The 72,089-nt window shown below is 38.9% G+C and overlaps 1 protein-coding gene across 1 annotated transcript; it reads left to right on the top strand.

Annotated features, from left to right (window-relative positions):
• Positions 1-34,643: 34,643 nt before the first annotated feature.
• Positions 34,644-69,168, top strand: TSPAN8 (tetraspanin 8). The gene is made up of 8 exons (XM_052641497.1): positions 34,644-34,703; positions 44,022-44,084; positions 50,857-50,994; positions 55,386-55,460; positions 55,560-55,667; positions 62,425-62,556; positions 65,902-65,985; positions 69,115-69,168. The coding sequence occupies exons 1-8, from the start codon at positions 34,644-34,646 to the stop codon at positions 69,166-69,168; spliced, it is 714 nt and encodes a 237-aa protein (XP_052497457.1).
• The last annotated feature ends 2,921 nt before the right edge of the window (positions 69,169-72,089 follow it).

Here is a 72,089-nt window from a genome sequence, read left to right as displayed (position 1 = left end):
CAGAACTCCTATCTGGACCCGTCTGACTCTAGAGTTTACTTCATCCTTGGTGTTACCCCCTATTTTTAGACATTTCCAATCAACCTGCCTTTCCAACACTGTTAGTGGCAATATGTTAGTGGCTGTATATGGCCATTATAATGGCTGTAATGGCTGTCTATGCCTCTGTTAGTGGCCTAATTAATGTATACTTTAATGAGCTGAGTGTTCCACAGAGAATTTCTTGAGCTTTGTTCCTACCACAAACTATTAGTGAAGCAAATGATAGGAAATCTTGCCAAACTTAAATTGGGACTGTTCTTTCTATGTATTTTTCTTGAACATGGCTGATTGACCATCACAACCATTACATTAGTGTTGAACAACCAATGTATTCTGGTTACAAATGTGAGAAAAAAAATATAAGCAAAAGGATCTGGTAGGCAATCAACTCAGTGTATCATTATGCTGCAGATTTGATTATAGGCTATTTTGAATGAAAATGGATACTTCTGAAATTCCCAACTGAATCTGACTTTCTTACTAGAGTCCAATTGACCTTTTAGTTTAACATTGGCTATTATTAACACAGGGATAATCCTCAATCATATTTCTGTGTTTGTAAGCATCATGAAGGTAAAGGTTCTGGTTTCCAACTTTGAGCTGAGGAAGAGCTCAGTAAATGCTATGGAACAAATGGCAAGAATTCACATAGTCTGAACTATGAAACTGATGAAGTTTGGGTCCTTCCTTCTTCTTGTTGACTTTTTTTCTTCTTCTTGAATGTCTGTTCACCCTAGGCTACCAGTTTGTGTTTGCTCTAAGCCCTGAGTAAAATAATCTGATCAACACAAACATTGATGACTTACTGATTTTTCTTTTTTTTGAGAATTATTTGCAATTTCCAAAGGGAGTTAGAGGTAAGACTGAGTGTACATGGTATTAAACAGAATTTTTCCCTCTGTAATGGGCAGGGGGCCTCCAAGACCTGTGAAACCAGTTCAGGAGCAGGTGATCAAGGTACTAGATAAGCTCTGTTAGAGGGCAGAATGCTGCTTCATGTGCAGACACCAGTGTGGCATTGCCTGTATTATGTGGGGCGCCCACTGTTAGCTTCCCTTTAGTCTCATGGGGATTCCGTGGTGAAGGCAGGATCAGAGATCAGAGTACCTGCCACCTGGCTTCAGACTTGTATCCACTGCTAACCTTTGTCTTGGTGCCACTTGTGAGATGCTTGGTGTGGTTTGGTTTCTCTCTCGGTATATTCACTTTGCACACTGTCCCTTGCACCGTCCCTTGCCAGGGGAATCAGTGCTGAGAACAATGAATAACCACACAGTGTAACCCAGACAGACATTTCAACAGAGCCAGAGGAAAAGCCTCTATAATTTCTTAACATTCATCTAGAGATCTGCAAATTAAGGCTGTTGGCCCAAATACTGGGGAATGCTTGCTTTTGTACACCAAAGAGCTAAGAATGACTTTTACATGTTTTTTTTTTTAGAGTTTTAAAACAACACATTTATTTTAGCTTTGTAGGTTAGACTTTCAACACCAGTCTCACTGAGTGAAATCAAGGTGTTACCTGCTTCCTTCTGGATGCTCTGGAGAGAATCTGTTTCTTTACCTTTTCCAGCTTCTAGAGGCTGCCTGCATTTCTTGCCTGTGGCCCCTTCATCCAACAATGTGGTGCTGAGTCCTCCTCACACTGCCATCTCTCTGATCCCCTTTCTCACTCTTCTGACTTTTACTTTTTTTTTTTTTTTAAACTTTATTTTACTTTACAATACTGTATTGGTTTTGCCATACATAGACATGAATCCGCCACGGGTGTACATGAGTTCCCAAAAATGAACCCCCCTCCCACCCCTTACATTTTTAAACAGTTGAGGGGGAAAAAAAGAAAAGAAGAAGATTTTGTGATATGTGAAAATTATGAAATTTAAATATCAGTGGCCATAAAGTTTCATTGGAACAGAGCCATACTCTTCATGTACATACTGTTTATGACCACATTTGTACAATAATGGTAGAGTTGCATAGCTTTGACAAAGGCCTGCAAAACTTAAAATATTTATTATCTGGCCTTCCACAGAGAAGTTTGCTGAATCCCAGTTTAGTCACTCATCTGGCATCCACCAGGAGAACTGCCTGGAAATCACTGTGAGGCAGATCCATGCCATTTTTCCCTTGTAGGCATCTGTTTTCTCTGGAAGTCCTGCTAACTTGATTAATTGCATCGTGGATATTAATACTGGACAAGAAACCTTGTTGAGCCATCTAGGTTGCCTGGTGATAGTGGTATGTCCTCAGTGCCTTGCTTGGAAATAATGAAACAGAAATAGCAAAAGCTATAACAGTCTTAGAATATAATTTTTCCCTTCTGTATACATTTCAGTGACTGAGTTTAAAAACCTTTATGATTACAGGACAAAGCAAGATAAACACACAGTTCCTATCCATTTGGAAAATATGAACAAAAGAAGGCCCAGGAAACTTAGACAACTATTCTACCATCAGATAGCTATTGAATGGGAAAACCGGGTTCAGAAAACACCCAGAATCTGACGCCTCATTGCATTACGCTGCTACCCATGAATGGGACTGCCATATGTACGATATTGCGAAGAATGCGTTTACAGTTTTCAGCCTGGGGTTCTTCTTTTTACCCATTTCCCTGGAAAAGCAATATACAGGCATTTAGCTAATTAAATTAGGTCTAATCTATCTACTTTCCTCATTTGTGGGTAATTAAAAGATTCTTGGGGGAATCTTTTTCCAACTCTTTCACTTGAGAAGATGAGACTGTCCCTGGATGAAGCTTAGAACTAATACTGAAAGCATCTATGCCCTGAGATTCTCACCCCAATCAGTGAACCACAGATACATACACTTCTGCTTTACAGAGATTTTTGTTTCTCCAGAGATATGACCCTCTTAAAATATAGGATGTGTGTATATAGTACAGGCAGGTTTTCTACTGTCTGAGCCACCCAGGATGCCCCACTATGTAGTGATACACCTGTGATCAAGGCTGCCATGTAAATATACTTTGCTACCAGTGGTTGTGGCAGTGTGTTAGAGTGAATGGCTTTTTGACACTGTTCTTTCTGCACCACTAGTTTTTATAATTAAACCATTCTTCCTGGAGATGATGAGTCTCTACTCTTCTAAATTGTTTAGTCGCTAAGTCCTGTTGGACTTTTTGTGATTCCATGGACTGTAGCCCTCTAGACTCCTCTGTCCGTGGGATTTCCCAGGCAAAAATACTGGAGTGGGTTGCCATTTCCTTCTCCAGGGGATCTTCCTCACCCAGGGATCGAACCTGTATCTCCTGCAGGTTGATTTTGATATTGGCAGGTAGCTTCTTTACCACTGAGCCATCAGGGAAGCCCCACTCTTTGGAATATGTTCCCCCAATAAAGAAGCACATTTGTAAAGCTGCTTCCTAGACAATTCAAAGGAACAATGTCAAGCTTCTGACCTTAACTAGTATTATTTTATATACAGAAATTCACAAGAAAACAAAGAGGACCAGATGTGTGAAACTAAAAAGAATTAAAAGGTTAATGCAACACACCCAAAATGTATGTAAATTTAGTGTCAACATTTCCTTTAATTTTCAGCATTCAGTCTTGGCAGTTCTGCTTTATTGATGGTGATTCTACGTATAATGTATGGACAAACATCTGATTAGTTTATTAGAGTAAAAGTGTAAATAAATCAGTTGTGTCTTACTCTTTGCAACCCCAAGGACTGAAGGGATTCTCCAGGCAAGGATACCGAAGGTTTGCCATTTCCTTCTCCAGGGCATCTTAATGACTCAGGGATGGAACCTGGGTCTCCTGCATAGCAGGCAGATTCTTTATAGACTGAGCTACCAGGGAGGCATAGTATATTTATGTTCATCTTAACAGCTAAAATGTTTTAATTTGTTCTTTTACTTTTGTCCATATGTCTTGGTTTTTTGCAGAAAATAGTTTGTTGAATTGTAACCAATTTGAAAGAAACCATAGTGGAGTAAGATTATACAAATAATGGTGTAATGGGGTGGGGTGGGGTGGGGCAGTTTGGAACAGGGCGGGGTTGCTCAGGAGGAGGGCTCACAGTGGCACTTTACAAGTTCCAGCTTGAAGAGTGTGGGCTCATTGGCCAAATGATGTCACAATAGACAATGTATGTAAGAGAGCATCACTATATTTCATATACTGAAGTCCGCGGAGCAAATGGGTGCTTCCTGGCTCGACACTGACTCCTGTCCCAGGGTAACTAATTAATGCTAATGCCAATATAGCTAAGTATGGTGATTAGTTATGCCATAAAAAGCAACCAGGGCACTCTCTTATAAAAAGTTCTTCCTCTTCCCCCTCCCTCTCTCTTCCCTTCACGTCTTCCTTCCCTCCTGTCCTTCCTCCCTTCCTTTCTGATTATTAAAACTTGTTTGTTCTCCCTATAAAAAGCACACTAATGTTGTGATCCACTCATACTCACGTAAGACAAACAACGGTTAACTTTGAACATGGAGACAGGTGTCTGGGCAGACTTACCAGAAATCTGATTAATCAAGTCTAGTTTGAAGACAAAACAGAAAGGAACACTCAGTAGTATTCTTGTGAGAGGAGGTGCCTGCATTGCAGCTGTTCTCGCTAAGCTCCTTGAAGATATTTTAAATGAAACAAACTGCTTTGATGAAACTGTAACATATGATGTAGTTTGAAATGAGAGAAGAGTACAAATCTCTGAAAGTCACACAAGTAATGAGATTTTTAAGTTTGAGGGTTTCCCTTGGGTGTGACAGCCTCCTGTTTGGGATGTTTTGCATAATTACTAGTGTGGAACTGTTTTGTATTTTAAAGTTGATTCTGGGTTTAGCTGGCATCAGTGTGCAAATTTATTTTTAATTTTCTAACAAGATAGGCTTGTATAGTTTCTAGAATCTTCCTTGTGGAAAAGAAAAGTCTGTTAAAGTAGGCAGAGCTTTCTGAAGATGGTGCATATAGCATGAACAAACATACTCTATTTTTTGATGTTCTTAGTATATTTAGATTTGGAGTATACAGCCAGATAACCATAGGAAGAAAATATAGTTTTATGTGATTTTTAAAAAGAATTGAATTATCCTTTTCTAACTCCTGAGGGTGTGAGTTATTACAGTGACTTTGTGTATGCCAGTCCTCTGTCTGCTCCAACTAAAATAAATAAGGGCTCTTTCAAAAGACAAGAATAAGATGTGATGAAAATAGAAACCATCATTAAACAGTTCAGGTAGTGGAAATTTCCCATGAAACTTTTCTTTTGGGAAAGGAGGTACCCAAGCACAGTTTTCACATTGATTCTACTTCAAAAAATCTCAAGGTCAGGATAATTTTGTGAGGCCAGTTTTCCATAGAAAGCAGAGCATTGTTTCCTGGTTCTTGGTGAGAACAGGCTGTCCTTTGAATATTGCGAAGCAGAGAAACTCTTGCTTTATCAGGAAAGAAATGAAGTTGTTCAGGGAAATCTTTCATCTTTTAGAAGGACCAAGCACAGTTGTTTTCAGCATCCAAGGGATTGTTGAGCCTTGTGTTGTACAACATGAGACTTATGAAAGAGTAATTTTTGTATGGTCTTATATTTATGTTCAATGAGCATCCTTGTTCTATGCCCCTATCATAAAAAAATAATGAGCTGAGTGTACCCTATCATTTCCTGCATTAAGGATTCACTTTGTGTGCTCCATTTAATAGTATACATATATAATTTCCTGAATCAATGCTATCAAGGGTCTTTAATGAAATTAATGAGAAATATTTACATCTCTTCATCACCTTTGGGCCGTTTGCATAACAGCAACAGATAAGAGGAATACAGCTGCACCTTCTGTTGTATTCCCAGCTTTTGTATTCAGAGCTGGGCTCAAAAGGTGGTTCTATGTTGCATTTTCTTCCAAACTCTTAGGCTCAGCAGTTCTGAGTTGTTTAAACAAGACATCACTTAGCCATTTTGAATCCCAGTTTCCCCCCCATAAAACATAGCACCATGGATAATCACAAATTGAGTTGTTAGTACAAAAGTAATTGTGGCTTTGGACCCTGGAATTTAAATCATTATAAAATTTAAATCATTATAACTAGGCTCAAACACATCTTTATTAATCAAAATAGGAACCATTTCAGTCAACACACTTTTGCCAAATGAGAAATAAGTTTGTTCATTCTTGTAGGGTAAAAATCATGCTTCAGGATTTGACAAACTCTTAGAAAGCACTTTGTGCATACTGGCAGTTGTGGAAGCATTTTCTCTGCAAAAAGTTGTTGAGATGCTTGAAGAAGTGTAGTCAGTTGGTGAGAGATCAGGTGAATATGGCGGATGAGGCAAAACTTCGTAGCCCTATTTGTTCAACATTTGAAGTGCTGGCTGTGTGGGCATTGTCGTAGAGAAGAATTGGGCCCATTCTGTTGACCAATGCAGGCTGCAGGCATTGGAGTTTTTGGTGCATCTCGATTTACTGAGTATGCTTCTCAGATGTATTACTTTCACCAGAATTCAGAAAGTTGTACTGGATCAGATGGGCAGCAGACCCCAAAACAGTGACTGTGACCTTTTTTGGTGCAAGTTTGGCTTTGAGAAGTGATTTGGAGCTTCTTCTCCATCCAACCACTGAGCTGGCTGTTACTGGTTGTCATATAAAATCCACTTTTTGTCACATGTCACAATCTGATTGAGAAATAGTTCCTTGTTGTTGGGTAGAATAAGAGAAGACGACACTTCCAAATGATGATGACGATTTTTTTTTTTTTTTTTGGTCAGGTCACAAGGCACTCACTTCTTGAGCTTTTTCACCTTTCCAATTTGCTTCAAATGCCAAATGACCATAGAATGGTTAATGCTGAGCTCTTCAGCAACTTCTCGTGTAGTTGTAAGAGGATCAGCTTCAGTGATGGCTCTCAATTCGTTGTCGTCAACTTCCGATGGCTAGCCACTGTGCTCCTCATCTTCAAGTTTCTTGTCTCCTTTGCAAAACTTCTAGAACCACCACTGTGCTGTATGTTTGCTAGAAGTTCCTGGGCCTAAGGTGTTGTTGATGTTGTGAGTTGTCTCCAGTGCTTTACAATCCGTTTTGAACTCAAGTAAGGAAACTGCTCAGATTTGCTTTTTGTCTAACATCATTTTCATAGTCTTAAATAAATATAAAAAAGCAATGTCATTAGCAAAAAAAAAACCCAAAAACCACATAAGCCAGAAACTCACATTAAAGTGGTGTATAACATAACCACATTTATTTAAGAATGTATTCTGGTATCAAACAGCAAATTTCAACAATGCAAAAACTGAAATTACTTTTGCACCAACTTCTATAATTCATAATGTTATTGCTAAATTTGAAAAAGTAACAGAGTTTCTGGCATATGGGCATACATGTACACACACACACACACACACACACACACACACACACACACACAGAGTCATCTCCAAGCCCTAAAGAATTCAGGAAGAATGTTTGTAATAGGAGGGAGGATTTATATAAGCTTTGTAGCAGATGTCAGCTCTATGAAAGGCTTGCATCAAATATGCTGTGAAGCAAAAAGGAGAAATGGCTCTTTCCAATGGACCAGTGTCAAGGTTTTAGTCTAAAACTCACTCTGTTGCCCCTGTGCCCTGGGAGCAAGAGAGGCATAGTACCTGCTGTTCTAGGACTTTGGAGGGAGACATGCCTGGGTTTGAATCCTGGCTCAGTCACTTCACATTCCTTAAAGCAAGGCCAGTACATATTCTACTTCTGCTGTAAGGTGGCTGTTAGGAGAATAACATAAGTTAATGAAAGTAAAATGCTGACATGAATACACAAAAAATAAACAGTGTTTGACACATTATAAATTATCCATTAATGATAGTTATTTGTGTTTGAAGTGCAACCAGGAATTTTACAAGGCACATAAATGTGAGAAAGCTGTAATTGAAAATTTAGCACCATCAAATAGGATGGAGACAATTGATTACTTATTGCTCCCTGGCTAATGATTTATCATTTGGGAGATGTGATCTTACAGGACACTGACACTGTTGTTGGCATGATCAATTAACATGGCTCTAGAGATCCACGGGAAATGTAACTTGATGAACCTGTTGTTGAACTGCCATACCTAAATTAAGTGTAGAGTTAAGCTGGTAGCTGCCACAAGGTGCCACTGCTGCTGTATCCTTAAGAGATGCAAACAGGAATAGATTTCTTTCAATTACAAGAAAATTCCAAAGCCTTTTTTGCTATGGCATCAGCATAATTTCTTGGGAAGCAGGTGTCTATCAGTAAGTAAAAGAGGTATGACTGTGTGTGTATACATGAACGCAAACCCACATTTACTGTTGCATGAGTGACTTGAAAAGGTCAGGGATCGCTGAGTGCATTGACTTCACAACATAATAACAAAAATAGTGGGGACTGATTTTGGATACTAGAAAGAGTATCTCAAATGTAGTGAAAATTCAAATCTCAGAGTTCATTGAATTTTGAGAATTTGGTGTTAGTTAGACTGTTGTATTTTTCTTGCTTCTCCCTTCCAAGATCACTTCATTTTGTCTGTATGCACACACACTTTCCCACCCCTCCTCAAATTTCAGAAAAGGTGTCCCCTCTTCTGTGCAAAGTTGTGCTTTCCAAGTCATTTCTTCCTACTCCATCAAGGGGAGGACCCTGTTCCCTTACTGTTTCTTCTCTCATGTATACTTGTGACTTCTTTCCATTTTCTGGCTCTGACATTGCGACTCATGTAAATGCTCAAGAATCTCATTATTTTTTTAAATAAAAGGTTTTTTCTTAATGTGGACCATTTTAAAGTCTTTATTGAGTTTGTTACAATATTGCTTCTATCTTATGCTTTGAGGTTTTTGTTTTTTGTTTTTTTTGGCCCTGAGGCATGTGGGATTGTAGTTCCCTGATTAGAGATCTAACCCACACCCCTTGCACTGGAAGACAAAGTTTTAACCACTGGACAGCCAGGGAAGTCTCACTTCTCCATATTTGTAAAAAACTTCTCTTGTCTTTCTTTACCTACCTACCTTACTTTTTCTTCCTCCACCGAATTCATCCAAAACTCATGTGTAATTATCTCAATGTCCTCAACTCCCATTCACTTTTTAAAAATTTAGTTTACGTGTTTACCAAAATGTAAAACTTGATTAAAATTTCAGCTTAAGGGGTCAGATAGTTTTCCAAAGCTTATAACAAAACCCCAGACTTTGCCTCTCTGGCAGCCTGTGGGCAATAGACTTTTATTTCTTTTATTTTTCACTCAATATCTTTAAGTAGCATACTACTCCTTGATTCTTACATTGTAGGCTCTATCTATTGACCACTTCCATGAAGAATGAGGTTTCTTTTATTAATAACTCTGTCCTTCACACATGTACTTTCAAGAACTCCCTTCCTTATATAGTTAAAGACCAATTTTGGTGTCACATGGCTATGACTTTTAAATGTCATTCACAGGGGACTCGCATAATTAGATGTTCTTTCCTGCACACTTTTAAAATATTCCCTGGAGTTAATTTGTCTTGTCTTCATTTGCTTAGATTTTCTATAAACTGATTTAATCCCTCAAAACACACCAGGGATTTTATCAATTTCACCTTTTGCAGACTTCTTTACTCGAACTTCTGACCTGCTCCAGTTTTGACTGGCTGTGACATGCCTGTCCTTCTGTAATCTTAGCTCATCACTCACAATTTCCTCTGCATAGCCCTTGAGGTGGGTTTCCTGTTTCTATACCCTCTTTGGCAGAATATTTGTAGTAACTTCTAGAGAAAGGGTACATAGGGGATGTGTGTAAATATTTTGGTTTCCTGCATGTTTAAAAATCTCTGCAGTCTTTCATTACACTTGATTGGTAGTATGTCTCTATATAGAATTCTGAATCAGAAGGCACTTTCTATCAGAATTTTGAAACCATTCCGCCATTGTTTTTGTGTTGCTAAGAAATCCAAAGATATTCTAATCCTTGATTTCTTTGTGACTTAATTTTGTTTATTTATTTACCTTTACTAAACAATAGTTGATTTATAATATTAGTTTCAAGTGTATGACATAGTGTTTTAATATTTTTATAGATTATACTCCATTTAAAGTTATTATTAACTATTGGCTCTCCTCCCTGCGCTGTATAGTGCATCCTTGTATCTCATTCATTTCGTACACAGTGGTTTGTACCTCTTAATCCCCTGTTCCTATATGACCCTCCCTACTTCCCTCTACCTTCTCTGTATCTGTGCATCTGTTTTGTTATATTGTATTCGTTAAAAAAAATTTTTAGGTTCCACATGCATGTCAAAACATACAGAATTAGTCTTGGTTATTTTTACAGAGTATAATATACTCCAGGTCCATCTCTTTTGCTGTAAATGGCAATATGTCATTCTCTCTCTCTCTTTTTTTTTTACAGCTGAGTAATATTCTATTATATACATTTTATATGTATATAATACATATATTATATGTATACATGTGTATACCTCACATTTTCTTTATCCACTCATCTGTTGATTGGACATTTAGGTTGCCTCCATATGTTGGATGTTGTAAATAATGCTGCTTTGAACATCAGGTTGCAAATAATCTTTTTGAATTAGTGTTGTTGTTTTTTCTTCAGATACACTCAAGAGTGGAATTGCTGGATCATATCATAGTTCTATTTTTAGTTTTTTGAGGTGCTTCCATACTGTTTTTCACAGGGATTATACCAGTTTGCATTCCCATCATGGGTACCAGGGTTCCCTTTTCTCCGCCTTTTTGTTAACATTTGTTATTTGTGGTCTTTTTGAAAATAGCCATCCTGACAGGTGAAAGCTGATATCTTATTGTTTTGATTTGCATTTCTTTGATGATTACAATGTTGCACATATTTTCATGTAATATGGGCCATCTGTATGCCTTCTTCCAAAAAATGCCTATTCAGGTCTTTTGCCCATTTTTCAATTGGGTACCTAATAAGTGGCTTTGTGGTGCTGGAGTGACTTTGAGAAGATACCTCACATACAAGGGCAAAGGAGAAGCCCCAGCAAGATGGTAGGAGGAGCAAAATCACATTTAGAATCAAACCCCATACCCACCAGAAACACTCAGAGGGCTCAAACAAACCTTGTGCACACTAAGACCTAGAGACCCCACACAGACTGAGACAGAACTGTGTTTGGGTGTCTCCTGAGAAGGTATGGGTCAGCAGTGGACTGCCACAGGGGCAGGGGCTCTGGGTGCAGCAGACCTGGATATGGCATAAACCCTCTTGGCCGCCATTAACCCCACCATAGAACCACCAGAACTTACATAGGACTGGGGAAACAGACTCTTGGAAGGCACAAATAGAACCTTATGCGCACCAGGGCTGTGGAGAAAGGAGCAGTGACCCCACAAGAGACTAACCCAGACTTTCCCGTGAGTGTCCAGGAGTCTCCAGTGGAGGCGTGGGTCAGCAGTGGCCTGCTGCAGGCTTGAGGGTACTGAATGTAGCAGTTTTCTGCATGGGACCTTTCGCAGGAGATCGCTATTATCTTCATTACCTCCACCATAGTTTGGCCTCAGGTAAATAATAGGGAGAGAACACAGCCCCACCCATCAACAGAAAATTGGATTAAAGATTTACTGAGCATGGCCCCATCCATCAGAACAAGACCCAGTTTCCCCTCAGTCTCTCCCATCAGGAAGCTTCCTTAAGCCTCTTATCCTTCTCCATCAGAGAGCAGACAGATTGAAAGCCCCAATCACAGAAAACTAACCAATTTGATCACATGGACCACAGCCTTGTCTAACTCAATGAAACTATGAGCCATGCTGTGTAGGGCCATCCAAGATGGATGGGTCATGGTGGAGAGTTCTGGCAAAACGTGGTCCACTGGAGAATGGAAGGGCAAACCACTTCACTATTCTTGCCTTGAGAAACCCATGAACAGTATGAAAAGGCAAAGATAGGACACTGAAAGATGAACTCCCTGGGTCGGTAGGTGCCCAATATGCTACTGGAGATCAGTGGAGAAATAACTTCAGAAAGAATGAAGAGATGGAGCCAAAGCAAAAACAACACCAAGCTGTGGATGTGACTGGTGATGGAAGTAAAGTCTGATGCTGTAAAGAGCAATATTGCATAGGAACCTGGAATGTTAAGTCCATGAATCAAGGCAAATTGGAAGTGGTTAAACAGGAGATGGCAAGAGTGAACATCAACATTTTAGGAATCAGCAGACTAAAATGGACTGGAATGGGTGAATTTAACTCAGATGACCATTATATCTACTACTGTGGGCAGGAATGCCTTAGAAGAAATGGACTAGCCATCATAGTCAACAAGAGTCCGAAGTGCAGTACTTGGATGCAATCTCAAAAATGACAGGATGATCTCTGTCCATTTCCAAGGCAAGCATTCAATATCATGGTAATCCAAGTCTATGCCCCGACCACCAATGCTGAAGAAGCTGAAGTTAATAGTTCTGTGAAGACCTACAAGACCTTCTAGAACTAACACCCAAAAAAGATGTCCTTTTCATTATAGGGAACAGGAATGCAAAAGTAGGAAGTCAAGAAATACCTGGAGTAACAGGCAAATTTGGCCTTGGAGTACAGAATGAAGCAGGGAAAAGGCTAATAGAGCTTTGCTAAGAGAACACACTGGTCATAGCAAATACCCTCTTCCAACAACACAAGAGAAGACTCTACACATGGACATTACCAGATGGTCAATATCGAAATCAGATTGATTATATTCTTTGCAGGCAAAGATAGAGAAGCTCTATACAGTCAGCAAAAACAAGACCAGAAGCTGACTGTGGCTCAGATCATGAACTCCTTATTGCCAAATTCAGACTTAAATTGAAGAAAGTAAGGAAAACCACTAGACCATTCAGGTATGACTTAAATCCAATCCCTTATGATTATACAGTGGAAGTGAGAAATGGATTCAAGGGATTAGATTTGTTAGAGTGCCTAAGAACTAAGCACTGAGGTACATGAAACTGTACAGGAGGCAGGTATCAAGACCATCACCAAAAAAAAGAAATGCAAAAAGGAAAAATGGTTGTCTGAGGAGGCCTTAAAAATAGCTGTGAAAAGAAGAGAAGTGAAAGGCACAGGAGAAAAGGAAAAATATACCCATTTGAATGCAGAATTCCAAAGAATAGCAAGAAGAGATAAGAAAACCTTCCTTGGTGATCAATGCAAAGAAATAGAGGAAAACAACAGAATGGGAAAGACTAGAGATCTCTTCAAGAAAATTAGAGATACCAAGGGAACATTTCATTCAAATATGGGCTCAATAAAGGACAGAAATGGTATGGACGTAACAGAAGAAGATATTAAGGAGAGGTGGCAACAATACACTGAAGAACCATACAAAAAAGATCTTAATGACCCAGATAACCATGATGGTGTGATGACTCATCTAGAGCCAGACATCCTGGAGTCCAAAGTCAAGTGGGCCTCAGGAAGCATCACTATGAACAAAGCTAGTGGAGGTGATGGAATTCCAGCTGAGCTATTTCAAATCCTAAAAGATGATGCTGTGAAAGTGCTACACTCAATATGCCAGCGAATTTGGAAAACTCAACAGTGGCCATAGGACTGGAAAAGGTCAGTTTTCTTTCATTCCAATCCCAAGGAAAGGCAATGCCAAAGAATGCTCAAACTACTGTGAGACTGAAATTGAAAGTGAAATTGAAAGTAATATTCAAAATTCTCCAAGACAGGCTTCAGCAATACATGAACAGTGAATTCCAGAAGTTCAAGTTGGATTTAGAAAAGACAGAGGAACCAGGGATCAAATTGCCAACATCCGCTGGATCATCGAAAAAGCAAGAGAGTTCCAGAAAAACATCTACTTCTGCTTTATTGACTATGCCAAAGCCTTCAACTGTGTGGATCACAACAAACTGTGAAAAATTCTTCAAGAGATGGGAATACCAGACCACCTGATCTGCCTTCTGAGAAATCTGTATGCTTGTCAAGAAGCAACAGTTAGAACTGTGCATGGACAAACAGACTGGTTCCAAATTAGGAAAGGAATTCGTCAAGGCTGTATATTGTCACCCTGCTTATTTAATGTATATGCAGAGTACATCATGAGAAATGCTGAGCTAGATGAAGCACAAGTTGGAATCAAGATTGCTTGGAGAAATATCAATAACCTCAGATATTCAAATAACACCACCCTTATGGCAGAGAGAGAAGAACTGAAGAGCATTTTGATGAAAGTGAAAGAGGAGTGTGCAAAAGCTGGCTTAAAACTCAACATTCAGAAAACTAGGATCATGGCATCCGGTCCCATCACTTCATGGCAAATAGATGGGGAAACAATGGAAACAGTGACAGGCTTTATTATGTGGGGCTCCAAAATCACTGCAGATGGTGATTGCAGCCATGAAATTAAAAGACTCTTACTCCTTGGAAGAAATGTTATGACCAACGTGGACAGCATATTAAAAAGCAGAGACATGACTTTGCCAACAAATGTCCATCTAGTCAAAACTATGATTTTTCCAATAGTTATGTGTGGATGTGAGAGTTGGACTATAAAGAAAGCTGAGTGCTGAAGAATTGATGCTTTTGAACTGTGGTGTTGGAGAAGACTCTTGAGAGTCTCTAGGACAGCAACGAGATCCAACCAGTCCATCCCAAAGGAAATCAGTTCTGAATATTCATTAGAAGGACTGATGCTGAAGCTGAAACTCCAATACTTTGGCCACTTGATGCAAAGAACTGACTCTTTGGAGAAGGCCGTGATGCTGGGAAAGATTGAAGGCGGGAGGAGAAGGGGTCTACAGAGGATGTGATGGTTGATGAACCAACTCAATGGACATGAATTTCAGTTAACTCCGGGAGTTGATAATGCACAGGGAGGCCTGGCGTGCCACAGTCTATGGGGTCACAAGGTCAGACACGACTGACCAACTGAACTGAACTGAAAAAGTGACTCAGACTTCTCACTCACAAGGAAGGATATCTGGATATCTGAGATTGCAATACTTCTCTCCTCTTCCATGTCTGCTGTTAGGTGTGTGGGTCCTGACTAGGTCACTTCTCCATGCTTCCCATCAAATTCCATTTGGATCTTTCCTTACAGCCTTGGTTGTAGAATAATTTCTGCCAGTGTCTAGATTGTTTTCAGTGAGAATTGCTCCTCATATGGTCATATTTTTTATGTATTTTCAGGGGAGGTGAGCTCAGCATCCTCCTACTATGCCCTCTTCATCTTCCTTACTTATATTTTCTTTTTATTTTTCTCTACAGCTACTTTTTTAGGAATATATTTGTGAACAGTGTCCTGAAATTTCTCAGGATGTGCCTTGACATGGAATATTTTATCTGTTGTATTTTGGGGGGACACTCTGTGGATGCTTTCAATGTAGGACGTGTTCTTGAATTTGTTATTTGATGATTTCTTTCCTCCATTTTCTTTATTCATTCTTTCTGAAACTTCTATTATTTGAATGTTGAACTTCCCTTGTTGATTTTCCAATTTATTTTCTTGTTACCTTTTGATCTACTTATGAGGAGATTTCCTCATTTTTCTTAGTTTTTCCTTTTCTAAGATTTCCCTTTTGTCATATCTGCAAACATATTTCTATTTTTCCAAGAGTTCTTTCTTATTCTTTGTTTCCCTTATCTGCAGCATTTCTGTTCATGTTTCAAGGGTAACATGTCTTATTTCTCTGACATATAAATATTAGTGTTTTGAGGTTTTCACCTCCCTGCACAGTTGATTTATTTGCTGTTTGTTTTGTTTTCTGCCTTTCATGTCAGCAGCTTTCTTTGTTGTTTAGGGATCCTCGACTATATGTTTATGTTTAAGTTGAAGAACTTAAAAGCTGATGAAAATATCTGAAAGGGTAGTGTGCATTCTGCATCATGGACAATAAGCTTAATGGTGGAGATGTGGCTGCCTGTTTCCTCAGGAATTCCTGATGTCCATATTTTAAAACTTTTCCCTTTTGCTGGCTGGAGTCTCTGGGAAAGATGTTTCTAATCTTCTGCATGGAAGTTGTCATTCTAGCTGCCAGTTTTATGGGGACAGACTTGTCAAAGAGGCTGAAGATTTCAATATTTGGTATTCGAAAGTCCTCCTTTAAATCCCAATTCCCACTCATCTGGAATTCAGTATGGGTGCACTGCCAGTGACTATGTTGCCATCTTCTAGTGCAAGAACTTTTTCACCCTCTACAGACTATAAACTTCTAGTCTTCTATGAGGTGAAGTCTTTCTACTGGAGAGGGTGGCCGTCTTGGAGTCTGTTCTGTACAAATCCTCAAATGATTCTTCTCTTTTGAACCCCTTGTGCATGCTAGTCACTTCGGTTGTGTCCGACTCTTTGCAATTCCTTGGACTGTAGTCCATCAGGCTTCTCTGTCGATGGAGTTTTCCAAGCAGGAATACTGGAGTGGGTTGCCATTTCCTTTTCCAGGGGATCTTCCAGAGCGGGCCCAGGGATTGAACCCATGTCTGTTATGTCTCCTGCTTTGGCAGGTGTTCTTTACCATTAGCACCACCTGGGAAGAGACAAACTTCAGCAGCATCAGAATCTGGTGCCACTACTTCCAGAATACTTGGATACGGGATCTGTGTAAAGAAATGATTGGCTTAACTGTCTTCACTGTTGCTTTAGATTCAGCGTTCTTGATATCATGTAGGCATTTGCCACTCATCCATCAGTTTTCCAGATTCCAAAATTTTTTGTTGCCTCCTTGCTTATTGGGTTTGTCTCCACAGGTTAATGGGTTTCAAAATTTCTTTACTGTTATCTTAGTGAATTCGAGAAAGAACAAGAGTACATGAATATTTTCTATCTGCTGTCTTTAACCAGGTATTCCTACTCATCTTTCTTTAAAAAAAAAATTATTTTATTTATTTTTTATTTTGGCTGAGCCTTGTGGCATGTAGCATGCGGGATCATAGTTCCTTGACCAGGGGTCAAAACCCATGCCCCCTGTAGTGGAAGCACAGAGTCTTAACCACTGGACAACCAGGGAAGTCCCCTATTCACCTTTCAAGTAACTTCTTTAACCACACTTTTCACTACCAAAACCTCTATAGTAAGGAAAGTGATGACTGAGACCTCCACAGGATTTGTCTTACAAATGGCATTTGAAATGAGCCATTTTATCATCCTTGAAGGGCTTCCCAGGTGGTGCTAGTGGTAAAGACCCCACCTGCCAATGCGGGAGAACTGAGACATGGGTTCGATCCTGGGTCAAGAAGATCCCCTGGAGGAGGGCATGGCAACCCACTCCAGTATTCTTGCCTGGAGAATCCCTTGGACACAGGAGCCTGGTGGGCTCCAGTCCATAGTGTCGCAAAAAACTGGACACGACTGAAGTGACTTAGCATGCATGCAGGCATCATCCTTGAAACCATTCCTTTCCCTAGGATTTGCAACTCTCTCACCCTTGAATCCCCTACTTGTCCTCATTCCTCATCTCTTCATAGGGTCCTCTTTCCTAGTCCATACTTTTTAACGTTAAAGTATCCCAACATTCTTACCTCTGTCTTTTCTCTTTTGACTTTTTGCTTATCTGGGGTCATTTTATTTTTCCTCATGGTTTTGATTATCTCCTTACGATGAGAGATTCATGAATCTCTATCACTGCTGACTCTTCTCTTGAGTTGTCTTTGGTATCCAACTTTCTGCTCTTTGTTTTTAGCCTCAACTTTAAAATTTTCATAACTAAGCTCATCTTTCCTCCGAAACTGTTTTTTCTTACCTTCCTGTCCTTCACTGTGAAAGTAGCTAACGTTGCCTCCATTTGCACATTCATTTCAGTGCTCTTGACCTACATATGGTCTTTGGAGTCTTTTCAAAGTTGCTTGTAACCTCTTAACTCCTTGATTAATGATTAATTAAAATCTAAATGCAGGCTTATTTGATATCTACATGAGTGTCATGACATTATTATTTTTTAACAAATGCTTTAACAGTAACCAAAAGTTGTCTTGGATTATTGTCTTATCTTGGATATTTTAAAATACTTTACATGATGGTCTGAATAAGACATACTCTAGAGATGATCTGAAACTGTCCTTCCTATGGGACATCAATATTATCATTTAAGATTAATAGAACACATTAGTCATTCAGGGTCAAGTTTAAAACCTTTTGTCTAAGGAGAGGCCTGACTTCAGGATCTTGGTGCTAAAACTTAACAATTAATCTCCTGCCATGAGGCTGAGAACAAAGACAATTTTTTTAAGGTATGTAGAGTACCATATGGGGCCCTTATGGGGCTCTGGGCATATGGAATTAGAGATGTGGAAATAGTCTTGAGGATTATAGAAAGAAGATTTGGCAGAATAATAAAGGAAGGAAAATTACATCTTGAACACCCTTTCAATCTTTATCAAATTATAACAATTTAAAAAATCATTTAACCGTAAAAGAGTATAACTTAATTAGATCCACTAACTTCTGGAAAATGACAAAGTATGAATTATAAAAATCTATGAAAGGAAAGCAAGCCAATTTAGGACTGGCCACACAAAGAACTTTAACTTGGATTAACCAAAGAAAAGAATCTGTCTCAGTGATATACCTTATTTATGGCATACTTTGACAAGAAAGATAAGTTTAAGAAGGTCAAGAGTTAAAGAGTAGGATCTTAATGTATCTTGCTTTAATGAAAAAGTCCATCATTTGTAATCAACACATTGATTGTATGCAAATGTATATGATTGCAAATGCTCAGAAACAAAAGGTTTCCTTAATTAAACATTCTACCTCCTTATATTTTGATTAAATTATTCATTTGCTTCACAGAACAAATGTGAATTCCTTACTTATCATTATATTAATTAGTGAGGTTTTTCATAATATAGAAATCTAGAGAATGATTAATGAAGGAGAAAAGAGAGAAAGGAAGCTGAATTTCTCATGAGATTTTCTGTTTGTAAAATTTTCTATGTATTTCCCTCTTGTTTAAAGATGTAACTGCCAGTGCTTATTTTTTGAGTATCTGTTAGGGTTTAGAAGATTAGTCAGTGTTCTGCAGGTCTTTATCGACTGGCTACCAAGAGAATAAGTTCAACAGTCATAGCAATTACAAATATGATCATTTACTGAGAATTTACAAAATGCAGTCTTGTGCTGAGCACTTTATATGTAGCTATCTTGTGAAAGAAGTAAAACACCTTTCCTTTTCCTGAATAATCCCCCCGTCAACTCTTTGTATGACTGACTCCTTTATTTCTTCACCTCAACTAAGACACTACCTCCCAAGGAATATCTTCAAAGTAGATTCTTACTATCATTGACATTCTTGATAATTTGTCCTTTTCTTTCATTGTTATTGTTGAGGTGCTAAGTTGTGTCTGACTCTTGAGACCCCATGGACTGTAGCCTGCCAGGCTTCTCTGTCCATGAAATTCTCCAGGCAAGAATAATGGAGAGGGTTGCCATTCACTTCTCCATGGGATCTTCCTGACCCAGGAACTGAGCCTGGGTCTTTGGCATTGCAGCGTATTCTTTACCATCTGAGCCACAGGGGAAGCCCATTACTTAGGGAAAAGCAAAAATCATAATATCTATTTATTGATTAACATTCAATATTCACTAGATATGGATCATAGTATGAGAGATATGAAGTTGAAGAATATAAACCCTAGCTAGTAGAAAGAAACACTAGTAGAAAGAAAATGAAAATAGACTACTAACTAATAGAGAATACTTAAATTGAGTTATGGGGAAAATGCTGTAAGAGATGAGAAGGAAGAGAATTGCTTTACAATGTTGTGTTGGTTTCTGCTGTATAATAATGTGAATCAGCCATAAGTATATGGTTATCAGCTCCCTCTTAAGCTTCCCCCACCTATCCCATCCCACCCCTCTAGGTTGTCACAGAGAAATCGACTGAACTCCCTATTTTTAAGGGAACTTCCCATTAGCTATCTAGTTTACACATGGTAGTGTATATATGTCAATGCTTCTATTTCAATATATCCCACCCTCTCCCTCTCCTTCTGGGTCCACAAGTCTGTTCTCTACATTTGTGTCTCTATTCTTGCCCTGAAAATCGATTCTTCATTATCATTTTTCTAGATTCCACAAAGTGTTAGTCACTCAGTCATGTCTAATTCTTTAGCCCACTAGGATCCTCTGTCCATGGAATTTTCCAGGCAAGAAAACTGGAGTGGGTTGCCATTCCTTTCTCCAAGGGATCTTCCTGATCAGCGATTGAATCCACGTCTCTTGTATTACAGGGAGATTCTTTGTGCTCTAAGCCACAAGGGAAGACAGATTCCATATATATGTGTTAATATATGATATTTGTTTTCTGCTTTCTGACTTCACTCTGTATAATAGGCTCTAGGTTCATCCAACTCAGTTCAACAGACTCAAATTCATTCCTTTTGGTGGCTGAGTTGTATTCCATTGTATATATTAATATGTACCACAACTTCTTTGTTCATTCATCTGTCAAAGGACATTTAGGTTGCTTCTATGTCCTGGCTATTGTATATGGTGCTGCAGAGAATTTTGGGGTACCTGTGCCTTTTTGAATTATGGTTTTCTCAAAGTATATGCCTAGTAGTGGGATTGCTGGGTCATATGGTAGTTTTATTCCTAGTTTTTAAAGAAATATCCATACTGCTGTCTATAGTGAGTGGATCAGTTTACATTACCACCAATAGTACAAGAGGGTTCCCTTTACTCCACATCCTCATAGGACAAGATCTATTTTAAAAACATGTCATGAGTTAAGAGTTGAACAGATCTGACTTTATCAGTGATTATCGATATAGGGAGAATATTTGAGGCAGGAAGAATGGAAGGAATAAAAGGATATATAGAGCTGATAAAGTCAGAAAAAGTCCTTATTGATTGGCATGGATGGTATACATTGGGAAGTCTTAGGAATTAAGGTTAAAAGGGGAGATTAGGAGACTGGTGCTCTTCAAGGTGTTGAAAGGCCTCAGATATGAGGAATTTATATTTTGTTTAGGAAACAGAATTATCAAAGGTTTTTGTTAAACATAAGGAGTTTTTAATTGATTACTTGTTCTGACTGTCCACTATAAAGTAGAGAGATGAAGATTACATCGAGGGAAAATTCTCCATGGGTCTCTCACACTGCTGCATATCTTCTGAGCAGACATTGAAAACTTTTATTTTGGATAGGTTTTCAAGAATGTCCTTGGAAATAGATAGTGCATTTCCCTTGTGGTGGAGGGATTTTAAAAAGGAAGATTTTAAGAAATTGGCGTTTCCTAACCTGAGTCTCTCAGTGTGATATAAACTAATTATCCTCAACATCCACCTAGACTGCTGGGCGTTTCTCCTTTGGGACTTGGGGATCCAAAAGAACCAATGAAAAAGAGGCTCATAGAGGTTGCTGTGCCGTGAGTTATAAAGACATTTGTCTCTGATTCAAGAGTCTTGTTGCTGCCAATTGCAATAGGCTAGTTTGTTAGTTTGAAAGTAGGGTAAAACATCAGAACCTTCACAGTTCTTGACAGACTGAAATTTTAAGATCCCAGGAGACAGCTAATGTAGTAATTTAATAGTGTACAATATGGTTTCAGCAGTGGACTTGAAGCTAGAAGTTTTCAGAGATGGAATTAACAAAATGTGTCAGTAAATTGGAAGAAAGAATTAAGAATAATATTTTTGAGTCTCAGTTTCCCATGCAATGATGCTTGTTTCATTAAAAAAAAAATGGGATTAAAGGAATGGAAACATAAGCCACAGAATGGGAGAAAGTATTTGCGAAACACAGTATCTGACAAATGATTGTCTCTAAAACCCTAGCAATAGGAAAACAAACAACCCAAAGAACAACTGAGCAAAAGATCTGAAAAACACCTCACAGCAGATCTATAGATGGTAAATAAAAGTATGAAAAAGGACTCATATGTTGTTAAAGAATTGGACATTAAAACACAGTGAGATACTACAACACACTTAGTAGAATGGCCAAAATCCAGAATACCAACAACACCAAATGCTGGCAAGGATGTGGAGAATCAGCAATTCTCATTCATTGCTGCTGAGGATGTGAAATGGTAGATCTACTATGGAGGATAGTTGCCAGTTTCTTTCAAAACTAAACATATTCTTACCATATGATCCAGCAATCATGCTCTTTGGTATAACTGAGTTGAAAACTCCTGTCCATATGAACACTTGTACATAAATGTTGATAGCAGCTCTGTTCATGTTGCCAAAATTTGGACACAATCAAAATATCTTTTGATAGGTCAATGGATAAATAAGCTGGTATATCTATACAATGGAATATTAGTTACCAGTAAAAGGAAATTAATTATTGAGCCATGAAAAGTCATGGAGGAAATACACATGCACATTCTTAAGTGAAAGAGGTCATTCTGAAGAGGGAACTCTGAACTGCTTTTATTCACAACACTTCTGTTACCAAATAATGGGTTTTTTTCCTCCCCACACCAACCAGTTCTCCAACTTACCAGACACCAGAGATATCCCACAACTCTGTTCAGTTCTGACATTAACTACTCAAAGTTACACAAACTCCGGGGGTTAAGGACTCACTCTCAGTGTGCCGTGCCCCCTACTTCAAACGCTGGTCACTTCTGAGGGACTGGGTTCAGAAGTCCCCATATGCCTTCTTCAGGTTTTATAATTTGCTTATGTGACTCACAGAACTTAGGAAGGCACGTTCCTTAAAATTGCTGGTTTGTTATAAAGGATACAACCCAGGAGCAACCAAATGGGAAAGATATACAGTGGAAGGTACTAGGGGATTGCTGTGCACAGAGCTTCCAGGCCTGCTCTAGTCATGCCACCTGCTCAGCCCCTCAATGTGTTCACCAACTTAGAAGCTCTCAATATCATTAGTTAGGGGTTTTTACGCAGGTCTCATAAGATATACATGATGGGTTAAATCCTTAGCTATTGATGATCAATTCAATGTCCAACCTCTTTTCCCTCCCAGAGGTCAGGGGTAGGGCTGAAAGTTGCAATCAAGCCTTAGTCTCTCAGGCAACCAGCTACCTTCCTGAAGTTATTTAGGGCCCCCCAGTCACCAGTCCTTTTATTAGCATACAAAAGACATTGTTATTCTTCTGAAAGTTCTAAGGGTTTTGGAAGCTGCCAGGAACTGGGACAAAAGCTAAGCATATATTTCTTATTACGCCACAGGATCAAACTCTGCAGCATTTTGAAAATGGCAAGACTATACGTAGAGTAAAATAATCAGTGGTTGCCAGGAGTTGGAGTCGGGGAGGGAAAGAGGATGAGTTAGTGGAGTACAGGGGATTTTAGGGCTATGAAACTATTGTGCTTGATACTTGAACAGTGGGTTGGGTATATGTCATACTTTCACCAATATCCATAGAATGTAAACACAAAGAGTGAACCTTAATGTGAACTATGGGCTTTAGTTATTAATAATGTGTTAATAGTTAACACATCAACTGTAATAAATGTACCACACTAAAGCAAGATGCTGTTAATAGGGGAACAGGTGGGGTCAAGGGTTTTCTCCATCTTGGTGACGTTGCTAGTACCATGTTGTTCACAGTAGGATTTGAGTGGCATCCAGGATCCTCTCTTTCTCTCAACTTCAACATCGATTTTAGCTCTAAAGCGTAACTTGAATCCAATTGCTTCTCTTCCTCTGCACGTTCAACGTAGACAAACCACCATCATCTTCTTGGATCACTGTATCATGTCACTTTAACTGCTTAAAACTTGCCGTGTTAATTGGCTAGGGCTATGATACCAAAGTACTACAGACCAAATGATTTAGGAGAAATTAATCTTACAATTCTAGAGGATAGAAGTCTTAAATCAAGATATTGGTATGTTGATTTCTTCTGAGGGGCTTCCCTCATGGCTCAGAGGTTAAAGCGTCTGCCTGCAATGTGGGAGACCGGTGAGGCTTCTCTCCTTGGCTTGTAGGTGGTCTTCTGTTTGCATTTTCATGTGGTCTTTCCTCCATGTATGTGTCTTAATTTCCTCTTCTTACAAGGACATTAATCATATTGGATTAAAGTCCACTTTAGTGACCCCATTTTACCTTAACTACCTCTTTATAGGGGACTTTTTTGGTGGTTCAGCCATAAAGAATCCTCCTGCCTATGCAGGAGACACTGGTTTGATCCCTGGGTGTATTTGTGTATTTTTTTGCAGCCTCAAGTTGGTGGAATATAAGGTTCATAAGAGCAGCCTCATTTTCCTTTTGCAGCATTGTATTCTGGCACATATGGGTATTAAAATGTGCCAGTCACTGCGCTAGGCAATAGGAAGGTAATGGTGAATACAATAGATGCTCTTTGTTATTATTAAAAAATGAGTTAGTGTATTCAGGTAATAGTCTTTCACTCAATAAATATTTACTGAACACCTACAATATTCTGAAAGTGAAATTTGCTCAGTCGTGTCCGGCTCTTTGTGATCCCATGAACTATACTGTTCATGGAATTCTCCAAGCCAGAATACCAGAGTGGGTAGCCTTTCCCTTCTCCAGGGGGTCAGAGCAGGGATTGAATCCAGGTCTTCCACACTGCAGGTGAATTCTTTACTAGCTAAGCCACAAGGGAAGCCCTATGTGAAGAACTGACTCATTTGGAAAGACCCTAATGCTGGAAAAGATTGAAGGTGGGAAGAGATGGGAACCACAGAGGATGAGATGATTGGATGGCATCACCGACTCAATGGACATGAGTTTGAGCAAGCTTCTGGAGTTGGTGATTACAGTGAAGCCTGGTGTGCTGCAGTCCATGGGGTTGCAGAGTCGGATACAACTGAGAGACTGAACTGAACTGAACTGTATCCTGAGCCCCAGGGACATTACATATGTATGTAATAAACAATACATACAGAAAATGTTCCCAATATTCTGAAGTTTCCATTCCAGAGAGGAAAATTTCAATCGGACAAAGAAATATGTAATCCAATGAGTAGATAGGATGAGCCATCTCACTCTGCAGATGAAGAGGATTCCCCGGAGGGGAGAGGAAATGGGAAGGCGCCCAGTTGGGGGCACATTTGGCAAGTCCAAGGAGCAGCATGGAGTCCACTGTGGCTGGAGCAGCCTGAGCGAGGGAGAAAGGGAGGAGGAAATGAGGTCAGCGAGGCAGCCAAGGGCCCATCTTGTGTGGCTTTGGACTTCATCTTAGTTGTGATGGGAATCCATTAGAGGGTTCAAAGCCTGGGGGTGACATAATCTTTTACTGCACAGAGAATTGCTTTATGAACTATTTCCTGAAAGCTCTTTAGGGGATTGGCTGAGACTCAGTGGTTCTTGAGAAACTTGATATTTCTGGCTGATACTGCTTATACATCAGGTCCTGTACTGGTAGCTAGAAATACTGGAATATGTTCCCAGATTTGCACATTCCTTTCAGATGGGCCTTAGCTAGGCCAGGGTTTTTGGCTTAACAATACCTCTTCACACTTGTGCATCCAAGAAAGCGTGAGGAGTTAAGAGGAAAGAGAGCAGAACACTTACAGTAATTCTCTGGCTCGCGGAAGCTTCAAGTAGAGCATGCAGAGAAGGTTTGGGTCCTTTCCACAATTAGACACAATCGGTACCCTTTCCTTTGGAATAGTTTCTGGAAGTTTAGTGATTAATGTACGTAGAATTAGGAGTCAATATGACTCCATGTAGGGTCTCCCTGGTGCCTCAGTGATAAAGAGTCTGCCTGCAATGCAGGAGATGCAGGTTTGACCCCTGGGTCAGGAAGATCCCGTGGAGAAGGGAATGGCTACCCACTCCGGTATTCTTGCCTGGAGTAATCCATGGACAGAGGAGTAATCCATGGACAGTAATCCAGAGGAGCCTGGCGGGCTACAGAAAATCAGACAAGACCTAGAGACTGAGCACAAGCATGATGGCTTCATGTAAAGTGAAACAATCCCTTGATTTTGTTTTACCCACAGGCACTTACGTGACCCCAAGAGTAGCTTATTTTAAAAAGTTTTGACCTCCTCACATGGTTGGCCTATGACTAAAGCATTTTTTGAATCAATCACATTGTTAATAAATAAGAATTACTTGGAAGTTCAAGGAAGGACGCAGTACAGCCTGAGTATAAATGAAAAAAGGGGCTAGAGGAGATTTCTAGGAGAAATGGCATAGTCCATGCTCATTTCTGGAAAGATTTCATTTGGTTATTGTATCCTTAAAGATTGCATTTGAATAGTGTGCTTTTATTTGATATGGATTGAAATTAGGGTGATCCATTCATACGGGCCAAGAGTAAGGAAAATGTAGGCAGGCCCTCTTGTTTCTAGGTGTTAGGCCATAGAATTCCTGGGATATCCATTTTGTTTGCCTTCTTACATTAAGAAAGGCTTTCCAAGTGTACAAGGAAAATCTAAATAGGACTCTCCATGGTTAAAAAAAATTCAAACCAGGGTTTGAGTTCTTTTCTACCTGAGCTTATAAGGGATACATGCTGTTGCCTCTTATAAAGATGTGAAATGGAAGTTTGAGATTCCCTGATAAGTGATTTCTTATAGTTATTTCCTGTTATGTACTGTCTCCTGGGAAGCAGAACAGACATGCAATTCACTCCTGCTGTGTGAGGTTGAATGCTGCTGCTGCTGCTAAGTCGCTTCAGTCGTGTCCGACTCTGTGTGACCCCACAGATGGCAGCCCACCAGGCTCCACCATAATTTGTAATTAATCACTTGTGAAGTCCTAATGAGGTAAAATGTCTATGTTTAGTTCTGACTAGTCATGGAAGAAGCCTGTCACATTTTCTTGGCTTCTTTAGTTTGAGAATCTTGTGTCTGATACAAACATTAAATAGGCTTGTATCAGACAGCCTATTCTTTTTTTTTTAATCCCCACCCTATGATATATATTTTTTCTTTTTAAATTCTGTATTGGTGGCCTCCAGTAACTTCCCTACCTCTTAACCACTGTTACTCCAAGAGACTATACTGGCAGCTAATGTGTACCTGTGAACTGTCCACACAAAGGCTGATTCAGGAAGAACTCATGGGAAAGTACGTTGGCATTTAAACTGTACATTTAAAAAGCAAACAACCAGGCAAATATTCAGCATACAAATGGAATATCCAGTGATCCTGGGCTGGTGATTACGTAGCTGTGTTTTGCATTCTTCATTCTCTTGTTGAGTGTCATCCGTACAAGGGCCCACATCCCAGTTTGGAGAGAAGAATGACCTCTGAGAAATCAGGTAGTAAAATCTATAGAAATGGACCAAGAAAGCAGTCATGTTTAAATGAAGAATTTTTGAATTATCTAAAAGCAATGAAAAGGCAATCTTGGAAGCAGGACTGAATTATAATTGAGTGAGTGAGTGAGTGCTAATTTACTTCAGTCATATCCAACTTTTTGCTACCCTATGGATTGTAGCCCACCAGGCTCCTATGTCCACCAGGCTTCTATGTCCATGTGATTCTCCAGGGCAGAATACTGTAGTGGGTTGCCATTTCTCCTCCAGGGGATCTTTTCCATCCAGGGATCAAAACCAAGTCTCATGTTTCCTGCATTGGCAGGCGGGTTCTTTACCACTAGCATGACCTGAGAAGGCAGTTTGGTAAATGGATACCTAGTCAATTTTGATGTCTTCTTATCTAGGGATAGACTGTGATCACAAGATAGGGCATGAACTGAAGCAAGTACAGGGCAAGCCACCTGGAGGAGAAAGAATACAGTGGTGCATTACTATCATATTGTGGAAGAAGAGTGTCTTCTGGTGGATTTAGTTTTTGGATTCCTGGGATGGTTCTAGACTCACCATCAGCCTACCAAATCTTGGCAATATATCTACTGCCTCCTTTACTGAATTTATTGTTCCCTCCTTCCACCATGAAATCCCTTGTGTGTGCTCTGGCTTCTCTGTTGCTTTCTGAAGGAAATGGCAAACCACCCCAGTATTCTTGCCTGGGAAATCCCATGGACAGAGGAGCCTGGCAGGTTACAGTCCATAGCATCACAGAAGAGGCAGATACGACTTACCAACTAAACAGCAAACAATAGTTGATGCACAATTATTATATGTTTAAGGTGTAGAATATAGCGATTCACAATTTTTAAAAGTCATATTTCATTTATAGTTATAAACTATTGGCTATAATTTTTATGCTGTATATATATCCTTTTAGCTTATTTATTTTATGTATGGTAGTTTTTACTTAATCCCCTACCCCTATACTGCCCCTTCCCCTTCCCTCTCCCCACTGGTAACTACCAGTTTGTTCTCTATAAGTCTGTTTCCTTATGGGAGAGGATTTTATGATCATCCTGTATCTCTTGCTAGATGGCTTGATGGGGGGCTATTTCTTATGATGAACTAATAAATTGACATTCTGGCTCCTGTGAGATAATTTAAAGGGAATCTGTTCTAAGATGCAGATCACTTAAGGAAAGGCTGGAAAAGCTGAATTTAGGGAGCTGCCAGGCCAAGGACCAGACCCCAAGCCCACCCAGTAGCTGGCCTTGTTCTCAATGTGCTGTAATTTTTACAAATACAAAAGGAATATAAACACTGCAGTGAGGACTAATAAGAATTCATTGTTGTTGTTGTTCAGTTGCTAAGTCATGTCCACGACCCCACAGACTGCAGCACGCCGGGCTGCCCTGTCTTTCACTATCTCCTGGAGTTTGCCCAAACTCACGTCCATTGAGTTGGTGATGCTATCCAATCATCTCATCCTCTGTGAATAAGAAATCATAGGTATCTCTAATCCATCATGCTCAGGAAACAGATTTTTAATTACCATACCATTTTGCTTAAATCTTTACTTAAAAACACAATAGATTTTGGTGATCCAAAGTCTGTATTCTAATATATACTTTCATATTTTTCTTTATGTGACCTTTATTGCTTATTAATTTTATGTCCAGGTGAAAATCCAGGATATTTTAGAATAAAAATACCCATAAAAGAGGAAGAATATTAGTACCCATTCTTCATAAACCATATTGCTACTTCACATTGACAGTTTCACTCAGATTTTTTTTTTTTTTTTTTGAGCTAGAACTAATACTGCAAGTAGATATGTTGGTTTCAGAATGTCCTACAAAGAAGAGGGATCATTCTCATACCAGATGCTTCTTGTTCCTGGTGAGAATATGCAGAGTGTTTTTATAAGCCAGGCCCCATAAGCACACAGGATAGGAAGCACAGAGCACTGTGTTCAAATGAAAGCATAAGAGGAATGTTGGTCTCTAGAATGCTGGAATTGGATCGGAGGACAAGAGCCAAGCTTCTGCTCTTATAAAAGGGATCGTAAAACCCATAAATGAGCAACCTCGATTTTCCAAAAATAAGAAAAAAGGTTTTACAAACGAAGTGCTAAAGAACACCAAAATTTTCTATTCACTCCTTTTAGAATGCATGACTCATCATCACCTCATGGACTTGCATGTTCACACCTAAGCACAGTCTTAAGGAAGAGAAAATTCAGGATCATTTTTCTTGCTACTGTTATCAGCCTTTGAAAAATGAACTGAAGACTCACAATGCCAAATATGCCCTCTAGTATAGAGTGATGGTGATAATGGGAGGCTATATAAGATGAAAAAAAAATGTAATCTTTTCTCTAAAACATGTGGTTTGATTTTTCAGTACCCACTCCACTGACAGGGGCTTCCCTGGTAGGTCAGATGGTAAAGAATCTTCCAGTAATGCAGGAAACCCAGGTTCGATCACCGAGTCACAAAGATTCTCTGGAGTAGGAAATGGCAACCCGCTCCAGTATTTTTGCCTGGAAAATCCCATGGACAGAGGAGCCTGGTGGGCTACAGTCCATGGAGTCCCAAAGAATCAGATATGACTGAGCAACTAACTCTTTCACACTTTCCACTGACAGATGTACTGGTTAACTAGATTTTTGAAGCAAGAATAGAAACAGGAAGTTGTCTTCCTCTCTGGTGGTGTAAAATTCAAGAGATTGGAGCATTTTTGTGTTGTTCAGTGCCATACCCCAGGTCTCAGAATATAGTGGGTATTCAATAGATATTTGCTGAAAGAATAGTCTACTAAATAGTAAGTTATCTGAATATGTTAATTAAAAAAATAATAACAAAACATCTGTATTTGTTCACATAGTAATGAGGAAAAACTTCCTTCTTAAACTATTGTTACCAAAATATCTGGTTACTCAAAATATCTAATTACTCTATATATATGAATATATATACTAATATATATATATTATATATATAATACTAGATTATATATGTATGTGTGTATATGTGTATCTATATATACACACATATATCTATATAATCTTCCATGAAGGCAGGGATTTTTATCTTTTTTAGTAAGCTGCAGTCCTTCCAGCTCCTAGTATCATGCATGGGACATAGAAGACATTCAAAACATTGGTTGAACGAATTATTAGGCATATGTTGTAGAGGAAACACAGTGATAAGATTATGGACCTCTTATCAATGTCTGTTTTCTGGTTTACACCCCAAATGTAGGCTTACTTTGCTTGATGACCTAGAGGAAATGCTGTGTAGGGTATCTGACTGTTCTGTTCATGCCCTTTCCTCTGCTTTGAACACAGGGAATCTCTCTTTTTTCTGCACCAGGGTTCCCATACTGCTATGAAAACCTAGTTTAATACAACTGCTTTGTGGAGAGTCTTCATGATTATTCAGATTTCCGTCCTCATCCTGCTTTACTCTATGCAGTCACTGTATGAGATAATACTTGACAGGATTAGAGCATTAGGAAAACTTTATCTAAATTTACTGAGACTTTTCCTTCTGCTCTACAGCTGTCATTTCTTGTGATATCCCACTCTTCATTGTTTCTCCTTTCAGACCTGGCCTTTCCCTGGGTCTAAGAGTTACTAGTCACACTCTCCACGCCCATCCTGCACCTGCTGTTTGTCACCCTTAACTATATTATATGACAATTTCTCCAGATCTAAGGTGCTAATTGACTCATAATCACTCTATGTAACCCAAGAAATGGTTTATGCAAGTGGGCAGAATACTGATCTGATCATCATGAGACCTCATTTCTAGAAAGAGCTCTGCCAGTTTTGTGAGCTTGGGCTACTCAGTCTCTCTGTGATTCCCTTTTCTCAGGTGAGGATTTATCTAGATCATTGTTTCTACATAGATGCATGTATATGTCTTTCAAAAATATGTTCTGAGATCACATTCATTTGGGAATTGCTATGTATATACTTTGTGGGGCTCCCCAGGTGGCTTAGTGGTAAAAAATCCTCCTGCCAGTGCAGGAGATGACGGAGACTAAGGGTTCAATCCCTGGGTTGGGAAGATCCCCTGGAGAAGAGAATGGCAACCCTCTCCAGTTTCTTGCCTGGGAAATCCCATGGACAGAGATGGGGGATGAAAAGAGTGGGACACAACTGAGCAACTGAGCACACCCACACACACCCCCACACCCCCACCTACCCCCACCACACACATACACACTGTATCACCTACTTGAACATTAGCAAGTTAAGATGCTGACAAGTCCTGAAATAAAGGAAATAATTTACTTGGCAATTTACTTTTATTGTGGGGAGAGGAAACATCTTAGTAGTTCCTTTGAAATTTATGAAGGAGTCCCAGTTGAACTTTCTAGAAGTCTTGGCTGTAATAACACATCCCTTTATTTTCCATGCTAGTTGCTGTGGGCATAGAGATAAATAAATAAGTCAGGATCTTGGCCTTTCATGCATAAAAATCAATGCTATAAAGGACAGTGATTTTAGACTAAAGATTTGTTCATATTTTAGTGGCATAACAACTGAGGAGCAAGGAGGTCTTCCCAGAGTAGGGGCAGTGGATAAAGAAGAGCAAGTTTCCACAGGTGAAACGCCAGCTGAGCTGAGCACCAAGAGGTGTTGCAATAACTCACCAAGCAGGGTGTGCTGCATGCTGCTGCCTCAGTCTGTCTGACTCTTTTGTGACCCCATGGACTGTAGCCTACTCTTCTCCTCTGTCCATGGGGATTCTCCAGGCAAGAATACTGCAGTGGGTTACCATGCCTCCTCCAGGGCATCTTCCTGATCCAGGGATCCAACCTGAATCTCTTGCATTGCAGGCAGATTCTTTACTATGTGAGCCATCAGGGAAGCCCTCACCAAGTAGAGGAGGTAGGAAAGAATATTCCAAGCAGAAGGAACAACATGCACAGAGGCATAAAATCCCCAGGTATATTCTAGGCCTGCGAAATAATTCTGAGGTTATGGAGTCTAAGAGTTGTGGTTACCTAGGGAGAGAGGAGCGGGAGAAAGCTCTGGGAGATGTTTTAAGTCTCATTCTGTGAAGTCTGAAATCTATCTTGTAGGTAACAGGAAGCCATCCTTAGAATGGTTTTTAATCAGGGGAAGTACATGGCAATAAGTATTTTACAAAGGGGATTATGGAAAGACAAGAGAGAAAATTCTGGCATGCTAAGACAGATAGGAGAGGGATGAGACTGGTAGGAAAACAAATTATGATTTTATTGAAATGTCTCAAGTAAGAGACAATAAAGAGTTGAATGACAGTGGCAAAGGATGAGAAGTAAGAAACAGGTTTGAAGGCAATTTAGGAGCTCAACAGACCATGGGAAATGCTTGGATATGAGGCAAAAAAGAGGAATACAAAATGACTGTGTAGCATTTGGCCTGGGCAAATGTTGGTAATTATAAAATCTACTAAGATAGAAACAGTGAGCTATTTCGTATAGATTTTGTATTGGACTGAGGATTCTATTACACAGAGTAATTTTCCTGTAAACACACACATAAATTTTCTTTTTGTTTCAGGGTTCAGTAATAATTTAACCAAAGACTATATATACATATACATATTAAAGGAGATTCAGCATCTACAGAAAAATCTATTTCAAACTGAAATTTGATAGGTACTCTCAATACATTCTTGTCAACAAAACAGCATTTTAATCTATACATTTCTTTTGATTTTACCTCTAAATGATAGATAATCATTTCTAGGATTATAAATCCATTTGTTTTTCATTCAGTCAGCAACTGTCTTCTTTTAGCCATGGATAGTTTTGTATACATTAGTATCTCAGTAGAAGTTTGTGAAATTATTTTTATTTTCTAGGAGGAAACCGCGCAGGACACCAATAATTTCATGATTATTCAAATGTTAAGCCAGTATTTGTGTGTGTGCACAGTCACTCAGTCGTGTTCTACTCTCTGCAACCTCATGTACCATAGCCCACCAGGCTCCTCTGTCCATGGGATTTCTCAGGCAAAAATACTGAAGTGGGTTGCTATTTCCTCCTCCAGGGGATCTCCCCAACCCAGGGATTGAACCCACATCTTACGTATCTCCTGCATTGGCAGGCAGATTCTTTCTACTGGCACACCTGGGAAGCCCTCATTATTTTTTAAGTAACCCTAAATTTGGCCTTAACTCCAAATATTATTGCCACTATTACATTACAAATTTAATATTTAGGGAATGGGATTTTTCAAAGGCATCTTTATATGTCATTGAAAAATTTGAAAAATATTCTTTTAAGTGATCACATTTTGAAGAAGTCCATGCTTGTTTAGTGTATAGAACTTCACAAAGATTTAAAAGAATAATTTTTCCCAACAATCTTTTGAAGTATAGAATTCTTTGACTGGGGGGAAAAGAACTCCCCTTTAGAAACAGGATGTGGAAATTAGCATGACCCAAACTGTTTACACAAAAGCAGTCTACACCTCCCTGATTAGGGCAGGCAATTTTGCCTTTACCTGTGACAGCTGCCTTTTATTAGTACTGGAAACAAATTGTACAATCTATGATCACTGAACTATGACTACCTTCTTATTCTCAATTTTCTGTTCAAGAGGCCCAGGGTATACAGAAACTGAGTTAGTGGAGAGAAGTGTTGTTAGATACAGTTTTTCAGAGGAAGAGAAGTACAATGCCAACTAAGCTATCAGAATGGCTACATGTTGGAAAATGACTGCAGTAGTGACAGTCAGAGAGTAACTCTTAGAACTTTTTCCCTTTTACTTCATAAAGAAATAAAAATTAAAAAGCTGAGCAGTCTTGGGATGGACAGGGCAACTTCTCCCTCCCCACTTCCCTTAGCTGCAATGCATTTAAGGCAGCTTCATGGGATTGTTTTGAATTAAATTTTGAAGCTTTGGAAGGCAGGTCTAGGTAATGGTTGTTCTCACTCTTCTGGGGTTAAGGATAAAGGATTGCTGTAGCTAAGCCTGAAGACTTTGCAGATTTCTAAATGCATTTTGTTGCATCGAGAACAAATTTTGTACTCTTGAGAAAAGGCAGTGCAAAAATGAGGTGACACACAATGTCCCTTTATCTCAGGGCAAAACAATCTTATTTCCCTGTATTGGAAGGGGAAGTGTAGGGGAAGTCAGGTTGTGTTATCTGAATCCAACAACGCTGTATCATGGCTGTGTCCTTCCCTCCCTGCTCCAGCCCTTCTCCCTTAACCTAGTAGTTACTTTAGGGGAAGCAGTTTTGGAGAAAGGATCATAAATATTCTGACCCAATACCCCAGGAGCCATGGCAAGCAAAAGAACACACCTGCCTAGAGATAGTCCTTGTGATATTTAAATGTGTGGGTTAATTCTTTTTATTCACTTCAATAACCAGATTATCACTCTCTCCCCTCCACTTCTTTGCTTTTTATTTTTGCTTTGAAGCTGTGAGTGCAGAAATCTCTGCTGGCAAATTACTCCAGAGCCACCACAGAACAATCCTAGAAGAAACAGTTAAACTCACAGTATCAGGATTCCTGAGCCTTTTCCAACATGGCAGGTGTAAACATCTGTATAAAATGTTCTATGTTTATCTTCAACTTTGTGTTCTGGGTAAGTGTTTTTCTTGTAATTATCAATTTTATGCAAGAAAGGGGATCTTGATACAAATAGCATAAATGAGAACAGACTGCACTAGAGAAATAGGAGGAGGAAGAGAATATATTTTCCATTGACTTCTTAGAACCTGTTTGTTCTTTCTTTGGTTATTTCAGTAATTGAAAATGAGACAATGACCCCAAAAAGTGCACCTCAGGTTCTGTGGGGATAAACATTTCACAAATGTTTTGATATTGTTATAAAACAATCACAGAGGTAAAAAATATCCCTTAACTAGAGGACAGTTCTTAGTTGTATATCACGCAGTCGTCCTTAGTTTAAGGACTCTGTGAAAAATCTGATCTGATTCCACCTGGAGCCCAATTCCATAATTCTAATCTTGACACCTGGGTTAGAAACAGATGAATGGTAGGGTGTAAAGACATCAGAAGAGGATCACTTTCAAAGGTCCAAAGAAGAAACAATGGTCATTCTAAACTTGGGAGAGAAACAATAAAATTATTTAATCATGGAAAGATTAAACTAAGCCACTGCTTTTGAATCAGAAATTTAAAGCTAGTATTTTGATGTATTATCACCTCATCTTTTAATCAATAAAGTCTGTGTTTTAACCAACTCTTACATTTCTCTTGAAAGTCTACTGACATAAGAAATAACAGATTGATAAGCAGCATCTAACACTGAAAAACGGAAAAATGAGATATGGATTGGGATGTTGGAAAATTGATGTTGTCATTTGTAATAGAAGTGGTGCCATTAAAGATTGTTTAAAAGTAAGTCAGTAGAAATAGCCCAAAATGCTTAAATAAAAAAATTATTTTGTGTACTATATTGAAAAATGACTTATACAATATAAGCAAAAGAAAGTTCTATTTTTTTTTTTCACCTGGTAAATAGGCAGCTGGTATCTACATGTTGGTAAATTTCTATTTCCTATTAAAATAATGATATTCTTAATTAAACTTAAGTAAATGCATACAGTCTTACTGCCAAGAATGACTTTCAGTGTCAGTAGTCCTAATGAGTACAAGCGATATATTGTTAAAGTAAATAAGAGAGAATATAGATAAATAAAATAAAGAAGTTTTGTTCTTTGTGCTTCCTCTTTTCTTTAGAAAAATGGGCTGCTTTTGCAAATATTCAGTGAGGCACATGAATACAATGCCAGATTTTAGAAGTTTGTTCTGATCAATTTCTTCCCTTTGAAATATTTAAAATTGATTAAACATTGAGAGTAGAATATAAACAAAGAAATGCCTATGTGCTTTGGTTGGCTTTGCTTTTAAGTTTTTATTATGGAGAATCTCAAACATTCACAAAATATAAAAGGGTAATCAGTCCCATCAGCCAAGCCCAAGAGCCATGAAACCTTGGCCAGTCTTTCCCCATCGATATCCTCATATACTTTCCCCCCCGCATATTATTTTGAAGCCAATCCTGGATATGCCATTTCATCTGTAAATACTTTAATGTATAAATTTAAAAGATAAAGAATCTCTTTTAAAAAAATGCAACCATCACACTAAATTAACAACAATTTTTAAATTGCTTATCAAGTATCTATTCAAGATTCAAATTTCCAGTTGCCTCACAAATGTTCCTCTTTGAATCTGAATACAAACAGAGTCCGAACACTGTGATGAGTTTATATATCTTTTATGTCAGTTTTCATTTTTAGGTTCTCCATCTAGGTTCATCTCCCCACTCTTCCCCCAGAAACTTTATATAGTTGCATGTTTGGTTTGTCTTATATTTTCCATGATCTGGATTTTGCTGTTTGCACATCCATGGTATAGTTTAACATGCTCCCTTGTCTTTTATATTATCTTTAACTTAGTAGTTGCATTTGGCAATTTGATGAGATTCAGGTTATTATTTGGGGTATATAGGGGATAACTAATTTATAAGTAATATTTTGTTCTTTCATCAAAAGGTATATACTCTCTGACCATCTCTCTTTTTGTGATGTTAGTAGCTATTGGTGCTTAAGAACCTAAACCTGTTAGTTCATTAAGCGTCTTGGAGTGGTGATATCCTATATTTATCATTCCCTTCATTTGTTAGCTGGAATACTTTCAACAAGAAGAGATTTAGTATTTACTAATTGGTTAACATTAGTGCCCAGTTTTTATTTTTTAAGATAGAAGCAGAAATGTTTTTACTCTTTACTCAACAGATTTCAAAATGAAGAGTTAATTTTCTGTTATCATGCAGCAGTAATAAGCAAGTAGTTTTTAAAATATCCTTAAAAAATAATAGAGTTAAATACTATCACCATTCTTATCCTCACTAATGTGTAATTTATTCCATTTTTGGCAATGGGAGCATCTTCAGTTTGGCCCCTGAGTCCTTTCTGCATGGCCCTAATAACTCTGATAACTTCTTCACTATTTAGGATGATAAGATGTTCCAGGCTCACTTTCTTGTTTCCTGCCTCAGACCTGGAATTGGCTATTTCTCTAAGAAGTCCTGATACCTGTTTTTAAAAAGCTGCAGCCATTGTCTTTTTATGATACACAATATATACCAGCCATTTAAACAAACTGAAATAGAAAAATGCTAATAAATATGCTTCTATTTTAATAACATGTTTCAGAGTCTTCAAACTAGTAACAATCTTCAAATTATAAAATAGTTAAAATATATCCCTGTTGTATAAAAACAGCATGCAAAATTCTGATGACTAGGGTAAATACATAAGAGGTCAGTGTTTCATTAAATTGCTTATTAGGAATTTGAAAGAGATCTGAATTTTAAACTGAAATGAAAAGGACAGTCTAGGAAATGGGTATGTTACAGTTCAGGATTATAAATTTACAATGAGCGTACAAGGTGAGCTGTAGACATCTGCACATGCTGTACCCGAACATTGTCACTGCTTTCCTGGAAAGCTGTGATTATTTTAGGTTTACCTCTATCTCTGCTTTCCTGATAATCAAGTCTTTCTGATGGGATGGATTTCAGTTAGATGTTTCTAACTTCCCTTAAAAGGCCTTGTTCTTCCCATCAGCATAGTGGTGGGATTTACAGTCTTTAGGTATCTTGAGTAAGAACAACAGTCATGAAAAGTGAAAGTGAAAGTTGCTCAGTCATGCCCGACTCTTCGCGACCCGATGAACTGTTGTCCATGGAATTCTTCAGGCCAGAATACTGGAGAGGGTAGACTTTTCCTTCTCCAGGGGATCTTCCCAACAGTCATAAAGGCTGATAATAACTTCTCAGCCAACAGAGGACATCAATATTTTCATTCAAAAGTTAGAGCAGGAGGAGTCTGTGAGGTTAGGAAACTATTCCTATTCTATTCTCCCTTGTACTCCCAACCCAGAGTTCTCAGCTGGAGTTATACAATCCTTCATAGGAAATTAGCAATTTGTCACATTTCTAATGTTTACTTAAGCAAATATTTTACAGTCCCACTAATGTGGTTTTCTTGTAGATATCCATGACCTTGTGTTTTCAAATGCATTCTTTCTGGTGTAACTTTCGAGAAGCTAAGCCTTTGTAAAGCAGGGCCATATGTTGAAATAGCTCCAACATATGCATATGGTCATTTAAGCTAACATACCACTTTCTTTTGTGAGAGAACTTGAGACATGTCACGTAAGTGGGCAGTCATTTCTTGGTTAGAATAAGCAATTAAAGAAAAATAAGTGAAACTAAAAATAATTTTTAATCACTCATGCTAGAGTTTGATGCAAATTAGAGTGAATGAGAGGTATGGTAGAGAATAGGTAAATGATAGGTGTAAAACCTATTTCTCCTATTGTGTTGAAACAGATAAACTGCCCACATTTTCTTACGGTCCTCTTAGGTCTGGCTTAGGAGTGTTTTGGATGCTTGGAGTATCTTAGGGGTCTGGTGCAGAAGAAACCTGGCAGGTTGCAGTCTACAAGGTTGCAGTCTACAGAACAGTTGGACACAACTTAGTGACTAAACAATGATAATGACAACAAGCATGGAACACAGGCCTGTAGCACACAGATACAGTGAAATCATTGCCAGAGGCAGAGATTGTGGAAAGGCAGGTTTTTCATGAAAGAAAGCAGAGTGAAGTAACTTTACTTAACCCAAATGGGAGAAGGTGAGAAGGAGAAGCCAGGTTTTAAAACCAAATGTGTTAGCAGCTGAAGGAAGTTGACACATGAAAAGTTTTGAAGAGAGCAGAAGGATGTCAGGAATTGAGAGAGTTCAGAAACCAACATTTCAATGTCATCATTGCATTTTATATGGTACCTGGGCCTCTAGATTGGATGTGCCGAGAGCAATTAAAACAGTTAAAGCAGAGTAGGGGCTTTTGGTGGCTCAGTGGTAAAGAATCTGCCTGGTAATGCAGGAGGTGCAGGTTTGATCCTTGTGTTGGGAAGATTCCCTGGAAAAGGAAATGGTAACCCACTCCAGTATTCTTGCCTGGGAAATCCCATAGACAGAGGAGCCTGGTGGGCTATAGGCCATGGGATCTCAAAGAGTCGGTCATGGCTAGTAACTACACAACAGCGAAACAGAGTAGACATAACTATGAGACGAGATCGCTGAAAAATAAGGCACGATTATATCTCATTCTGATTGATTAAGTCCCCCAAGTTAAAACTTGACCATGATGAAAATGTGTGAACTTTGTAAATATAATGGTTTCCTACCACTATGCAGTTAGCTTGGAACTATAACAATGACATAATTCCTGGACCCCAGAGGTCAAGAGCTGAACCTCAATTGTTTCATCACCAGTTGTGTGACTCTAGGGAAATTGGTTAACCTCTCTGAGCCTTACATTTCCTTATCTATAAAATGGGACTAGTAATAGTTTTAACTTTACGGGCTGTTGTGAAGTTTAGATGGGTTTATACATACAAGGAACTCAGAATAATGCTGAATAAATGTTTAAGAAATAGGTACTTCAGCCATCATTGTATAGGCAGTTCTATGAGATAGCAATATGAAGCCACTCTGCATTCAGTTCAGTTCAGTCGCTCAGTCGTGTCCGACTCTTTGCAACCCCATGAATCACAGCACGCCAGGCCTCCCTGTCCATCACCAACTCCCAGAGTTCACTCAGACTCACATCCATCGAGTCAGTGATGCCATCCAGCCATCTCATCCTCGGTCGTCCCCTTCTTCTCCTGCCCCCAATCCCTCCCAGCATCAGAGTCTTTTCCAATGAGTCAGCTCTTCGCGTGAGGTGGCCAAAGTACTGGAGTTTCAGCTTTAGCATCATTCCTTCCAAAGAAATCCCAGGGCTGATCTCTTTCAGAATGGACTGGTTGGATCTCCTTGCAGTCCAAGGGACTCTCAAGAGTCTTCTCTAACACCACAGTTCGAAAGCATCAATTCTTCAGCACTCAGCCTTCTTCACAGTCCAACTCTCACATCCATACATGACCACAGGAAAAACCATAGCTTTGACTAGATGGACCTTTTCTCTGCTTTTCAATACACTATCTAGGTTGGTCATAACTTTTCTTCCAAGGAGTAAGCGTCTTTTAATTTCATGGCTGCAATCACCATCTGCAGTGATTTTGGAGCCCCCAAAAATAAAGTCTGACACTGTTTCCACTGTTTCTCTGTCTATTTCCCATGGAGTGATGGGACCGGATGCCATGATCTTCGTTTTCTGAATGTTGAGCTTTAAGCCGACTTTTTCACTCTCCTCTTTTACTTTCATCAGGAGGCTTTTTAGTTCCTCTTCACTTTCTGCCATAAGTGTGGTGTCATCTGCATATCTGAGGTTATTGATATTTCTCCCGGCCGTTTTGATTCCAGCTTGTGTTTCTTCCAGTCCAGCGTTTCTCATGATGTACTGCGCATATAAGTTAAATAAGCAGGGTGACAATAGACAGCCTTGATGTAGTCCTTTTCCTATTTGGAACCAGTCTGTTGTTCCATGTCCAGTTCTAACTGTTGCTTCCTGACCTGCATACAGATTTCTCAAGAGGCAGGTTAGGTGGTCTGGTATTCCCATCTCTTTCAAATTTTCCAGTTTATTGTGATCCACACAGTCAAAGGCTTTGGCATAGTCAATAAAGCAGACATAGATGTTTTTCTGGAACTCTCTTGCCTTTTCCATGATCCAGTGGATTTTGGCAATTTATCTCTGGTTCCTCCGCCTTTTCGAAAACCAGCTTGAACATCAGGAAATTCACGGTTCATGTATTGCTGAAGCCTAGCTTGGAGAATTTTGAGCGTTACTTTAGTGAGAAGTAAATTCCAATGTTGGATTTTGAAACAGAAGAAGAAATAAGATGGCAAGAATTATGATAAGTCAGAAATTCTTTTATTATAAATTAGAAGAATGGAAAGCAAGTGGATTTTGAAGAAACTAACAGATTGAGATGCAAATCCTGAATCTACATTGCTTTGTGGCCTGTTTTCCTGATAATGAAGTCTTTCTGATGTTATGGATTTCAGTTAGATGTTTCTAACTTCCCTGAAAAGACCTTGTTCTTCCCATTAGCATAGTGGTGGGACCTACAGTCTCTAGATAAGATATCTTGTGCAAGAGCAACAGTTGTAAAGACTTGTGTTCCTTGACTTTTCTTTGCCTCAGTCTCTGCACTTGTTCAATGATGGTAATTTTAGGTGGTAGGATCAATGGTGAAGATTAACTAATCTACTTTATGAAAGCTTGTGATTAAGGACTGACACGCAATAATAATTCAATTAATGCTATTTTTCCAGTTCCAACAATCAAATTGCTTTTTAATTTAAAAATACTGGAATCTGACGTGATAGTATTTTAGCCCTAACTCTTATCCTTTTCCAACCTCATGGGACAAGGAATCTGTGGGGCTAAAGGGAGGTGCTCACTCCACTTTGGGTACATACCCCAAATATAGTCACTTTGGGGATTAGGGTTTCAACATAGAAAGTTAGGGGGCACATAACTCAGTCCATAGCATACTCGTAAGCAAGTGTCAATTACCTAATTTTGTAGAATGCTGGTTCAGACCAACTGCATCCTAATTTCATAAAAAGAAAGATGTCTTAGGAGAGCTGAGTGGCAACAAAAATGACTTTCTTCAAAGAGAAACCAGAAAGGGGGGTGAAGTGGGTGAAGAAGGCCTAGTAAGTTCCTTAGTATCCACTGTGGGTGTCCAACATATCACCTCATTTCCTTTTACAATCTTAACAACAGAGAGGAGGACAGACTTGGATGCTTATTTTTTAATTCATACTCCAAATTATTTAAGGCATTATAAAAAGATCAAGAGTGAATGCTTAAAGTCAAACTGGAGAAAGGGCTCCAAGAACTATTATGAAGGTCAGTGTTACAATTGGGATAAAACAAGTTAGTATCAATCATGACTCTAGATTGATCATTCTTGATATAAAAGTTACATTTAATTAATTTAATTAGTAAATTATGTAGTTCTTAAAATTGTCTCATGCATAATTTCATTAAAAACTCAAGTAAATATAATCATAATAACTATTCATACAATTAATGTCATTTTCAGTTAAAGATGAAAGTCAGAGTGACTATTAAGACAACTAATGTAAATCTACTTGTGAAAGGGAGAAAAAGAGAAAGAAAGAAAAATGTCAGTCAACAAATTGAAATAACAAATAAAAATCCAACTGTTATAAAATTACTAAAAATCCCAGAGGATCTCATTATCATTTGATGTAAATTCTTACAGATTTATTTATTAACAAGAACCACTAAAATTAGTATTGATCTCCATCTGCAAATAAAATTAGGATTTAGCAGAAAGAAGGAAAAGAAGTAAGAAGGGTTTTCAGACTCTAAAGCTGTTTTTTCAATGTTTTGTGTTTTACAGTGTGTGTGTGTGTGTTTGTGTGCACCTATAAGATAATTAAATTGTATAGGTTATTTGGTGCTTTGGCAAAGAGTTCTCTGGTAGAAAGCTTTGGTTTCCCATTGTGTTTGTTGTGTTGAAGTAAGGTCAGGGCTAAATTTGGAGTGGTACTGGATTTTCGCCATGTGACAGTTATCCCTTGGGAGATTCCAGTTTCTTTATTGAAATGAAATGTTTGAATTTAGATGGTTTCTGAGATCTATTAGGGAGCATAGGTTTAGTCACTCACTGCACTTACTATTGCTTTCACAAAGCCCTGAGTCTGCTTCCACACCAAATGTAATGAGAAGCCATTAAGTGAAACAGCTCTTTGGGGGGTTGGAGCATACAGCCCAAGCATGCATGAAAGCAATGATGCTACCAGGTCATGGGGTTTGGAGGACTCAGGCATTTCTCTGTCAGAGCACCCTGAGGCCAGAATAGTCTGGAAACTCCTCTAAGGTCTACTGCTGTGTCTGTTGGTTACCAAGCTTGTTCTCAACATCTCTGTCTTTGATTTTTTTTAAGGCTATAACATCTACATCATAAACAAACAAAACAAAAAACCCAAACCTAAAAAACAAGGTTTTTTCTTACACTAAAGTAAAATGTGTTTCACATTTTATGTGTTGGCCTTGGTCCAAATTAAATAATCTGGTACAGTCATTACAGGAACTTAAGACTTTAAATACTGTTCCTCATCGTTCCTCTTCTCTGGGTAAGCTTTACTACCTTAAAGAGCTTATTTTAAAGAGTTTGTTTGGGCACAAAAAGTGTTATAAACCGTTGTTGCTTAACTGCACATTTTGTCAAATATTCTACTATTGCCTGTATATCTGACTTGAATCTTGTAGGAATGTTTGGTGATTATCAGTTACACCTTTCCTTTTAGGTCTAAGACAGCTTCCGAGAGACAAGCCCAGAGGCCTGATAAGGATATTTTTTCTTAAAATTGTTATGACATAATTTTTGTATGTTGTGTGAGTGTGCATGTGTGTGCTCAGTCGTGTCTGACTCTCTGTGACCCCATGGACTCTAGCCCACCAGGCTCCTCTGTCCAGGGAATTTTCCAGGCAAGAATACTGGAGCGGGTTACCATTTCCTACTCCAGGGCATCTTCCCGACCCAGGGATTGAACCTAGGTCTCTTGTGTCTCCTGCGTTGACAGGTGGATTTTTTACCACTATGCCACCTGGAAGCCCTTTGCATGCTAAAATCTAGCGAAAAGAGAGTTGAAATATGGAAAACCGTCCTTCCTGTCCCCCATAGTGAAGATGACTTCTTGTTCTAGACCTATGAATGACTGTGGATGGGAAACAGATTATGCTTATCAAACTTTCCAACTACAGCGGAATATTCAAGCAATTATCTATACACGAGTATTCCTCATTTATGTCTTTTAGGTTATAATGGTAGAATTAATGATAAACCATTGTAACCAGATGGCTAGGGTTGTATGGAATTAGAGTTTTAGTTTATCTTAGGCACACTCTAACATTTTTTTTCCTTTTTTCTGCAGCTATGTGGTGCCATTATCCTTTCCGTAGCTATTTCAATACGAGCAGGGAAAATTGGTCAAGAGGTAAATAAATATGTTATTCCACTGACAAAGTAGTTTATTTCTCTTATAGCGATGAAAGTAATGATAGTAATAATAAAATGTTTTTATAGCATTTTCCTAACTGCCTCACATAATTATTTGTGCTAAGTGATTTTATAATTTAGTTAATCAAGATTACTCACTATGTGCCTGGCACTGTGTTAGGCATTAACGAGTCCTTCTGGAGAACGGAGAAGATGTTACTCCCCAAATAGGAAGATTGCATTGAAAGTAGAGGTGAGAAGGGGCCAAAGCAGAAATAAGCCTGCTTCATTATTTGTTAAAGTATAGCCTGATTAAAAAAAAAGAAGTTTATTCTAAGACTTTTTCCACCAAAATAAATAAATAAATAAATAAATAAAAGATAGCCTGAAATTATCTACAGGATATAGACTGCTTTGCCTTTCCAACCAAGAGAAATTTTTGTACAGACATTGACAATTAATTTGGCTGATTCCCAGGGTGAGGTGGTGCTCCAAAAGGAAAGATGGTAAGATGTTCTCTTGGAGAAGAATTACTTGAATCTGTTTTATTTCTTTTTTTAACTGTTTTAAAGGCAGCAAAATTCAAAGAGAGTTGTAATGACTTGGGGCAGCTGGTGTTGAGGGTAATCCCTTGTAACAGTAAAAGGCTGGTCATAGCCATGTAACTCAGCAGTTGACTGGTGATGTCCAACTTCCTGACATCAAGATAAGATTAGCAGGATCCCATTTCTCCCACCACATGCCATTCCATGGCTGCCAAAGCACTTATCAGGATTTCTGCAAGTCTGGAGGAAGTTTAGTTCATACAGTTAATTCTGGCTCTAGTCTTTATTTCCATACACGTGGTTTCTGTTCCGTACCACAGTGTCACAGTGTGGAAAGAGTGTGGGGTTGGGGGGGGAGGGTGTGTGTGTGTGGGGTTGTTCTGTCAATTTTAGTCAGCACAGGTGCCTGGCACCATTTCCTGACTTCCCTGCTCCCTTTCTCCTGTCTCCCTTCTTCTCAGGGATGTCCCACCCTTGAGATTATGATTCTTACCTCTTGCGGGGCAGTTACCTTGTGCTCTGTTATCTGGATTCTCACCACTGTTCAGGCTCACATATTCTACTTCTAGGGCCATTTCAAAGTGTTTGCCCAGGTGAAGTTTCCTCTTTAAGAGGAATATCAGTTCCTATCTAATAAGTATTAAGATATTCTTGAAACAAAAATTCAGGTAATGCATTATCGATTAAAACTTATTTGACCATGGTGCAATTATATGCTATTAGACATAATAACCTAGTTGAAAGAAAAAGCAAGTTGACATCTCTTTTGATTCTTTTTCCTAAAATGGGTGGGTTTTCTGGACCTTTCTTTTTTTTTTTCTCACCTTCTCTTTTTCTCTCACTGCTTCTCTCTTGTTTTTCCTTCTTTCTTTCCCTCCTTTTCTTTCCTCCCTCTTTCTTTCTTTTCCTTTTCTTTCCTTTCCTTTAAAATTTGCTTTCTACCATTAGAGAACCCAGAAAACCACAGTGGTGATTAAGCACATCTTCATTCTGAGCCTCGCCATGGTGAGGACACTGAGTCGGAGACAGGTGTGACAATGAGTTGGTAACATTCTACTCCATCTGGACTTTGTTTTTTATACTGATAAATATAACTGTGACTTCTTGATGTCCTTGGATTCTGAAATTTGAGCCAAGAACAGTATTCAAAAGTGTATAGAATCATTGAGAAACTGATGTCTGACTTGGGAACTCAAAAATAAGCATAGAGATTAACAGCCATTGATTTAGGGGGTGCTTTTCCTGGTGGCTCAGAGGTTAAAGCGTCTGCCTGGAATGCGGGAGACGCAGTTTCAATTTCTGATCGGGTTCGATCCCTGACCCAGATTCAATCCCTGGGTTGGGAAGATCCCCTGGAGAAGGAAATGGCAACCCACTCCAGTAGTCTTGCCTGGAGAATCCCATGGAGGGAGGAGCCTTGTAGGCTACAGTCCATGGGGTCACAAAGAGTCGGACATGACTGAGTGACTTCACTTCACTTTGGCCTTTTTTTAAGATGTGTGTGCAACCTGTATTTCATTTAAAAATTTTATTGTGTTTCTGGTAGATGTGGAAATGCTGTATTTCCCCCCAGTGCTTCTGGTAAACAAACTTGGTGTTTAGTCTCAGAAATTACACACATTGAATGTATTAAAGAGCTGTCCTTGAGAGAGTTACTGCAAATCTGGGGATAAGAATGAGTTAATAGAGCTAGACATCATCTTGAGTTATATTTTGACTCTTGTACTCTGTCTCTATTCCCTAAACAAAAGGCAGTATCTTCCAGGACAACTTGAACCAGCTTGACAGACGAGAAAATGACTTATATTTATTCAAAGTCAGTGACAAAGAATCAAGACTGTGCAGAGAACCAAATTTTACTACTGGAAAAACAGGAGAAGTTTTAGAAGGGGAGACCTGAGAGCAAACACAGAAAAGAAGGATGCCAGGATGTCTTTATGCACATCTTTTAGCAAAGCCATGGGTGCTAAAGTGTCCCCTAGAGATGCCTTGTTCTCCCTCAGGATGAACTCAGCCCTGCATGAGGCAAAGTGTATGTGCAGCCATCCTAGGAGATTCCTTATAATCCAAAGAGGACCCTGAGCCTTCTTCTTCAAGGTTCTGTCATGTCCTTTTCTATAGAAATTCCCCTCTCATCCAAAGACACACAGAGACAGTGTTCTTCCAAGACAGCTTTTGAAACTCTGTTGTCTCTCCCCTGAGGGCTTCCCAGGTGGCACAGTGGTAAGAATCTGCCTACCAATCAATGCAGGAGATGCGGGTTCAATCCCTGGGTCAGGAAGATCCCCTGTAGAAGGAAAAGGCAACCCACTCTAGTACTCTTGCCTGGAGAATCCCATGGACAGAAGAGCCTGGTGGGCTACAGTCCATGGGGTTGCAAAGAGTCGGACACGACTGAGCCACAGTGCACACACATCTCTCCCATGACACAAGTACCTGAACTCAAATGTTCATTTTGTTTCTAAATAAGAATAGCCACTTGTTGGGCTGGTCTTAAAACAGTGACCGTCATGTAGCCAGCACATCGTTTTCAGGCCACATTGGTAGTGGGTTGCTGTGCCCAGATCAGTCTCAAAGAAGTGCTTCATTACCTACCAAATAAGTGCTGGCCACACTCTCCAGGGGCCTCCCAGGTGGCTCAGTGGTAAAGAACCCGCCTGCCAATGCAGGAAACTCAAGAGATGTGAGTTCCATCCCTGGGTTGGGAAGATCCCTTGGAAAAGGAAATGGCAACCCATTCTGGTATTCCTGCCCAGAAAATCCCATGGACAGAGGAACCTGGCAGGTTACAGTCTGTGGAGTCGCTAAGAGTCAGACACAACTGAGTGACTAAACAACAGCAACAACACGTTGTTCACGTCTCACTGGTAGCTATTTGACCTACTGTTTCTATATCTGGGTTGTCTGACCAAAGTACCGATAACTCTGCTGGTGAGGCTTCAACTGTCTTGGATGTGTTAGGGTTTTCCTGACTGGCTATGATGTCATGAAACAACGTTTGATGGCGGGTGGGTTTCCTGATGCTGCTTTTTTGGGTTGTTATCTGTCTTTACTCAGATGCCATGCCTGGTTGCTAACAAAACTGATTTCTTAGCTCCAATCTGAACAAGCAAACCAATTAAAAAAGAAAGAAAGAAAGAAAGAAAGAAACCAGAAAAGCCTGAAAAAGAGGCAAAAAAATCTTAAGGACTTAACCAAGCTTTCTAAATATGCAAACTGAAACATTATCTGTAAGCATCAACTCTTAAAGACAAAAGAAGCCTTGGGTATTCACAGAGGCTGACTTAATTCCTTTCATAAGTGGGAAACTGGAGCCCAGTAAAGTTAGTTGAATTTCATGGTTAGAAACTAATTTATAAAGACTCTGACTAGAATATAGATTTTGTTTTAGTGCGCTTACATCTTCGGCACATTCCTTCCTTCTAATTGTCAAGCAAAGGCTTTGTCTAGGCTATGGATTAATTTTAAAAGTCTTTAAAAATGTAAAGATCATGAGTAGTAGTGTTCGTTTGTTTTTTGGTATTTCCTGTTAAAGGCACACAACTGCATGCTGTGCCGCAGATCCCAGACGGCAGCCTCTTAGCTAGTGTAAGAACTAGTGGTCTGCCTAGAAATAACCCAGTAGATAAAGCTCCTGAGAGATGAATGGGCTGTGCACAGCACTCATATATCACACAGGCACAAGATTTCATTGTTTCATTGTGATTTGCTTCTGGTCATATCTGTAGAGCAAGATATCGATTGAGGCTAGGTTATAGTGAGGAAGGTTATGTATGTGGGGAAGAGAAGAACCAAATTATGCAGGATTGGTAGTCCAGCCCATCATAAAGAGACCTAAGGTGTTTTCCTCAATATCCCATTTCTAAATAGTCAGGCAAAATAAAGAGTTTCTGGAAGACTCTATAGACTATACCTCCTGGGAACGAGATAGACTCGATGCGGAATATCAGGAACTAGACTTATTTTCTTAGTTTAAAATATGGTTGGTTTGTTTTGGCAAATGTATAGACCTCTGTAATCACTATTACAATCAAAATGACAAGAATTTTTATTAACTCATGAAAGTTTCCTCATATCCCTTTGCAATCTGTTCCCGCTTTACTTGATACTCTGCTCCAAGTCCATCACTGCTCTGATTTCTATCATCATAGCTTAGATTTACCTACTCTTTTTTTAATTCCCCATCTAGTTTTTTTTAAATAAAATTATAGTTGATTTACAATGTTATATTAGCTTCTGCTGTACAGAAAAGTGATTCAATTCAATTCAAACTTACTTTACTTACTATGATAATCTCTGGGTTCTTTGATGTTGCTGCAAATGGCATTACTTTATTCTTTTTAATGGCTGAGTAGTATTCCATATTGCAAGCGTGTGTGTCTGTAGCATTGTATGACTACCAGACAATGTTTGAATATCAGACATTGTAAGAATAACAGAGCATATCTTCTTAAATTTTTTTTTATTTTTAATTGGAGAATAATTATTTTACAATATTGTGATGATTCCTGCCATACATCAACATGAATCAGCCATAGGTATACATCTGTTCCCTCTCTCTTAAGCCTCCCTCCCACCTCCCTCTCCATCCCACCCTTCTAGATGATCACAGAGCACTGGCTTTGGGTTTCCTGCATCATACAGGAATTCCCACTGACTCTACATTTTAGATATGGTAATGCATATGTTTCACTACTACTCTCCACAGTCTTCCCACCTTCTCCCATCTACTGTGACCAACAGTCTGTCTTTTATGTCTGCATCTCCTTTGCTGCCCTGTAAATAGGACCATCAGTACCATCTTTCTAGACTTTCTCTATATGCATTAATAATGATATTTGTCCTTCTCTTTCTGACTTACTTCACTCTGTATAATAAGCTCTAGGTCCATCCATCTCATTGGAGCTGACTCAAATGCATTCCTTTTTATAGCTGAATAACATTCTATTTTGTATATTCACCATAACTTCTTTATCCATTCATCTGTCGATGGACATCTAGCTTGCTTCTATGTCCTAGCTATTTTAAATAGCATATATAGCATATCTTCTTCATCCATTCATCCATTGATGGACATTTAGGCTGTTTCAATGTCTTAACTATTGCAAATAGTGTTGCTTTGAACATAAGGATGCATATTTTTTTGAATTATAGCTTTATCTGGATATATGCCTAGGACTAGGATTGCTGGGTAATATGGCAACTCTATTTTTAGTTTTTGAGGAACCTCCATATTGCTTCCATAGTGACTGCACCAGCTTTTACCCCAAAAACCATGTAGGAGGGATCCCTTTTCTCCACACCCTCTCCCTCACTTTTTTGTAGGCTTCATCACGGCCATTCTAATTGATATGAGATGATATCTCATTATAGTTTTGATTTGCATTTCTTTAATAGTAAGCTATATTGAGCACCTTTTCACATGTGTGTTAGCTATCTTTATGTCCTTGTAGAAATGTCCACTTAGTTCTTCTACCCATTTTTTGATTGCATTGTTTTTGTTGTTGTTGCTGTTGATAGCATGAGCTATTTGTATCTTTTGTAAATTAATCTCTTGTAGGTCACATTTTTGCAAATATTTTCTCCCATTTTGTAGGTTGTCTTTTTGTTTTGTTTATGGTTTCCTTTGCTATGCATAGGCTAGTAAGTTTGATGAGATCCCATTTGTTTATTTTTGCATAGATTTATCTATTCTGGATTGCTATATAAATGGAATTATACAGCAGTCACTCTTGAATATGGTACATTTAGCTCAACATAATATTTTAGAGATTTGCTCATGCTGTTGAGTCAGTAGTTTGTGGAACTTCAGTTCAGTTCAGAGGAACTTAGGCTTTATAATTTAACTAAACTGACATAAAAACATATTTATGATGCTACTTAGGTATAAAACACAAAATATGCAAATCAAAGATCACATCATGGATAAAACTACTGATCCTTTTAAACTTAAAAAAATTTTTGTTTGAAAAGCCTATTCCATTTCTTCCGTCCAACATCCAATATAAATCTTCAAAAGACATAAAATTGGAACACTGGACAAGTAACACCTCAAAAGAAGGCAAGCTCCTTAAAGGCAGTAATTTTTGCTTGTTTATGTCACTATAGCATCTCAGTGTCTAAGAACAGGGTTTGGCATATAGTAGTTCCCCAGTGGATATTTGTTGAATAGCAAACATCAAGAAAAGGAATTTCACATCTTTAATCTCTTTTTTTAATTTTCAGATTCTCACTCCTGGGGATGCTAACCTAAGCCCTTTTATTGCTGTGAATATATTAATTTTTGTGGGTGCTGTCATCATGATTCTGGGTTTCCTGGGATGCTGTGGTGCCATGAAAGAAAACCAGTTCATGATGATTTTGGTGAGTTTTCCCAATGCATCCCAATACCCAACTTTCAGACTTTGGAGGATTATCTCCCGTCCCCATTATCTGTAAGAAGGACTCGTGAAGATTGATGCAACTCTCACTTTATTTAGAGGGTTTGGTTGTGGAAGCTAATATAATTATCTCAAATTAGAGGGTACCCTGAGAGAAGTAATCCAAGTCTATGCCCCAACCAGTAACACTGAAGACGCTGAAGTTGAATGGCTCTATGAAGACCTACAAGACCTTTTAGTACTAACACCCAAAAAAGACATCTTTTTTATTATAGGAGACTGGAATACAAAAGTAGGAAGTCAAGAAACACCTGGAGTTACAGGCAAATTTGGCCTTGGAGTACAGAATGAAGCAAGGCAAAGGCTGACAGAATTTTGCCAAGAGAATGCACGGGTCATAGCAAACACCCTCTTCAACAACACAAGAGAAGTCTCTACACATGGACATCACCAGATGGTCAACAGATTGATTATATTCTTTGCAGCCAAAGATGGAGAAGCTCTATATAGTCAGCAAAAACAAAACAAAACAAAACAAAACTGGGAGCTGACTGTGGCTCAGATCACGAACACTTTATTGCCAAATTCAGACTTAAATGGAAGACAGTAGGGAAAACCACTAGACCATTCAGGCATGACCTAAGTCAAATTCTTTATGATTATACAGTGGAAGTGAGAAATAGATTTAAGGGACTAGATCTGATAGACAGAGTGCCTGATGAACTATGGACAGAACTCAATTTCATTGTACAGGAGGAGGCAGTGATCAAGAACATCCCCAAGAAAAAGAAGTGCAAAAAGGAAAAATAGTTGTCTGAGGAGGCCTTACAAATAGTTGTGTAAAGAAGAGAAGTGAAAAGCAAAGGAAAAAAGGAAAGATATACCCATTTAAATGCAGAGTTCCAAAGAATAGCAAGGAGAGGTAAGAAAGCTTTCCTCAGTGACCAGTGCAAAGATAGAGAGGAAAACAATTTAACGGGAAAGACTAGAGATCTCTTCAAGAAAATTAGAGCTACCAAGGGAACATTTCATGCAAAGATGGGCTCAATAAAGGACAGAAATTGTATGGACCTAACAGAGGCAGAAGATATTTAGAAGAGGTGGTAAGAATACACAGAAGAACTGTACAAAAAAGATATTCATGACCCAGATAATCACAGTGGTGTGATCATTCACCTAGAACTAGACACCCTGGAATGCCAATTCAAGTGGGCCTTAGTAAGCATCACTATGACCAAAGCTAGTGGAGGTGATGGAATTCCAGTTGAGCTATTTCAAAGCTTAAAAGATGGCGCTGTGAAAGTGCTACATTCAATGTGCCAGCAAATTTGGAAAACTCAGCAGTGGCCACAGGACTGGAAAAGGTCAGTTTTCATTCCAATCCCAAAGAAAGGCAATGCCAAAGAATGCTCAAACTACCACACAATTGCACTCATCTCACACGCTAGTAAAGTAATGCTTAAAATTTTCCAAGTCAGGCTTCAGCAATACGTAAACTGTGAACTTCCAGATGTTCAAACTGGTTTTAGAAAAAGCAGAGGAACCAGAAATCAAATTGCCAACATCCACCGGATCATCAAAAAAGCAAGAGAGTTCCAGAAAAACATCTACTTCTGCTTTATAGACTATGCCAAAGCCTTTGACTATATGGATCATAAACTGTGGAGAATTCTGAAAGAGATGGGAAAACCAGACCAGCCGACCTGCCTCTTGAGAAATCTGTATGCAGGTCAGGAAGCAACAGTTAGAACTGGACATGGAACAACAGACTGATTCCAGATTGGGAAAAGAGTACGTCAAGGCTGTATACTGTCACCCTGCTTATTAAACTTATATGCAGAGTACATCATGAGAAACGCTGGGCTGGAAGAAGCAGAAACTGCAATCAAGATTGCCGGGAGAAATCTCAATAACCTCAGATATGCAGATGACACTACCCTTATGGCAGAAAGTGAAGAAGCACTAAAGAGCCTCTTGATGAAAGTGAGAGGAGAGTGAAAATGTTGGCTTAAAGCTCAACATTCAGAAAACTAAGATCTTGGCAATCATTCCCATCACGTCATGGAACCCATAAGGAAGACTAACAAGTAAACAATTAGCTACAGCAAAGGTGGTCCAAGAAGAAAAGAGCAATGATGGAGGAGGGAACTTTCAAGCTGGAAGCAGAAGTGGATAAGGTGTTTGTATGGGTAAGGATGTGATGAGCTTTCCAGGGAGAGGGCCTGGAAGTACAATGCTAGCATCTTTGGGGAACTGAAAATTTTTGGGTATGGCTAGAGTGTGTAAGGACTATATTCAGTAAGTGATGGAAGGTGGGTCTGAGTGTGGACTAGTGTCAAATCACAGTCCATGCTAAGAAAATTGTAAGGACATGAGATAATCAGATTTGTCCTTTAGAAATCTTCAAGGATAATTTGGGTTGAGATAACCAACAGATAATTTACTTTGAACACATACACAGTAGAAAATAATAAGTGGATATAGAAAAAAAAATTTTAATTTAAGTATTTATTGGATAGAAAACTGACATAAAAATTTATTAGAGCTCATCTGAACTTGTTTCTTCTCTAATAAAAGAAGCATTGTGTCAGTCCCTCAACAAATATTTTTTAACTGATGGTTTATTATGAAGCAAGGTAAAAGAGCTTTCAGTTCAGTTCAGCTCAGTCACTCAGTCATATCAGACTATTTGTGACCCAATGGACTGCAGCATGCCAGGCCTCCCTGTCCGTCACCAACTCCTGGATCTTGCTCAAACTCATGTCCGTCGATTCAGTAATGCCATCCAACCATCTTATTTTCTGTCATCCCCTTCTCCTGACCTCAATCTTTCCCAGCATCAGGGTCTTTTCAAATGAGTCAGCTCTTCATATCAGGTGGCCAAAGTATTATAGTTTCAGCTTCAACATCAGTCCTGCCAATGAACATTCAGGACCGATTTCCTTTAGGATGGACTGGTTGGATCTCCTTTGAGTCCAAGGGACTCTCAAGAGTCTTCTCCAACACCACAGTTCAAAAGCATCAATTCTTCGGTGAACAGTTTTCCTTATGGTCCAACTATCCATATCTATGCATGATTACTGGAAAAGCCATAGTTTTGACTAGATGGACCTTTGTTGTCAAAGTAATGTCTCTGTTTTTTAATATACTGTCTAAGTTGGTCATAGTTTTTCTTCCAAGGAGCAAGTGTCTCTTAATTTCATGGCTGCAGTCACTATCTGCAGTGATTTTTGAGCCCACACCCCACCAAAATAAAGTCTCTCACTGTTTCCATTGTTTCCCATCTATTTGCCATCAAGTGACAGGACCGGATGCCATGATCTTAGTTTTCTGAATGTTGAGTTTTAAACCAGCTTTTTCACTCTCTTCTTTCATTTTCATCAAGAGGCTCTTTAGTTCTTCTTCACTTTCTGCTGTAAGGGTGGTGTTATCTGCATATCTAAAGTTATTGATATTTCTCCTGGCAATCTTGATTCCAGCTGTGCTTCTTCCAGCCTGGCATTTCTCATGATGTACTCTGCATAGAAGTTAAATAAACAGGGTGACAATCTACAGTCTTGGTGTACTCCTTTCCCGATTTGGAGCCAGTCTGTAGTTCCATGTCCAGTTCTAACTGTTGCTTCTTGAGCCGCATATAGATTTCTCAGGAGGCAGGTTAGGTGGTCTGGTATTCCCATATCTTGAAGAATTTTCTACAGTTTGTTGTGATCCACAGTCAAAGGCTTTGGTATAGTCAATAAAGCAGAAGTAGATGTTTTTCTGGAACTCTCTTGCTTTTTCAATGAAAGAGCTTTAATGGAACTCTAATATCATCCCTGGTGGTTGGTTTTTGATTAATAAGGCCTCATTTGCAATTTGGGGACTTTAATTACTTGAGCTTGTTTTTATGAAAACTAATTTGTGGGAACCTCTGAAATTAGAATTCAGTATATCTGAGGCAGATTTCAGGACTACATTTGTAAAAAGACTCCAGGTGATTCTCATAGTGGTAGAGACATTGCTTTGAAGTCAGTTCTGAAATTCGTCTTGAAGTTTGAGTTTGTATTTTATGAAGAAAAAAATCATATTCAAACAACTTCATTTGAATTTTTGAACTTCCCTCCATTCAACATCGTACTGATGCCTACAATCCTATGATTCGATTTTAGTTTTGATCATTTTCCTTAGTCAGTCTCTGGAGCAAATGTTTCTGAGCAGTAATGGCTCCAACTTTGATTTTTGAGGCAGAGAGTAGAATAAATGAAGAGCATGGTTAATACTACTGTAATTAGGATCCCTAGTGCTGAAAGAAGCGTCATGTCCAAAATGTCCCCAGGTGGTTATGGAATGTACTGGTGATAATATTGAATATATTTTCCTTTTCTTTTTTGTCAGTTTTTCATAGGACTGCTTATGATCCTACTCCTGCAGGTGGCGGCAGGTATCCTAGCAACTGCTAGGAAATCTAAGGTGTGTACACATATTATACCTGACAGTTTTGGAAAAGTGCATAAAATTGACATGCTACCTCCTGACATGAATCATTTAACAGCACTTTTCAATTTTCAGACTGAACAAGCTCTGAATAAGACTCTCCTGATGAATGCACGTCTTTTGAGTTCAACAAATGAAAATGAAAGAGTATTCCAGAAAGCCTTTTCTGAACTTCAAGAAGAGGTAATTAGAACTTGTGGGTTATTTGGAGAGTTGGAGACAGTTCTACTTTTACTTAATTTTTGACAGCTGTGTTCCTTAAGAATTGGAAAAATATCTCCCTTTTGCATATTTTGACCAATTATTCTGTCACTATGCAATAAGAAGAAGCCAGGACTATTTCTAATTTTTTCCCCAGCTTCTTATGAAGTTCTGAGGCAGTTTAGGACAGATATTAAGATGATATGTTTATGATAGATTAAGTCTTGATTGAGCTAAATCAATAATTGCTTTAATATTTACCACTTAGAAGGATAGTGTGTTTTGAATGCTTGGAATTTCCCTTCTCTCTTTCTCTGCCTCCATGTCCCTCTTCTCTTTTATTTTTTTATTTTTATTTATTTTTTTATCCACTTCTCTTTTAAAAATAATTATAGCTACTGTTTATTGTTGCTTAGTATGTATCAGATTTGCATTCAATAGCTCACTTAATTCTGACAACAAGTCTATGAGATGGATAATATCATTACCCTCATTATCTTTAACCAGAGAAAACAACGGCAACCCACTCCAGTACTCTTGCTTGGACCATCCCACGGAGGGAGGAGCCTGGTGGGCTGTAGTCCATGGGGACGCTAAGAGTCAGACAGGACTGAGCGTCTTCACTTTCACTTTTCACTTTCATGCACTGGAGAAGGAAATGGCAACCCACTCCAGTGTTCTTGCCTGGAGAATCCCAGGGATGGGGGAGCCTGGCGGGCTGCCCTCTGTGGGGTCGCACAGAGTCAGACACGACTGAAGAGACTTAGCAACAGCAGCAGCAGCATTATCTTTAATAGACAGATGAGGGGATTACAACTTAGAGAGGCATGACAGCTAACAAGTGATGGGGTTGGAATTTGAATGCAGATCTGTCTGACTCACTAATTCTTTTTAATCAGTACACTAGCCCCCCTCCCCCTAGGTATGTGTGTATGTATGTATGTATGTATGTATGTATTTACTTTGGCTACTTCACTGTCTTCAGGGTAAAGTCAAGATTTGGACAGAGGTTGAAGGTATTCTACTCTCTGGCTCCTACCTCGTATTTTAACTTTACTAAAGTCTACTCCATGAAGAAAGCACTCTGGTCCAACCAGTGTCTACTCAGGGTGTGTTAAATAACTCTGCCTTCCTGCTTTGGCATCATTCCTCATCCTTGGAATGCACTTACTACTTTTCTCTTTTTTTTGACTTGCTTTCTTTTTTAAAAAATTTTTAATTGGAGGATAATTACAATATTGTGATGGTTTTTGCCATGCATCAGTATGAATTGGCCATAGGCATACATGTGTCCCCTCCCTTTGGAACCCCCCTCTTCCCTCTATCCCTCCAGAATATCATAGAGCACTGGTATTGACTGCCTTGTGTCATACACCAAACTCCCACTGGCTATCTGTTTTACATATGTTAATGTATATGTTTCAATGCTATTCTCTCAAGTCATCCCACCCTCTCCTTTTCCCACTGAGTCCAAAAGTCTGTTCTTTCATTACAAATATGACCTGTACTTTGAGACTTGACTGAAATATTGCTCTGTGAAACTTCTCCCCTCTACAGTTTAGTTACTCAGAATTTCCATCATATTAATGACATGTAGCATTTATTTCACGTATACCATAGAAATCCTCAGACTCTCAGAGTAGAGCAGGATTTTACAGGACATTTAACCTGACTTATCATTAACTGGGGCTTCCCAGATGGTATTAGTGGTAAAGAACCCGCCTGTCAACGCATGTAGGTGTGAGATGTGAGTTTCATCCCTGGGTCGGGAAGATCCCCTGGAGAAGGGAATGGCAACCCACCCTAGTTTTCTTGCCTGGAGAATCCCATGGACAGAAGAGCCTGTTGGGCTACAGTCCATAGGGACGCGAAGAGTTGCACATGACTGAAGTGACTTACCACACACATCATTAACGGAAGTATTTTATGTTTATGTTCACCCACCTTCTAATTAAATATGGAAGAGCCGACAGTTTGCCCATTTTGCCCATCCCATCCCATTCCCTTTGCATCTAAGTCTGATGATTAATGTGTTCTTTCTTAATTTGAAACAAAATCTTTCTCCCCTAGACTTTATATAATTTAGTTTTAGTTCTTCCTTATGGAGTTTCAGAGGAAAAAGAAAATCTACTTCTACATATTGGAACTTTTTCTTTGAAACTGGCTTCTTGTATGACTTCTAAGAGCTTTGATTTTCAAGTCAAAACATCTTAACATCCCTGGTTTTTTGAACTATTTATCAGATGACATTTCCCCCAGAGCCCAGTTCCTATTTGGATAGACTCCAGCTTGTAAAAATTCTGCTTAAAGCATCATTTCCAGGAGCTGAAACCTGATATGCATTAGTCCCTGTTTAACTTCCTCTGTGCTGTGTTTCTCCTAGCTCAGCCAGAGCTGCATTCCTTGATCCTCTCTCCTCCTGGATCATTCCCACTTTAGAGTCCAGATTAATCCAGATTTAAAAGCAGGAAAAATTTAGGCAACTCAGCTTCTCCGCTGGGAGGGGCCAAGCGTCCTTGATTTTCCCTGTTAATCTAGGACAAAATATACTACAGGTAACCACTGGGTCTCTGGGTGGGTCCTGAGTCACACTTGCTGCATGTTGTCTCTGGTATCCAAGGTCTTAGTGTCATCCACAGGATTCTAAATGTTCTGTTTGTTGTAGCACAATTCTTTTTTTTTTTTTAATTATATATACATGTATACTTTTCTTCTGAAGACAATACACTTACTGTCAGATATTTTAATACTGAAGCTTCGATAATTCAGCCACCTGATGTGAAGAGCCGACTCATTGGAAAAGATCCTGACTTTGGAAAGATTGGGGGCAGGAGGAGAAAGGGGCAACAGTGGATGAGATGGGTGGATGGCATCACTGACTCAATGGACATGAGATTATGCAAACTCATGTTTGGGAGATAGTGAAGGACAGGGAAGCCTGGGGTGCTGCAGTCCATGGACTTGCAAAGCGTTGGACACGACTTAATGACTGAACAACAACAAAGACAAATAATTGCTTTACTATGCTGTATTAGTTTCTATTGTACAATGAAGTGAGTCAGCTCTTTGTATGCATACCTCTCCTCCTGCACCTCCCTCCCACCCCTCATCCCAGCCCTCTAGGTCATCACAGAGCACTGAGCTGAGCTCCCTGTGTGGGGCACAATTCTGACTTATTTCCATGCATGAATTCTGTGCCTGAAGCTTCTTGGGTTCACAGGACTATGGTTCTTTTTTTACAGAATTGTCTATTCTGGTTTTTGTTTGTTTTATAATATATATCCACCAGGACTTTCTTTTCTCTTTTTTACTAATGCTTCTTTGGAAAAAGAAAACTCTGGCTGGGTGGCCTGGGGTCTCATCACACAGAGATAATTTGTAGTTACTAAGTGACTTTCTTTTTGGTTTTCAGGGAACTCTCACACAAATTCTCTGCTAATATACTAGTAGAATGTGCCCATCTTGGATTCTTGGAAATGACTATTTGTATCATTCACTGAGAAGTGCCTTCTTCATCCAATGCTATCACACTTTTAATACATCCCAACCAACTTCTTCCCCAGCTGCTCCCTCACCTGATCTGGTGACTAGATTCCAAACCAAGTTTAGCCTTTCTACCTCCTGCTCTGTCTCCTGTGTATCTCTATGCTGTCCTAAGGGATACTGTATTCCAAAAATGGATTGATCTGTGAGTGTATATAGTGGGATTTATATTCTTTTTGATCTGCTGTGTCTGTATCAGTCATTCAAGTTTATTTAATCAGAAAGAGTGAGCAATTGATTGTGTCTACCGTGGAAGCAAGAAAAGAAGTTGTTTCAAGATTACTCTCTTTGCTAATATTGATTGACCTTGAAACCATCTGAAATCTCCAACTCTTTGTCATGTAAATATCTAATGAGTCATATATTTGTGCAAGTGAATCTTTGAGCCAAATCACAAGGCTTTATATCTGCCACAGTTGGACCTGCTGAAGGCCATTGTGTGAAATACCTTTGGAACTCCAATTTGTATTCAAGTGTATTAATCATCAGTCCCACCTCTATATCAACTATAGAGTTGAAAAGGCATTTTCCATAATGTTATCTAAAATATTCACATTAGTGTTGAACAGATCCTGTCCACATGAGAGCAATAACAACAACCACCACAAAATAGAATCAACAATGATGACAACATATATTGAGTACTTTCTAGCCCAGGCATTGGGCTAAACACTTCATATCCTCACATGGATATTCTAATTTATCTTTACAACAAATCTATGAAGGAATGATACTATCATTAAAAACTATCATTGTCTGTATTTTACAGATGAAGAAATTGTGGTGTAGAGAGCTTAAGGAACGTAAGTAACAGGTCACTCAGTAAGTGAAAGTCCTTTTAATATCCTTGTATGGCAATGCATCTGAGCCTAAGAAAACCACCAAGTGTTGGTTCTATTTTCTTAAGCCATTTTTTCTTCTTTTCTGCATGACAAGTTTTGTCTCTATTTAGAGCAAATGTGACAAGATGAGAGAGAATTGCCTCTCACTTTCATCTAATAATACTATGACCCGTTACTCTGAGTCACTGGGCTTATTGCTTTCTTGTTTTCCTTTCCCAAACATGACCACAACTTCCCTTAGTGTTTGCCCATGTTTAGTTGCCATAGAAAGCAACACTTCAAACAAAGCTAGGGGAGGTGATGGAATTCCAGCTGAGCTATTTCAAATCCTAAAAGATGATGCTGGTAAAGTGCTGCACTCAACATGCCAGCAAATTTGGAAAACTCAGCAGTGGCCACAGGACTGGAAAAGGTCAGTTTTCATTCCAATCCCAAAGAAAGGCAGTGCCAAAGAATGTTCAAACTACCATACAATTATATTCATTTCACATGCTAGCAAAGTAATGCTCAAAATTCTCTAAGCTAGGCTTCAACAGTACATGAATCAAGAACTTCCAGATGTTCAAGCTGAATTTAGAAAAGGAAGAGGAACCAGAGATCAAATTGCCAACATCTGTTGGAGCATAGAAAAAGCAAGAAAATCCCAGAAAAACATCTTATTCTGCTTCATTGACTATACTAAAGCCTTTGACTGTGTGGATCACAACAAACTGTGGACAATTCTTCAAGAGCCGGGAGTACCAGACCACCTTTCCTGTCTCCAGAGAAACCTGTATGGTCAAGAAGCAATAGTTAGAACTGGACATGGAACAACAGACTGTTTCAAAATTGGGAAAGGAGTACATCAAGGCTGTATATTGCCACCCTGCTTGTTTAACTTCCATGCAGAGTACATCATGCAAAATGCTGGGTTGGATGAAGCATAAGCTGGAATCAAGATTACCAGAAAAAGTATCAATAACCTTAGATATGCAGATGACACCACCCTTATGGCAGGAAGTGAACAGGAACTAAAGAGTTTCTTGATGAAAGTGAAAGAGGAGAGTGAAAAAGTTGTTTTAAAACAGAACATTCAAAAAATGAAGATGGCATCTGGTCCTATCACTTCATGGCAAATAGATGGGGAAACAATGGAAACAGTGGGAAACTATTTTCTTGGGATCCAAAATCACTGCAGATAGTGAATGCAGCCATGAAATTAAAAGATGCTTACTCCTTGGAAGGAAAGTCATGACCAAATCAGACAGCATATTAAAAAGCAGAGACATTACTTTGACAACAAATGTCTGTCTAGTCAAGGCCATGGGTTTTCCAGTGTTCATGTATGGATGTGAGAGTTGGACTATAAAAATAGCTGAGTGCAGAAGAATTGATGTTTTTGAAGTGTGGTGTTGGAGAAGACTCTTGAGAGTCCGTTGGACTGCAAGGAGATCAAACCAGTCAGTCCTAAAGGAAATCAACACTGAATATTCACTGGAAGGACTTATGCTGAAGCTGAAGCGCCAATACTTTAGCCACCTGATATGAAGGTGGCTATCTCATTGGAAAAGACCCTGATTCTTGGAAAGTTTGAAGGCAGGAGGAGAAGAGGATGACAGGATGAGATGGTTCGGTGGCATCACTGACTAAATGGACTTGAGTTTGGGCAAGCTCCAGGAGTTGGTGAAGAATAGGGAAGCCTGTTGTGCTGTAGCCCATGGCGTCACAAAGAGTTGAACATGACTGAGTGACTGAACAACAATCAAATGTTTGGTTTATTTTAAGCCTTAACCTTCTTGACATTATTCTAAGAATTTCATTCTTCATTTCCCCCTTTTGCTGTTTTACAGATGTCTAAGTAAAATTCAGTCTCATGGAAGGCCAACTGAGCATCTTCTTTGGGTTTTGAGATGCCTCTCACTCTTCTCTCCCTTTCCTCCAAAAGAGACCAAAGGTCATGAAATAGAAATTTCACCTTATAAGCCTCTCATATTTTTTAAAGTAAAGGTACTTTAAAGAAACTGTGACTTTCTCATGAGCTCTCTAGAAGCTTATTTCCTAAGATATAAGAAACATAAATATGATTCTGCCTCTCTTTTGTTATTAAAAAATAGAAGGTGAGTGCTTAATATTTATTCCAAATTCTTCAGACTTTTATGCCTGAAACTTTATTTTTCCTCCATTGATGTGAAGTCCAAAATGGAATATTTTTTCATTCTTGTTTCTACATTCAAGGAGGTAGGTGAGGTTACTCACATAATATTCTGGTATAAGAAGCATCTTTATAGTAATTTCAAAAGAATGTGATTCAATGTATTGACAGTGTTTTTATCCTCTCTAGTGACTGTTTTTCACATCTACTTTTCATCAAACAGTTAAAATGTTGTGGTTTGGTCAATGGAGCTTCTGATTGGGGAAGTAATTTTCAGCACTACTACAAGACATGTGAATGTCCAAGGGAATCAGATTCTTGTATAAAGTATAGTGGAAAAACTATTTACAAACAGGTAAGAACAAATAAAATTTGGCACAATAAGTGGTTCTGTTATTTTATTCACAATGTCTCTACAAAATATTAAATTTCAGCAATTTCAATGGGAATCTTGATATAAAAGTCCCAGGAATTTCCCTGGTAAATAAAAAATAAATCCTTTTTTAAAGATAAAAGCAGATATAAAAGAATAAAAGTATTTTATTTCTTCTATGAGTTTGGCATCATTTAAACTCAACCTTACTAGATCAAAGAATCATTCTGCTGCAAGGGGAGGCAAAGTACAAACTAACAGATAAAATTTATTTTGTCCTCTCTTTGGTGACTTTAATCATCTTTTCTCCACTATTTTTTTTTTCTATTTTAACATATACTTTAGAAATGTATATTTTTACTTTAATTTTCAAAGTAAAGCTTTCTTTTTCTAATCAAAGTTTGCCTTTCTCAAGGAATTGTATTTAATGTAGAAAAATAACTTGGACTTTAGAGATTTCAGCTCTTCAGAGCTGTTAAATGTACCTACCAGTTTGTCTGATTATTGTTCCAGTTGAGAAGTTGCTTCACACCTTTAAAGTCAATGAAAACTTGGGTTTGTCTTTCATGTATTATAGATGACATATTTATGTTACTTGCAGGTGTTAACACGTGGATGTCATATTCCTTATTATTGCTTAATTCATCAAATATTTACTGGCCACTTGCTACGTGCCGGCCTTTTATCAGCAGCTGGATATCCATTCCTGAATATACTGCAGTGTCTGCACTCATGAAATGAATGGTCTCATAGGGAAGAGAGAAAAATAATTAGGCAACTTTAACTCAATGAACTACTGGTATTTCTTGGATAGGGACAGGTACAAGATATCTAACCCCATCTAACTCAGTCTTTGGGGTTCAAGATACAGCTTCATGGAAGACATGATATCTACCCCTTACCATAGAGTTTTACATAATTTATTCCTTCTTCCTAGAAGAAACTTTGGATGGATGTGTACAAAAATGACAGCTGATATTAATGTTTCACTTATTTGTTATTATTTGGTGCCTACTATGTGTCATATAGGCTTCCCTCATAGCTAGGTTGGTAAAGAATCTGCCTGCAGTGTAGGAGACCCAGCTTCAATTCCTGGGTTGGGACGATCCCCTGGAGAAGGGAATGACAACCCACTCCAGTATTCTTGCCTAGAAAATCCCATGGACAGAGGAGCCTGGCAGGCTATGGTCTGTGGGGTCGCAAGAGTCGTACAGGACTTAGTGACTAAACCACCACCACCATGTGTCAGATAGAACTTTGCTAGACTTAGACATGCTTTTAGACCCTGTAGGAGACTATAGTCTAGTTGGGAAAGAGATACATGAAACATATTATATTTCAATGGGTTAATTTCTATAATACCTAAAGATTTATTTTCAATCTAGCATTGGTTGAGTACTGGCTACTGAGGTTAATTATATATTAGGAAATAAAAAGTATCTCAGGGGAAACATCTCACCTATTGACTATTACAGCCCTTTTACTAATGGGTTGGCCAAAATGTTCATTCAAGTTCTTCTGTAACATCTGCAAGGTGTTATGAAAAAACCCAGATGAACTTTTTGGCCAACCCAATAATTTTATCAAAGTTAAGGAGACTGTTCTGAAGAGAAATTTCTGTTCCAAGTATTTAAGTAACATATTGGGGGAGAAATTATCCATCAGATTACAGAGCTACCAAAGTGATCTGACGAAAATGCTTTATTATTAATTTTTATACTCCTCTCTGTTCTCCTTCTCTCTACATAATTTTAGTGACACAATCGCCACAAGGAAAAGAGGAAATAAATATGATGTTAACAAATTCAGATTCCTCTTAGGTTATTGAGGGAATTAGTAAATTAAATTGCAAATTGCTATCTGTGTCCTGTTAAAGATTCAACTCAAAGATATCTTTCCTGAGAATAGATTTTGAAAAGCCCTAGTATTATCCTGAAAGATAATAGCTATTCCCTCCAAATTCACACATAATTCAGCTGAAGATAGGCTTATGGTTGCACCAGTTTCCCAAAAGGAAGATCATAAAGTCATAAAATACTTTTGTCTGCCTTGTGTCATTTGAAAGAAGTCTGGAAAAATAAGAAATCTGGAATGTCCATAATTCACATTTTTCCCCTTCCCTTTTGCCAGAATAACCTGATTATCTAGAGGGAAAGGAGGGAGAAAACACCTAAAATATAATGAATGTGACTCAGTAGATATCATTAATCTCATAGTTTATCTTGAATGATATAATAATTTCCTCTAAAGTTTACCGTTTTGAATCAGATGAGAATGGAGAAACCCATTACATTCAGGAATGCAGGGAAAAAAACTGTTTTACTCAACCACATGCAGAACTTTTATTTAACAAACAGCAATATTTTGTTAACCCTTTGCACTTATAAGACTATCATAGGAATAATATATTTTCTGGCAATACAGACAATACCAATATTATATTGCATATTACTTTTCCATTTTAAAAATTATCCACATAATTTACAATTGCTGAAATTTTTAGGTCTGGCCTAAAATTTTTTTAATGAATTTATTTTTAATTGTAGGATAATTGCTTTACAATGCAATCCCTATCAAACTACCAATGGTATTTTTCACAGATCTAGAACATAAAGTTCACAATTTGTATGGAAATACAAAAGACCCTGAGTAGCCAAAGCAATCTTGAAAAAGAAGAGTGGAGTTACAGGAATCAAGCTGACTTCAAAGTATACTAAAATAATTTGAGCTTGATATTTCATGCTCATTTGAATAAATGTTTAAAAATGTGGCAGAGAGACAATTTTCTAAATTCTGGTTTTTTTTTTGTCTAAGGTAAGAATATAACAGTAGATATAATGATTTTTTTTTCCTTTTTTAAGGTAAAAATAACCTTGAGACATATTAAGGGATTTTTGAAAAAGAACTTGTTTTAAAAGTGAAAATCTATACTATAATTAGCTGAAACCTCAACTAGGGAACTCTCTGCTGCAGGTTACAAACCTAAAAGATACACAGTCAAGGTGATAACAGCTCTAAAATGAACAATCAGAAGTTAGGGTAAAATGAATATTTATAGCTAAATAGTCCTAGATTCAGCAATTAGGAAGTTGAAGCAAAAACTTTGTTCTTCAAATGCTTCCTAATGTATGAACCAACCGCAACAGTTACAACCTTTGAAGGGCACGGGTAAGGAGCTGGAATAATAGGGATAATCCAATTCCTTTTTGTTGAGTATATTCCTTGATAGTCACATAAAAAAGTCAACCCAATGAATAAAAATCTGTACATATTAAAACAAGGTCAAAATTTGGCAAACAGTAATTTTTTATATTTTGTTTTTAACAGTCATGCTTTGCCTCGATAAGCCACATGTTTTCAAAACGCCTTTTCATAGTTATGGCACTAGCATTTGGACTGGCGGCTATTGAGGTACAGTATTATCTTGCATTATTCATTCTTTGTTTATTCCCTTGTTTGCTCATTAATTTTTCTAACAAATGTATGAAGAGCCAGATACAAACCAGGTGCTCCAGAAAAGCACTGGGTACCAAGTGCCTATGGCCCAGCAGCTGCATCTATCGTCCTTGGGTCTGGGGAGGGGATTATAGTTTTAGGAATTCAGCAGGGCTGAAGCTATTATTTCTGAATGATTTCTCTTCTGAGGGAGAAAATGGAATTAGTTTCCACACAGTTTTTAGTCCCAGCTATTCTTTTCCCATTGAAAACTAGCACAGATTTAATGTTTTTTCATTTGAAGAAACAGCAGCAAACAAAATGAAAACACAAACTTTGCAATTTTTTTATCTCTCTTCCTGATTTTGAAACAGAAAATATCCGAGCTCAGAAGTGTGGAGAGCTATTTTCCTGGTATTCTGTTATAGAGAAATCTAACAAGTTCTAAAAATTAGACAGTTGACTTTGATTTTCTCACTGTAAGAACTATGAACTCACTTGGAGAAGTTTTTGAGGAAGCTTTGCTTGAGATGTCTGCATTTGCTCTCATCAATTTGATTATTGACTTTGAAAAAAAGAATTCTATATAGGTTTTTATCTTGATGGGCTCTCCTAGTAGGACTTTTGCAGAAACTGAAGGAATTTTTTATTTTAATGTGACCTGAAATTCTTTGCAAAAAGACGAAATAAAACTGTTTCAGGGAAGTGTTTTGGAATCAATAATTGGATCTTGCTAATTTAGATATCAAATGAGTCAAATTCACTCACAACCCACATCAGGGCCTTGGCAAGAATCCTAGTGGTGTAAGGCGTCTCCCTAGTTAACACCTCTGTAGGCTGGTTTGCTCAGTGAAGTAACTTCTGCTTCACTCTCACAAATGCTGCCCAATGTTCTCCTTGGGTTTTCTGGTAACTTTTACCTCTCTTGTGCCACATCACTGTCTGAGAGGAATTTTAGCAGAGATTGAAGTAATTTAGTATTCTAGATTTTCATTTAGGTTACTGGTGGACTTTCCCAGCCAAAGCATAAGAGACAGGGTTGAACTATGAGCAGCAAATTGGGCTGTTAAGCCTGACCTCCTTGTGCATGCTAAGTCACTTCAGTTGTGTAAGACTCTTTGTGACTCTATGGACTGTGTCCCGTCAGGCTCCTCTGTCCATGGGATTCTCCAGCCAAGATACTGGAGTGGGTTGCCATACCCTCCTCCAGACTTCCCTTTAGCCCAGATGAATAGGTCCAGATATGAAGCATTCTTGGTTGGTAGATGTAGCTGTCTTTCTTTACATCCACTATATGACCACAATCAAATGATGCTGGGCAATAAGTCTATTTCTCTCTATTCTGCCCATTGTAAAAGTTCCTTTGTTTCTCTTCTTTGTATTTTTTAAAATTAATTTATTCGGCTTTAGCAGGTCTTCTTAGTTGCTGCATGTGTGATCTAGTTTCCTGAGCAGGGATTGAACCTGGTCCCCCTACTTTGGGAGCCATAAGGCTTAGCCACTGGACCACCAGGGAAGTCCCCAAAATGATTTATTTTTTATCTATAGACATTGGAATTCTCATCATTGAGTTAAACAGCCAAACTATGATATCTCTCCTTACTTGACTATAGCAACTTACAAGCACACACAAAAAAGATCAATACTTTCTCTCTTCACTTTAATTAAGAAAAGAAAAAAGAAAAGAAAAAATCCATTGACACTGATAGTCACCACTTGCAGGCTAAAAGTTGTACTAACAGAAAGTTCCAGGAATGGAGCAGTTAAATAAGAGAAAAAAGTAATTTTACATTTTTTAGATGGCTTCAGAAAATGGGAGTTTGTGCACATTACTTAGCAAGATTATCCTGAGTCTTAGTGTACATTACTGTAGGATGAATCTCCTAATTCTTGCCTATTTTTGTGAACAATGATACGTTTTCTTTTCAGAGGCAGTGAAATGCAGGAAAATGTGATATTAACTGTCTAGTTTGCTGATGCATGGTGGGCTTCTATTTCAAGTTTGCAACAGCAAAAAGCAATAGCTGCCTCATCCCACTGTTTTGGACATTTTTTTTCTTCTTTGCTGGTACTGGTCTCCCAGATTTAAGTCTTAGGAGCAAAGCAAAAGACTAAGTTGTGACATTTTCTCAAGTCATTCTAAAAGAATGACTTTTAGAGCTTTCTGAATGAAAGTTGTTATCCTCCCAGAGAATTGATGTTGATATATATATGTGTGTGTGTGTGTGTGTATATATATATATATATTTTTTTTTTTTTGGTAGGGAAAAAAATATTGTGCATAAGTTCTCATTTAGAGGGCATTTTCAGGAACGGAATAGTGAGCAGGATACCTCAGTACAGTGGGAGCACTGGAGATGACTCAGCATAAATGGTGTCTCACCCTCTCTCTGCCTCTTCTCGGAGGAGGCTGGTGGAGCCAAAACTTTCCTTCCACAGTACACACAGGTCCTTTCTGTCATTTCTGTATCAAAGCCACAGTATGCCACTCACCAATTTCAGAGACAATTAGGCACTGTTTTGAGGTCCCTTATTCTTGGGGGAGCCATTTAATGAGATGGAAATTATGCCCCAGATTTCCAGCTGTGCATTCTCACTTTAAAGGAAATTCCTGGATGTTGCTCTTCCCCTTAGATTTAGAAGCTTTTTAAGAAAAAAAGTTACTTTTTTCCCCATTCTTCTTGGAGATGCCTAAAAATATGGAAAGAGAAATTCTAGACTCCTTGATTTTTCCATGGATGATCTAAACCAGATGATAGAAGCAGTCTGTGTCTTTAGCCCCGGAGGCCTGAGTTCCCGGAGTTCCAGGGCCATGACCTACAGAAGGGTGTGCGTGTTTCAGAAGGTTGGGTTGCTCCAGAGGCAGCGCTACTGCACGGTCAAATAGGGCCAGATCAAGGCAGACTGCCAGCCGAAAACCCTGATTAAGACAAAAAATACTCAGAAGCTTTCTCAATGTTAGACTCCCAGTAAGAGAGATGACTTAGATTAATAATATTAGAATTGTCAATAGCCAGAATTTTTTCATAAATAATGTTCTTTTTATTTATAATATCTCTAGTGTATCCTTAAATTCCATGTTCCTCCTGTCATTCTATTTTCTAGGTACTTGGTCTGATATTTTCTATTGTCCTGTACTGCCAAATGAGAAAGAAATAAAACTGTGGATGTGTCGAGCCATCATCGGTCAAACCCCTTTAAAGTTTTACTTTGGAGTTGTTCCTTTATGAGTGCCATGGTGAGAGCAGCTTTCCTATTAAAATGTGTCATTTAGCTGGATCACAGAGATCTTCCTGTCATATTGAACATATTTAAAATTTCAGAGACACGGGAAATTATATGACTGTGTATTTTTCCCCCAAATAAAAGTAATAGTCTTTTCTTTGGTGCAATCCTCTCTGATTATTGTGTTCAGGTGGTACTGAACACAGCTTAAAACATTCATCTGGAGCCACCCAGTGGAATAATAATCTCTGAGTAACAGGGCCATAGTTAGGGCTGTGTGTCTAGTCTTTTTAGAAGCAATACTTTCTCGTGAGATGTATCAACCATTGGTGATAAGATTGAATTAAGCCTCATGTTGGAAGATTGAGAGTGGCCTAGTGAAAAGTCACCACATCTTGTCTATGTTTACTAGTGGTGTCTTGCCATTAATTTGCCAATCTTGCCAAGGTTTACTAATGGGGTCTCTTTCTCTCTGTGAGGACAAGAAGATGCTTCCTTTCCAGCCAGTGAATTGCTGGTGTCTGTGGATTTTCCTCTGGAACATAGTTATAAGTGCTTTTATCTTTTTAATTCTCATGAGCATTTTTGCATTTTACTTTATATTGAGGTATAATATCCACACAATAAGGGCTTCTCAGGTGGTGCTAGGGGTAAAGAACCCACCTGCCAATACAGGAGACATGAGAGATTGGGTTCGATCCTTGGGTCAGGAAGATCTCCTTGAGGAGGCCTGGCAACCCTCTCCAGTATGCTTGCCTGGAGAATCCAATGAACAGAGGAGCCTGGCAGGCTGCAGTCCATGGGGTTTCAAGGAATTGGACGCAACTGAAGTGACTTAGCATGTGTGCACATGTGCATATACACAATAAAATGTACAAATCTCAAGTATTCACTACCTGGATAGTATGCACTGTCCAGATGAAGACACAGAGCATCTCCAGCACACCACACACCCTTCATACTACCCATCCACTGTGAGGCATACTAAAGCTGGCTTTCACTATGTCGACTAAAAAAAGATGTACAACTTGAGAGGAGCACTTTCCGGTCCCCTTCTGATGTCTATGTCAGAATTTTTCTGTCCCCTTTTCACTTTAATAAAACTCTGCTACACAAAAACTACACCGAGCACGGGAGGCTGTGACGACGCGCAGAGTGCGGGCGGCTGCAACGGTGCACAGAGAGCAGGCGAGAGGAGCCACCCCACGTCCGAGGTCAGGGGCAGAAGTCGGGATGACCCCACGCCCGAGGGGCGGCGGCCTAGAGGAGCTACTCCATGTCCGGGGTCAGGGGCAGCAGCCTAGAGGAGCTACCCCGAGAGTGCCAGGCTGCAACAGCGCAGGAGCAGCCGAGAGGAGCTACCCCCGCTCGAGGCCAGGGGCGGTGGCCAGGAGGAGCGACCCTACCTCCAAGGAGCGGTAGCTGCATGGGCACTAGAGGGCCTAGAGGAGCTATTCCACATTCAAGGTCAGGAGGGGCAGCAGTGAGGAGATACCCCTGTCCAAGGTAAGGAGCAGCAGCTGAGCTTTGCTGGAGCAGCTGTGATGAGATATCCCATGTCCAAGGTAAGAGATACGCCCATGTCCCAGGTAAGAGAAACCCAAGTAAGACGGTATGTGTTGCAAGAGGGCAGACACATTGAAACCACAATCACAGAAAACTAGTCAGTCTAATCACACTAGGACCACAGACTTGTCTAACTCAATGAAACTAAGCCATGCCCTGTGGGGCCACCCAAGACGGGTGGGTATGGTGGAGAGGTCTGACACAGTGTGGTCCACTGGAGAAGGGAATGGCAAACCACTTCAGTATCCTTGCCTTGAGAACCCGATGAACAATATGAAAAGGCAAAATGATAGGATACTGAAAGAGGAACTCCCCAGGTCAGTAGGTGCCCAATATGCTACTGGAGATCAGTGGAGAAATAACTCCAGAAAGAATGAAGGGTTGGAGCCAAAGCAAAAAAACAATACCCAGTTGTGGATGTGACTGGTGATAGAAGCAAGGTTCTATGCTGTAAAGAGCAATATTGCATAGGAACCTGGAATGTCACTTCCATGAATCAAGGCAAATTGGAAGTGGTCAAACAGAGGGCAAGAATGAACATCGACATTCTAGAAATCAGCAAACTAAAATGGACTGGAATGGGTGAATTTAACTCAGATGACCATTATATCTACTACTGTGGGCAGGAATCCCTTAGAAGAAATGGAGTAGCCATCATGGTCAGCAAAAGAGTCTGAAATGCAGTCCTTGGATGCAACCTCAAAAACAACAGAATGATCTCTGTTCATTTCCAAGGCAAACCATTCAATATCACGGTAATCCAAGTCTATGCCCCAACCAGTAATGCTGAAAAAGCTGAAGTTGAATGGTTCTATGAAGACCTCCAAGACTTTTTAGAACTAACACCCAAAAAAAGATGTGCTTTTAATTATAGGGGACTGGAATGCAAAAGTAGGAAGTCAAGAAACACCTAGAGTAACAGGCAAATTTGGCCTTGGAATATGGAATGAAGTAGGGCAAAGACTAATATAGTTTTGCCAAGAAAATGCACTGGTCATAGCAAACACCCCCTTCCAACAATACAAGAGAAGACTACACATGGACATCACCAGATGGTCAACACCAAAATCAGATTGATTATATTCTTGGCAGCCAAAGATGGAGAAGCTCTATACAGTCAACAAAAACAAGACCAGGAGCTGACTGTGGCTCAGATCATGAACTCCTTCTTATCAAATTCAGACTCAAATTGAAGAAAGTAGGGAAAACCGCTAGACCATTCAGGTGTGACCTAAATCCAATCCCTTATGATTATACAGTGGAAGTGAGAAATAGATTTTAGGGCCTAG

Source organism: Budorcas taxicolor, chromosome 5 (assembly GCF_023091745.1).
Source record: "Budorcas taxicolor isolate Tak-1 chromosome 5, Takin1.1, whole genome shotgun sequence".
Classification (NCBI taxonomy): Eukaryota; Metazoa; Chordata; class Mammalia; order Artiodactyla; family Bovidae; genus Budorcas; species Budorcas taxicolor.
The sequence above is the reverse complement of the archived record's forward strand: the minus strand, read 5'-3'. Positions and strand labels throughout refer to the sequence as shown.

What these genes read in the sequence shown, in the direction of transcription:
- TSPAN8 (XM_052641497.1), top strand. Translation starts at nt 34,644, where the DNA reads ATGGCAGGTGTAAACATCTGTATAAAATGTTCTATGTTTATCTTCAAC. An exon ending in CAACTGCTAGGAAATCTAAG is followed by an intron (nt 55,461 to 55,559) that starts GTGTGTACACAT and finishes TTCAATTTTCAG; the next exon opens with ACTGAACAAGCTCTGAATAA. An exon ending in TTGGACTGGCGGCTATTGAG is followed by an intron (nt 65,986 to 69,114) that starts GTACAGTATTAT and finishes TCTATTTTCTAG; the next exon opens with GTACTTGGTCTGATATTTTC.